This window comes from Neolamprologus brichardi, unplaced genomic scaffold (assembly GCF_056152115.1).
Source record: "Neolamprologus brichardi isolate AB-2024 unplaced genomic scaffold, ASM5615211v1 NODE_ptg000033l+_length_6344489_cov_1, whole genome shotgun sequence".
NCBI lineage: Eukaryota > Metazoa > Chordata > Actinopteri > Cichliformes > Cichlidae > Neolamprologus > Neolamprologus brichardi.
In genome coordinates, this window is record NW_028270137.1 from 3,284,897 (window position 1) to 3,356,985 (window position 72,089).

At 42.3% G+C, this 72,089-nt stretch overlaps 1 protein-coding gene across 1 annotated transcript; it reads left to right on the forward strand.

The window, feature by feature from the left end:
* The first annotated feature begins 15,062 nt into the window (after positions 1-15,062).
* LOC148094627 (sterile alpha motif domain-containing protein 3-like) lies at positions 15,063-23,696 on the forward strand. Its single transcript, XM_087837499.1, has 10 exons — positions 15,063-15,134; positions 15,421-15,430; positions 16,657-16,771; positions 17,109-17,297; positions 17,382-17,469; positions 18,388-18,552; positions 18,660-18,869; positions 19,341-19,506; positions 23,072-23,151; positions 23,299-23,696. The coding sequence occupies exons 1-10, from the start codon at positions 15,063-15,065 to the stop codon at positions 23,599-23,601; spliced, it is 1,398 nt and encodes a 465-aa protein (XP_087693625.1). The 3' UTR covers positions 23,602-23,696.
* Positions 23,697-72,089: the final 48,393 nt, after the last annotated feature.

Consider the following 72,089-nt stretch of genomic DNA (forward strand, 5'->3'; position numbering starts at 1 on the left):
CAAAAGGATTCAAAATTTGGGCCATGAAGAACAGTTCAGGAAACCTATTTTTTTTTTCATCTGTGAAACTGTATAAATGAAATGTAAATTATGTTAAAGGCAAACACAATTGTAAGCCAAAAGAAACAAACAAATTATGCCTTTAAACATCTGTATAGACTTGATACAATATTTATTAACTGAATTTGCTAACATGTCTTACATAGTGAGAGTATTTCTTTTACTGATGATATTTCAATGATATGTATTTTCTATGACTAAATAATGCTCTATCTAACACATGGCAATAACAGCAGATGTGGCAATTTTGTAATTTGTTGTATAAATTTGATATTATTTTAGGCAGTATATATTCTTAGCCTTTGACATACTCTGTTAACACAGCAATCTCAAAAACCATACAGTAACTTTTGCTGTGGATCACAGGGTGCAGAGTGGGGGTCACCCAGAGTCAGAATCCAGTGAGATATCTGCGTCACCTCTTATAGTTTTCCTGTAACCTGAGGTCAAAGATGAGAATATATAGAGTACAGTAAATTGTGTTAAGTTTACTATCAATTTTCTGGAAAACCGTACAGTAATTTCTGCTGTGGATCACAGGGTGCAGAGTGGAGATGGCCTAGATTCAGAATCCAGTGAAATATCTGCGTCACCTCTTACAGTTTTCCTGTAATCTGAGGCCAAAGATGAGGAGATTAAAAGTACAGTAGAGTAAATTGTGCAAAGTTTACTATCACTTTTCTCAAAAACCGTACAGTAATTTTGGCTGTGGATGACAGGGTGAAGAGTGGGGGTCACCCAGAGTTAGAATCCAGTGAGATATCTGCGTCACCTCTTACAGTTTTCCTGTAATCTGAGGTCAAAGATGAGGAGATTAAAAGTACAGTAGAGTAAATTGTGCAAAGTTTACTATCACTTTTCTCAAAAACCGTACAGTAATTTTTGCTGTGGATCACAGGGTGAAGAGTGGAGATGGCCTAGGTTCAGAATCCAGTGAAATATCTGCGTCACCTCTTACAGTTTTCCTGTAATCTGAGCTCAAAGATGTCAATATGTAGAGTACAGTACAGTAAAATGGGAAGATTTTACTATCAATTTTCTCAAAAACCGTACAGTAATTTTTGCTGTGAATCACAGGGTGAAGAGTGGAGATGGCCTAGATTCAGAATCCAGTGAGATATCTGCGTCACCTCTTACAGTTTTCCTGTAATTTGAGGCCAAAGATGAGGACATTAAAAGTACAGTAGAGTAAATTGTGCAAAGTTTACTATCACTTTTCTCAAAAACCGTACAGTAATTTTTGCTGTGGATCACAGGGTGCAGAGTGGAGATGGCCTAGGTTCAGAATCCAGTGAAATATCTGCGTCACCTCTTATAGTTTTCCTGTAATCTGAGCTCAAAGATGTCAATATTTAGAGTACAGTACAGTAAAATGGGAAGATTTTACTATCAATTTTCTGGAAAACCGTACAGTAACTTTTGCTGTGGATCACAGGGTGCAGAGTGGAATTGGCCTAGGTTCAGAATCCAGTGAAATATCTGCGTCACCTCTTACAGTTTTCCTGTAATCTGAGCTCAAAGATGTCAATATGTAGAGTACAGTACAGTAAAATGGGAAGATTTTACTATCAATTTTCTGGAAAACCGTACAGTAACTTTTGCTGTGGATCACAGGGTGAAGAGTGGGGGTCACCCAGAGTCAGAATCCAGTGAAATATCTGCGTCACCTCTTATAGTTTTCCTGTAATCTGAGCTCAAAAATGTCAATATGTAGAGTACAGTACAGTAAAATGGGAAGATTTTACTATCAATTTTCTCAAAAACCGTACAGTAATTTTGGCTGTGGATGACAGGGTGAAGAGTGGGGGTCACCCAGAGTCAGAATCCAGTGAAATATCTGCGTCACCTCTTATAGTTTTCCTGTAATCTGAGCTCAAAAATGTCAATATGTAGAGTACAGTACAGTAAAATGGGAAGATTTTACTATCAATTTTCTCAAAAACCGTACAGTAATTTTTGCTGTGGATCACAGGGTGAAGAGTGGGGGTCACCCAGAGTTAGAATCCAGTGAGATATCTGCGTCACCTCTTACAGTTTTCCTGTAATCTGAGGTCAAAGATGAGAATATATAGAGTACAGTACAGTAAAATGTGTTAAGTTTACTATCAATTTTCTCAAAAACCGTACAGTAATTTTTGCTGTGGATCACAGGGTGAAGAGTGGGGGTCACCCAGAGTTAGAATCCAGTGAGATATCTGCGTCACCTCTTACAGTTTTCCTGTAATCTGAGGTCAAAGATGAGAATATATAGAGTACAGTACAGTGAAATGTGTTAAGTTTACTATCAATTTTCTGGAAAACCGTACAGTAACTTTTGCTGTGGATCACAGGGTGCAGAGTGGAGATGGCCTAGGTTCAGAATCCAGTGAAATATCTGCGTCACCTCTTACAGTTTTCCTGTAATCTGAGGTCAAAGATGTCAATATGTAGAGTACAGTACAGTAAAATGGGAAGATTTTACTATCAATTTTCTCAAAAACCGTACAGTAATTTTTGCTGTGGATGACAGGGTGAAGAGTGGGGGTCACCCAGAGTCAGAATCCAGTGAGATATCTGCGTCACCTCTTATAGTTTTCCTGTAATCTGAGGTCAAAGATGAGAATATATAGAGTACAGTACAGTAAAATGGGAAGATTTTACTATCAATTTTCTCAAAAACCGTACAGTAATTTTTGCTGTGGATCACAGGGTGAAGAGTGGGGGTCACCCAGAGTCAGAATCCAGTGAAATATCTGCGTCACCTCTTACAGTTTTCCTGTAATTTGAGGCCAAAGATGAGGAGATTAAAAGTACAGTAGAGTAAATTGTGCAAAGTTTACTATCACTTTTCTCAAAAACCGTACAGTAATTTTTGCTGTGGATGACAGGGTGAAGAGTGGGGGTCACCCAGAGTTAGAATCCAATGAAATATCTGCGTCACCTCTTACAGTTTTCCTGTAATCTGAGGTCAAAGATGAGAATATATAGAGTACAGTACAGTAAAATGTGTTAAGTTTACTATCAATTTTCTCAAAAACCGTACAGTAATTTTGGCTGTGGATGACAGGGTGAAGAGTGGGGGTCACCCAGAGTTAGAATCCAGTGAGATATCTGCGTCACCTCTTACAGTTTTCCTGTAATCTGAGGTCAAAGATGAGAATATGTAGAGTACAGTAAAGAAAAATAGGAAGATTTTACTATCAATTTTCTCAAAAACCGTACAGTAATTTTTGCTGTGGATGACAGGGTGCAGAGTGGAAATGGCCTGTATTCAGAATCCAGTGAAATATCTGTGTCACCTCTTATAGTTTTCCTGTAATCTGAGGTCAAAAATGAGGAGATTAAAAGTACAGTAGAGTAAATTGTGTAAATTTTATTGTTAAATTTCTCTGAATCATACAGTAATTTGGGCTGTGGATCACAGGGGGAAAAGTGGAGATAAACCAAAACTGGGAGTGGATTGTGAAGCAAAATAGTCCCAGGACACAAAAGACTGCGTTTCTAAGCCAGTCGGCACCGATACCGTAATATGCGTAATAGTAGCGCAACAACATTTTCGGTGCGGCTGGCGGTGCGGCTAGCTTGACTGTGACTTCGTAAGTGAGGGCTCACTTGACCGCAGTTATAATCTTCAAGTTGTTTAACGATAAACAGATTTTGAATGAAAGCCACGGAACTTCGGTAGCACAAAAAAAGTCTATATTCTTTGTGTCCATATGGATCAGTCATATTACCATTATTTCCCCCTAAGGTTGCCAAAAGCACCAAGTTAATACTTGAAAAAACTGCAGCAATACACCAAAATAGAATCAATATTCTGTTTACTTGGTGACAACGCTGCTTTTAGCCTTCAATCAGAAAGCTTGAGTTGGCTAGTTTAGCATCGGGCTAACGTTTAAAGCTTTCACTTTGGGGAAGTAACTCGCATTACTGCTACTGCTGTGTAATCTTGGTTAAATTCACAGCATATTCCAGAAATTACCCTGCAATAACTAACTGTTAGAATAGCGGCACCGTATTGCATCACACTGAGTGCATTTCAATCATTTATCCCGCGAGTTTGCTAGCTAGCAAAATAATAAAAACGATTTTAAAAATTAGCATGTGTAACGTCCACACTGAAGAAAATGATTTACTAGGACTTACGCAAACTCCTCCACAGTGAAAACGTACAAATCCTTCTTGCAGACTCCTTGTATTTTTCGTTTTCCAGCAAACACTCATTAAAACGGCCTCCAGGCACGTTAGTGCGCTCACCCCCGACTGTTCGGGGAGGGGGTGGGGGGTCACACATTGAAACAGACTGACGTGCAGAGGTACAAGGCAGCCCAGGCAGAGAAATGTTGCTTTTAGACTTTGCCATTTTATTTCTCTATCTGATAAGAAAACTATTCAATCAGATAGTTATTTGTGGTGAATGAAATACAGTTTCAAGACGTTTTAAGCACCAAATCCGAAATAGAAGCACTACAATATATCCAAGATTTTTCAAGGATTTCAAGCACCCGTACGAAACCTGCATATGCAGTTGATGATTGTTAAAATAAAATAGAACATTTTCATCAATTTCTTGTTTGCTTCGGAATCTACGACATGGCTATATACAGAAAAGCTCGACATGTTATGCAAAAGAAAAAAAAATACACGAACAAAAATTCTCGTAATTGTCATTTTCGTAATTTCAAAATTCTCCAAAACTAACATTTTCTTTGATTGACTCATATTAAATTGCCTACGGTCAAATTTAGTGTGAACAATATTACACAAACAAACATGTGTGTGCGCGCCTGCGCATACATTAGAATCACTTTGATCCCTTGTGACGCGGTAGCTTTGCTTCGATCCTTCATGACGTGGTAGCTTTGCTTTGATCCCAAAACCCATAATACGAGCGCTCACCCATTATACTTTATGGCATAACGGACGTTGACCTGACACCAACCCAAACCCTTTCCAGATGTTTTCAGAGTATTTTACAAAAGAAACCAAAACAAGTTCAGTTTTGTTTCTAACCAATTCACAGAGCAAACAGACAGATCGTGGCTATTAAAGTCAACAAGAGCGACCCTGAAATTCTGCAACAGGCAAAACTGACCAAAGAACAATTTCAATACGAGACAGATTATCAATCCAAGGAAACTGGATATATAAAACCTAAGCGTTTCAATGACCTCGAACAACTACTGAAGGTTAGGCGAGCACCTGAAAATGGTCAACCATTATTTGTTAGTCTAATCAAACAGATGTTGGCCATGTTTCTGAGGTCGGTTTTCTCCTTTTTTATGTTGTTCTTTCAGTTTTTCTCCTGAGATGAGGTATGAAGTGTCTGTGGTGCAGCTGATCTGGTCTGTCTCGAGACAGTCCAGGCTGCACTCACCTGCAACAGGTGGAGACTCACCAGAACATTCAGACCTCACAAATTGTGTCTTTCTCAACTCTTCTATAAAGGGTTTCTCTCAGGAGGGGAAGGCAGTGAGGCCTGGAGGAGGTCCACCCCATCACGAGGGCTGGCTAGACTTTCTCAGCCTGTGTGAGTGTATGTGTCTGCACGACCGTGTTTATTGTTTTATATATTTCAAAAAGACGCATGTCCTCACATCTGCAGTTTCTTTGGTGGATCTGGTCTCGTCTGTCTTGAGACAGTCCAGGTTGCATCCACCTGTAACAGGTGGAGACTCACCAGTGCGTTATGAACTCTGAATGTGTGTGCAGTGTGCGCAAAAGTTTCCATGTTCGGATTTCTTTGGGGGAGTTTATCTCTGGATGTGTGTAAATGTATGTGCATTCATATGTGCCTGCATGGAGATCTGAGGTTGGCTGGTAGGATGGACCTCTGCGCATAATCACATGTGTGTGCAAGCATTTCCGTGTTTGGATTTCTTTGGGGCGGTCCATTAATGTAAAGAGCGGTGAGGCGGCCCGCTCCCGGTTTTTCCTGCTTTCTTTCCCGCACCTGGAGGGCGTCACAACCTCCTCATGAGGGCTGGCTAGTTTTTGGGAGTGTGTGTGTGTCTGTACAACTGTGCTTATTGTTTTGTGTATTCCAAACTAACAGGATTATGACATCACATATATTTAGAATCTTACCACCAATTTGATCCTTTGATCCTTGAATCCATAAATAGGGGTGAGAAGCGATGACTTTTAGTCCATTAATCACAGCATTTATGTTCGCAGAACTGAAACGTTCGCCAGAGAAGTATTTTGAAACATCTGGATCCTTTTCGGAGTAACTGTTTACAGATTCCAACATGTCTCAGAGAAAACAACCCTACAGATTTTTAAGGTAAGTTTTCTTTCTTTTTTCTTTTTTTCTGTTGTTCACTAAAAGAAAACGGACTCACACAGGCTCACCTCTACATGGCTGCCGTCTCCTCTAACCCTGCATGTTTCTAAGGCAAGTTTTCTAATTGTTTATGTTGTTCTTTTAGTTTTTGTCCTGAGATGAGGTTTGAAGTGTTTGTGGTGCACCTGGTCTGGTCTGTCTTGAGACAGTCCAGGCAGCACCCACCTGTAACAGGTGGAGACTCACCAGGACATTCAGATCTCACAAGTTTTGTGTTTCTCAACTCTTCTGTTGAGGGTTTCTCTGAGAAGAGGAGTGCAGTGAGGCCTGGTGGAGGTCCACCGATATAAAGGGTGGCCATGTGTGTGTATCTGTTAATGTCTGGATGTGTGCAGACTTATGTGCCTTAGTTTGTGTATGCGTGGAGATCTGAGGTTGGCTGGTAGGGTGGACCTCTGCACATAATGACAACTGTGTGCAAACATTTCCGTTATTGGATTTCTAGGAATTTGGTTTCTTTGGGGGACAACTGCTTAGTGCGTGTCAGAGTATGTCAACTGCTCAGCGCGTGTGAGAGTATGTCAACTGCTCAGTGCGTTTGAGAGTATGTCAACTGCTCAATGCATGTCAGAGTATGACAACTGCTTAATGCGTGTCAGAGTATGTCAACTGCTCAGCGCGTGTGAGAGTATGTCAACTGCTCAGCGCGTGTGAGAGTATGTCAACTGCTCAATGCGTGTCAGAGTATGTCAAATGCTCAGCGCGTGTGAGAGTATGACAACTTCTCAGTGCATGTGAGAGTATGACAACTGCTCAGTGCATGTGAGAGTATGACAACTGCTTAATGCGTGTCAGAGTTTGTCAACTGCTCAGTGCGTTTGAGAGTATGTCAACTGCTCAGTGCGTTTGAGAGTATGTCAACTGCTCAATGCGTGTCAGAGTATGTCAACTGCTCAGCGCGTGTGAGAGTATGACAACTGCTCAGTGCGTGTCAGAGTATGACAACTGCTCAGTGCGTTTGAGAGTATGACAACTGCTCAGTGCGTTTGAGAGTATGTCAACTGCTCAGTGCGTGTCAGAGTATGACAACTACTCAGTGCGTTTGAGAGTATGACAACTGCTCAGTGCGTTTGAGAGTATGACAACTGCTCAGTGCGTGTGAGAGTATGACAACTGCTTAGTGCGTGTCAGAGTATGTCAACTGCTCAGCGCGTGTGAGAGTATGACAACTGCTTAGTGCGTGTCAGAGTATGACAACTGCTCAGTGCATGTGAGAGTATGACAATTGCTTAATGTGTGTCAGAGTATGTCAACTGCTCAGTGCGTGTGAGAGTATGACAATTGCTTAATGCGTGTCAGAGTATGTCAACTGCTCAGTGCATGTGAGAGTATGACAACTGCTCAGTGCGTGTCAGAGTATGTCAACTGCTCAGTGCATGTGAGAGTATGACAACTGCTTAGTGCGTGTCAGAGTATGTCAACTGCTCAGCGCGTGTGAGAGTATGACAACTGCTTAGTGCGTGTCAGAGTATGACAACTGCTCAGTGCATGTGAGAGTATGACAATTGCTTAATGCGTGTCAGAGTATGTCAACTGCTCAGTGCGTGTGAGAGTATGACAATTGCTTAATGCGTGTCAGAGTATGACAACTGTTCAGTGCGTGTCAGAGTATGTCAACTGCTCAGTGCATGTGAGAGTATGACAACTGCTTAATGCGTGTCAGAGTATGACAACTGTTCAGTGCGTGTCCGAGTATGTCAACTGCTCAGTGCATGTGAGAGTATGTCAACTGCTCAGTGCATGTGAGAGTATGACAACTGTTCAGTGCATGTGAGAGTATGTCAACTGCTCAGTGCATGTGAGAGTATGTCAACTGCTCAGTGCATGTGAGAGTATGACAACTGTTCAGTGCGTGTCCGAGTATGTCAACTGCTTAGTGCTTGTGAGAGTATGTAAACTTGTCGCGGGGTCCTCTCCGAATCTTCTCCCGAACAAATGCAGGCGTAGTCAGGAAGCATTCAGTGTGGATAGTTTATTCTGCCGGCCTCCCAGGTGCACAAAAGATTTTTTACAAAAAAAATAGAAAACTGACTTAAGTCAACACAAAACAAACATCTATATAAAAAACACAGTCTGCATGTTACCCTCTCTGTAACATCTCACCGAAAAAACCCAGGTAGGCCCTGACAGCCTTCTTTTATACCCCATGGCCCCTCCCACTAGGCATAATCGTCATCTCTTTATTATTTCTTCTCCTCAGCTTATTTCCAGCTGTATTCCTACAATACATATATAAGTAAATACAGACATTTATGGCCAATTCCAGGCAGCCTACAGTGTTTCACAATAACCAAAAAAACAAACAAAAATAATGCAGTTCACGTGACCTTTCAAGCGCGCCCGAACCCACTATTTGAACCCCGGAACACCATACCATCGGCTTGCATAACCACTCGTACAATCGGCGATCACAGCGAGTCTACGCGACCGACTTTATTAAAGGTAAGTGGGAAAAATATGTTGGCCACCCTCTGCGCCGCTCAAAATATACCTCTCACCCCTTTTTGTTTATCTGCCCGGTCGACGAAAAGACACGCAGCCACCGTAATTGTAGAAACTAATGGTGGTGGTGCGTGTATGCGCCCAGATCAGCTGTCTGTGGCCCGGGACGGTGTAACTCCGTTACATCATCCCCTTCCACCTGAAGGTTGGCGTTGTGCGGCAACCTGGAGAGATAATCTGCCACTACAGTGAGCTTGCCTGGTCTTTGACGGATGGTGAATCTGAACGGCTGCAGTGAAAGGCACCAGCATGTCAGTCGGCTGTTATGGTCCTTCATGGAATTGATCCAGGTGAGCGCTCGGTGATCAGTTTCCAACTCAAACTCCCTTCCAAGTAAATAATTCCTGAGTTTCTCCAGTGCCCACTTAATGGCCAAGGCCTCCTTCTCCACAGTTGAGTAGTTGGTCTCTCGTGGCAGCAGCTTTTGGCTTAGGTATAGGACCGGAAGCTCTTCTCCAGGGTCCCCTTGGGCCAGCACTGCTCCCAGGCCGCTTTTGGAGGCATCCACCTGGACCAGAAATTTCTTCCTGAAGTCTGGGCTCCTGAGAACTGGGGTCGTACACAGGCAGGTTTTCAGCCTTTTGAAAGCTTGTTCACATTCCGCTGTCCATGTGACAGGATTCCGTTGGTCCTTGCTGGTCATAGCAGTAAGAGGGGCCGCAATAGTTGCAAACTGGGGCACAAATCTTTGGTACCAGCCAACCAGCCCCAGGAAGGGGCTGGTGCGAGGCCGAGGGCAGTTCTGGATAAAATCCACTTTATCCATCTGCGGGCGCACCACACCTCTGCCCACTTGGTAGCCAAGGTAGCGGGTCTCCTGCCGTGCCCACTCACATTTAGAGGGGTTGAGGGTCAACCCTGCCTTATGGATTCTTCCCAGGACTTCGGACAGGTGCTGCTGATGCTCTTCCCAGGTGTTGCTGAAGATCACTACATCATCCAGGTAGGCGGCACTATAGGGGTCACACCCCTGTAGTAATTTGTCCATCAGCCTTTGGAAGGTGGCCGGAGCCCCATGTAGCCCAAATGGCATCACCGTGAACTGGAACAGGCCGGCAGGTGTCCTGAAGGCGTTGTACGGTCGAGAAGACTCCTCCAGTGGCACTTGCCAGTAACCTTTGCACAGATCCAGGGTGGTGATGTACCTGGCCGCTCCAATCTTCTCCAGCAAACCCTCGATTCGAGGCATGGGGTAGGCATCAAACTCTGAAATGGAATTAAGCTTCCGGAAATCAATGCAGATGCGTAGGGAGCCATCTTTCTTGAAGATGATGACCACCGGGCTACACCACTCTGAGCAGGACGGCTCTATCACCCCAAGACCAGCATCTTCTCCTGTCGCAATTTATCCACTAAGTGTTGTGGAACCTGGTATGGACGTTGGGATGTCCATCCTTTAGGCATATCACATGTTCGACAAGGGTGGTCCTGCCGGGGTTAACTGAACACAGAGATGGAGTCTACCGAAGGATTTGGAGTAGCTCAGCAGCCTGCTGTGGGGTAAGATGAGTCAGCACCGGAGACATTGGATCGGCTCCCTGCTCGGGTTCTGTCTTCCCTTCTCTTGGCACTTCTCTTGCCATCAGAGCTTTCGCAGGGGCCTGGTGGGCACGCTCTTCCCATTCTTTCAGGAGATTCACATGGTAAGTCTGCTTCGGTTTCCTCTTTTCAGGAAGATGAATCTCATAGGTCACTGGCCCCATTCTGCGAAGAACCTTGTATGGCCCTTGCCATTTCGCCAGAAGTTTACTGTTGGCTGAGGGGAGAAGTAACAACACCTTTTGACCAGATTGAAATTCACGTTGCCGGGCCTATTGGTCATACCAGGTCTTCTGGCTTCGTTGAGCGTCTCGCAGGTTGACCTCGGCCTCTTCATGGTATCTCCCCAACCGATCTCTCATTTCCAGCACAAATTGCACCACTCCTTTATCATTTGGAGCAGAAGCAGGAGACTCCCGACCCTTCCGGAGGAGATCCAACGGCCCCTGCACATCCCAACCATAGAGTAGCTCGAATGGTGAGAAACCAGTGGAAGCCTGGGGAACTTCTCTGTACGCAAACAGCAGGAAGGGTAGCCACTGGTCCCAGTCTTTCCCAGTGTCTGACACAAACTTCTGCAGCATCCTCTTCAGAGTTTGGTTGAACCTCTCCACCAACCCATCTGTCTGTGGATGGTAGGGTGACGTCCTGATGGCAGAGATGCCTAGCTGGTTGTGGAAGAGCTGCATCAACCTAGAGGTAAAGTTAGTCCCTTGGTCGGTCAAAATCTCATCTGGTATCCCCACCCGGGAGAACAGCTGTACCAGTGCACGCAGAGCATTGGGTGCCGTGAGCGCACGCAGAGGGAAAGCTTCTGGGAAACGAGTCGCATAATCACACACCACCAAAATGTACTGATGACCCCGACTATTTTTTACCAGACGACCCACAATGTCCATAGCTATCTTACGGAAGGGGGTGGAGATGACCGGAAGTGGCTGTAGCAGGGCCCTGTCAGACTTGCGAGCTGGACAGGTTTTCTGGCAGGTAGGGCATGTACGGCAATATTTTTGTATGTCTGTGTACATTGACGGCCAAAAGAAACGTGAGCTAACTCGCATATAGGTTTTTTGGCGACCCAGATGACCTGCCCAGGGGAGGGTATGTGCTAGGTGCATAATGAGGGGTCTACAACTAGAAGGTATCACAAGCTGTTGGTGGTCACCGTCAACAGCATACAACACATTTTTGTCAACAATGAACTTCTCTTTCCCTCCCCATTTTCCAGTTTCCCCTTCAGTCACATTAGCAAACAAAACTTTCAACGTTTCATCCTCCCTTTGCAACAAAGGGATATTTTCTGGTACATCGCATTTCATGCTCTTTGTGTCCGGCCCCTTTGACCATAGCTGCTTCTCAAAGCGGCGTTGGCAGCGGGATTTTCTTGGCCCATTAGTGCCACCCTCACACAGACTACTGTCAAAGTCTGGCAAGGGTTGGCATCCAGCCTTCGCCTGGGCTCTAGTGACCACTGGGCCAGACACATTTAATTTAGCATTCCCCTTATCCCCCACATCAGTCTCTGTCCACTGTTCTTCTTTTTCTTGCAGCAAGTCTATGAGTACAGGCAAGTCCATCCCCAGAATAACCTCTACAGGCAAGTTCTTTACCACCCCAACTGACAACAGGTAGGGCTGTTCATTAATAGTCACTGTTACCTCCACTTTTGGGTATGGATGTTTATCACCATGCGCACATAAAACTTCTTCCTGTCTGCTATAGTCCACACTGTTCACTGGTACCAAACTATGCTTAATTAAAGACATAAAACTACCAGTGTCCAGCAAAGCAGTAGCCTGCTGACCATTGACCTTTACTTTTTTATAGCGTTGCACATCCACTGGCTGGACCCTTGTGGGCTCCATCTCCAGCCGGGGTGCATAGCAGGCACCAGTGACTTTAGCCTTCCGGATAGGGCATACCGAGGCTTTATGACCTGGCTGCTGGCAATAATAACAAAGACAGTCCTTACCCGCTGCTCGTAAGTTTGATGCCTTGGGGTTTTCTGGTGGCTTTGGGTTGCTCTCCCTCTTCAGAAGACCCGATGATGGGAGTGGTGGTCGCTGTGGCGTCCCAGATGAGCATGCAGGTGGTGCTCCTTTACGCGCATTGAAGTACTGTGACACCAGCTTAGCAGCAGTCAGTCCATCTGCTGGCTCATGCTCCCTCACCCTGGTCCTCACCTCCCCTGGAAGTACCCGGATTAACTGCTCCAAGATGATAGCTTCTCCCATCTCTTCTTTAATATGCTGCTCTGGTCGGATCCAGCGCCGATAGAGGCCCTTCAGGCGATAATAGGTCTCAGTGGGGCTCTCACCAGGTGGAACTGTATTGGACCTTAACTTCTGCCGATACGTCTCAGAGGAAATGTCAAATTTGGTTAGCAACGCAGCTTTTAAATCTTCATAACGATTGGCTCTTTCTTCATCCATTGCAGTGTAGGCCTCCAACGCCTTCCCCGATAGCAGTGGAACCAGATGACCGGCTCATTCACTCTCTGGCCATTTCCAGGTTTTGGCAACTCGCTCAAAACTCCACAAATAGTTCTCAATGTCTTCCCCCATCTGAAAGGGTGGAATTTTCGGCCCAGCAGATCGCATCCACTTTGAGACTGACTGGATGAGGCTGTTGGTCACTGCTTTTGACTGAAGAGAGGGAACCTCCTCTGGGGGATCCCGGTATCCTCTTTGGTGTGCAGGTGTAGGCAGTACCATTCTGGGGCTGCTTGCTGTTGCGGTGCTTGGCGTGGCCGTTGCTGCTGTGGTGCTTGCTCCGGCTGGTGCTTGGGCTGGGCTTTCCTGACCAGCAAAATCTGAATGCAGCTGAGCGTTGGGAGGGGAAACAGTCCTCAGCCCCCTGAGTTCTGCCAACAAAACCTCCTCTCTCCTTTGCTGTCCCGCCAGGAAGTCCCTCATCATCGCATTTCAGCTCTCCGTTTGGGTCACGTGCTGAGGTTGAAGCTGTAGGCAATGCTGGACCAATCCTGCCAGAAACCTCCTCCTCCTCCTCTGCTGAAGAAGACGACGCCGGTACTGTGTCCCATGCCAGGTCCTCTGCTGTCTTCTCCACTGGAAGCTCATGCTGCTGGGACCGCAGCCCTGTGCGCTTAACTGGGAGGCGCGTTTTCCTCTTCCGACTAGCCATCCCACTCCTGACACCATATGTCGCGGGGTCCTCTCTGAAACTTCTCCCGAACAAATGCAGGCGTAGTCAGGAAGCATTCAGTGTGGATAGTTTATTCTGCCGGCCTCCCAGGTGCACAAAAGATTATTTACAAAGAAAATAGAAAACTAACTTAAGTCAACACAAAACAAACATCTATATACAAAACACAGTCTGCATGTTACCCTCTCTGTAACATCTCACCGAAAAACAGCCTTCTTTTTTACCCCATGGCCCCTCCCACTAGGCATAATCGTCATCTCTTTATTATTTCTTTTACCAAACACTCTTTTCTCCTCAGCTTATTTCCAGCTGTATTCCTACAATACATATATATGTAAATACAGACATTTATGGCCAATTCCAGGCAGCCTACAGTGTTTCACAATAACAAAAAAAAACAAACAAAAATAATGCAGTTCTCGTGACCTTTCAAGCGTGCCCGAACCCACTATTTGAACCCCGGAACACCATACCATCGGCTTGCATAACCACTCGTACAATCGGTGATCACAGCGAGTCTACGCGACCGACTTTATTAAAGGTAAGTGGGAAAAATATGTTGGCCACCCTCTGCGCCGCTCAAAATATACCTCTCACCCCTTTTTGTTTATCTGCCTGGTCGACGAAAAGACACGCAGCCACCGTAATTGTAGAAACTAATGGTGGTGGTGTGTGTATGCGCCCAGATCAGCTGTCTGTGGCCCGGGACGGTGTAACTCCGTCACTTACGCTTAGTGTGTGTGAGAGTATGACAACTGCTTAGTGCGTGTCAGAGTATGACAACTGCTTACTGCGTTTGAGAGTTTGACAACTGCTTAGTGCGTGTGAGAGGCAAAGAAGCCCCCCAGCCAGGCTGAGAGGACCCCCAGAGCCCCAGCAGCCACGGTCGATTACAGCGCCGGTGCAGAGAGCGCCCGCCGAGGAAACACTGGAGATATGACACAATAGGATATATACAGGGTAAAAAGATAAAATAAATAAGAAGGGATACAATATAAATGTAAATAGAGTAAGAAGATAAAAAATGAATAAGAATAAAATCGATAAATATTAGGTAAAACCTAAATTAATAAATAGAATAACAGGATAGAATAAATAAGCATAAAATAAATAAACGTCAAGTAAAAGCTAAATTAAAAAGTTGGATCTTGAGCCTGTTCTTAAAAACATGTACGTTCTCTGCGGCCCTGAGCTCCTCCGGCAGGCTGTTCCACAGATGAGGACCACACCACTGAAACGCTGCCTCTCCGTGAGTATGTGTCCTGACTTTGGGAACAGTCAAAAGGCCATGGACTGGCAGCCTGTCCAGGGTCTACCCCGCCTAAAAAAACAGCTGGGATAGGCTCCTGCACCCCTCCGATCCTTATGATGATAAAGTGGCTTGGAAAATGATTGAACAAAAAATAAATAAATAAGTTTTTGATGTCACAGAATAACAATGTAATGGCATTTTGTTTTGTTTTAACAGATCATGGCTCAGCAGTGGACTGTTGGAGAAGTATCTCTTTGGCTTGGGGAAAATGAATTGGCAGATTATCAACAGGTAAATGGACTGGTTCTTATATAGCGCTTTTCTACTCTGTCCGAGCACTCAAAGCGCTTTATACAGCTAATTCATTCACCCAATCACACAAGCACTTCTAAGCTTTAGTGCTAAGTATCTAACATTCATACACATTCACACTCCGATGGATGCATCGGAGAGCAACATGGGGTTAGTATCTTGCCCAAGGATATTTGGCATGCAGACTTGAGCAGCCTGGGATTGAGCCACCGACCTTCTGGTTAGTGGCTGATCCGCTCTGCCACCTGAGCTACAGCCACCCCAGGTCTTTGTAGGTGAGCATTTCTATGGATGTGCCATATCAGTGTCCACGGTGCTCCACAAGAAAACCAACATATGAAAAACTGCTGAAACATCAACAGATATACCATGAAAGTAAATGAGGATTCTTCATTGTCTGCAGACTAGAAGACTGTCCCAGAAAGTTTTTGTCTGTGAAATCTTTGAAAAATCACATAAGGAAGAAACATAAATATCAGAAACAAGGATTAGAGTCTGCCCCAGACTGTGACCCTGTCATCCAGGAAACTGTTGAATTTCCCCAATCATCTGAACGAGCTCTGAGTGAACTTATAGAGAACTTTACATGGGCCAGTTACACCATACACTGGTGTGTTTATACCCAAGCTGCATTTTCTGCTACATTATCCTCGGCTCATCCTTGATTATGGGTCACTCCGCTCTCATTGGTGCATGAGGTTTGAAGCCAGACATCAATTTTTCAAGACAGTAGCAAGAATCACCAATAACTATATTAATATTTGTCAGACTTTGGCAAAGAGGAATCAGCTTCGTCAATGCTGGGAGTGGCAGCCTGAATGGATCATCAGGAGCGATCATACACAAGCAGCAGTTAATAACTTATCACTTCAAGAACTTCCAGTGAACTTGCAGATTTGTTTGCAGAACTTGGAGACAGCCGTTACTGTGGATGAGAAACTCTGGACGAGTAAATGCATCATTTTAAACTCTGTAAAATATGCAGTTGGAGATTTCTTCATTTTGGAACTTGTGCATGCAGAGCAAATTCCACTGTTTGTAAAAAAAATAGTCCTGATTGTGTATATCAGGGCAAAATGGTTTCTTGTTGGAAGACTTTTTACAACACTGGAGTTTATAAGACACCTTCAATCATACCACATCAGAGAGACTGATGATCTGTTGATATTCAAGCCTGGGGATGAGGTAGACTTTCATGCTTTGGACACATACAGATGTGATGGTCAAGACTTCATTACACTGATCCACCGACCTTTTAAGGCAGTTCATACCAAAGTTAGGTAAGATACATCCTAAACCATGACTTTTTAGTTAGGAATTGTCAACCACTGTTAAAATGATTTTAACCACTTTTTGGCTATTCCACATGTCTGTCATCATCTACAGTCACTAATGAACGCATAGCTGTCTTTTTAGTAATGTTTTATGATATTTTTATTCTTTATCTTCGAACATGCTCATTTCTGTTTTGATCGTGTCTTATTGTTTTTCTGTGACACAGACAATGAAATCGATGGATCGACTCTTCTGCAGATGACTGAAAGAATGAGTGAGCGTCTTTTTCCAAAAGTGAAAGACCAAGTGAAATTTTTGTCTGCTGTAGAGAAGCTGAAAGAGTGAGTCTTAAGTTGACTGGACATGATTCACTGAATTGTACATTCATACAATTCAGTGTTTCCCCTCCCCTAGGTTTACGGTGTTGGAGGGTGGGGGGCAAGGGGTTGACGCAAGCCCTGTACTGTTTCTCCAGCGTTGATGTGCATCACACACCCATTTACTTTCAAAATTGAAATGTCACAGCCACTCTTACTCTCTGTTATGATTCTGTTTCTGTAGTTCAGCAGCTGTTATTGTACGTTTTAAATATGCGGATATTCCTGATGCAGGATACAAGGACACGCATATTCATGTCTTGTAACAAACTCTAAACATACTTCTTACTTCTTCTTGCAGTGGAAGGCAACACAAAGAAAAGCATACTGTGTCAGCACTCCAACCTATGTTTAACTGCAAAGTGCAGTTTTGTCCAGCTGTGCTCACTGCGTTGACCAATAAAGATGCAGCACTAAAGTCACCCACCAAGAGCAGACTCAAAAACATGCTTATTCAAGCACTGTTTGACCACTTGAGTAATGAGACAATGTAAGTCTATATATAATTAAGATTTGATTCTTTTAAAATACAGTATGTACATCAGAATTTAAGTTCATCATTCAAAATTTGCAGGTATCCCTCTCATGTGCAGTATGTAGAGCTTCTGAGGACTGTCCTTCTGAGTTTTCCTTTCTTGAAGGAGAGTTATGGCTCTGGATATGTAAGTATTCCTGAAAAGCAAACATTGATAAAATTGTCCAACAAATTGTCTTTGAATTGCCTAATTATTGGCTAACGAGTGTAACATGCTAACATTTTCATTGTTACATATTCAGAGGTTATCTGTTCCCTTGTGGCCACTACAATACAAGTATTAGTATTGTGATTTTTGAGGCAGATCTCGTCCAGTATGGTCAAACAATAAATAAAATATCAATTGCTCTTTTAAATTAATTAATGTTTCATTTCTCTGTGAATTCTCAAGTGAATGGTGTGAAATTCAGCATTATATTAGCTCTGTTTGCCTTTGTATCAGGATAGTGTAGTTTTTGTATTTAAAAAATTAAATTTGAAAATAGGGCAGGGATAGCTCAGTAGGTAGTGTGGTTGCCCCATGATCGGAAGGTCAGGGGTTTGAATCAACTGAACGGCTACCCTGAGGTACCCTTGAGCAAGGTACTGTCCCTACACACTGCTCCCCGGGCGCCTGATTAGTGGCTGCCCACTGCTTCACTGAGTGAATGGGTTAAATGCAAAGAGAGAAATTTCCCTGTGGGGATCAATAAAGTATACATTATTATTTTTATTATTAAAAGGTAGAGGTATTAACATATAGACTGAAAGATTATGATGAGTATGCTTGTAGGACATAATGCCATTGATACTTTATCTAATCTTTATCTACCTTTTATAGTGTATGTAGCCAATCTAAGGTGCTCCAAACCTTTATATCATGTGTTCGATCAACTCCTAAGAGTTAAAGAAGAGATCTGTAAATAGGAACTAATTAGGTTATGACATGATTACAGCAAACCTACCAGCTTTATGTCACTCAAAGTTTTCTGGTAAATGTCTTGTATAAAGGGAGGACCTAGTTGCACCTATTTATGAATAATTAGTTACATTTTATCGTTTGTAGGATGTTCTGCATGAGTCTCTCAGGAACAAGTTTAAAAAGGAAAGAAGACCACTAGTAGACGTAGAGGAAATTGAAAAAATGAGACAGAAATACTCAGTTCCAAATTCAGGAAGAAAAAGATCATCAGATATCCAGCCCTGTATCCTTTTGAAAAAACCAAGGCAAGTTAAATATGCTCAATGTTTGTTTGCCATTTTAAATTGTACATAAAAGTTAAAAGTATTGTTTTGGGTTTTTTTCTCTCAATATTTGCTAAACTTTTTAATAACCAGGATATCAATCCTCTTGACGATGGGGAGGATGAAAGTAGCACCGACCAACATGTATCAGTGATTAAGCAAGAGTGCCAAAAAACTAGGCCAAATGTGGATGTCATTCGAACGCACCTCAGGAAAATACAGAAGTACAGAACACACTACGTTCTTCAGCATACTACTGAAGAGGTTCTACGAGAATTCCCATGTCTCACTATCCCTGTTGTGGTGAGTGTTTTATCAAAAACTGCAGCAAAAAACAACAATAACAATAGTGCACGGCAAAAACACGAATATGTACTGATGTGCTGCACATTTATATAGACTTCTAATAATCACGTACCTACAGGACAGGCAAAGTGACTGAATCAGCAGATTTATTTCATGAGTAATAAAAGTACACTAACAGAACACTAACAGAAATTGCAACATTGACTATGTCTTTCTCTTTGGTTTTATTTTCATGCTACAGGATAATTTTGGACCAATCTGATGCCAATGATAGTTTTTTGGGAAGAATAGTCTAAACATCCCTTTTGCACAGCAATGTGTACTTGAGAATTAAAGTAAACAAATGCAAAATTATAATTTGTTCTCTAATGATAATTGATGTGTGAAATAATGATTGTTCTGGTTTGCTATATAATGGTATATATTATGGTACAAAGCTAATATGTATATGTTTATCCTTTATTTTAGCTTCTTGAAGAGGCTTCCATGTTACTTAAAACTGATGTGGACAAAAAAGTAATCCGAGGATTCAGTAAGTTGGCAGCGAAGCTTGTGTCAATAGCCCCAAACAGCAACCTTAAAAGCCTCTGCTTAAAATCTGTTGATGAGAGCCAGACAGACACTGAAAGAAAAGGTGAGGGCACTTGGCAATAATGGGCAAAAACATTTTTAACTCCTATCTCAGATACCACTTTTTAAGGTTTCACATACAGCACATTAGTAAACACAGTGTCCCTTACAATATCCACGGACGGACGGAAGGACGGACGGACTGAGTGGCTGGCTGGCTGGCTGGCGGAAACGACAACATAACATCAATGACACGACAAAGAACTGGTGAAACCGAGGAACTTAAATACACAGGTTGAATGATGACAATGATTGGAAACAGGTGAGTACAGGGCTGAACATAATCTGACTAATGACACAAGCTGACACGGTGAACAAACAGGAAGTGAAACAGGCAGTGGCAAAATAAACTGAACATGAACAAAACTGAAAGCACTGGGTCGATGACCCAGGAACCCTGACAGTACCCCCCCCCCCCAAAGGCCGGCACCCGACGGCCAAAAGAAAGAAAAACCAGAACAGGGCGGGTGGAGGGGGCCCAGGACGGAGGGACGGAGTCCAAAACAGAAACAGTTCAGGTGGGCGGCCACGTGGCCGGCGGCCGAGACGAGACGGTTCAGGAAGACGGCGGCGGCCGCTGAGCTGGTCCGGTGGGCGGCCGCGAGGAAGGCGGCGGCGGCCGCGAGGAAGGCGGCGGCGGCCGCTGAGCAGGTCCGGTGGGCGGCCGCGAGGAAGGCGGCGGCGGCCGCTGAGCAGGTCCGGTGGGCGGCCGCGCCGGCGATGACGTCCAGAACGTGGCTGGGGCGACGGCGCGGCAGCCGCAGGACCAGGCAAAGCAGAGGCTGACGCCGAGGCTGAGGCTGGCCCAGGCGAAGTGGAAGCTGAGGCTGGACCAGGGGAAGCAGAAGCTGAAGCTGAGGCTGAGTCTGGACCAGGCGAAGCAGAAGCTAAAGCTGAGGCTGGCCCAGGCGAAGCAGAAGCTGAGGCTGAGTCTGAGGCTGGCCCAGGCGAAGCAGAAGCTGAGGCTGAGTCTGAGTCTGGACCAGGCGACGGCACGGGAGCCGGGGGTGACAGAGCCACAGCTTTAGGGCCAGCGGGCGCGGAAGCCCCTGGCTGGAGACAGGCAGGGCCAGCGGGCGCGGAAGCCCCTGGCTGGAGAGCGGCCGGGCCAGCGGGCGCGGAGGCCCCTGGCTGGAGAGCAGGAGGGCTCACAGCTGGCTCTGGGTGCTGTGGCTGCAGGTCCGGGAACTGAACAGGGTGGTGGATGAGTGACTGAACTGATTGGACTGACTGGACGGGAGGCGACTGGACTGACTGGACGGGAGGCGACTGGAGAACAGGACACTGAGCTACAGGGGACGACTGGACTGACTGGACTACAGACTGGACAGACTGGAGGACGGGAGGAGACTGGAGGACAGGGAACTGGAGGACAGGAGGAGACTGGACTACAGGGGACAGGAGGACAGGAGGAGACTGGACGACAGGGGACAGGAGGGAAGGCTGAACAGCAGGTGAGGGAACTGACTGGAGTGAAAGCTGAACAGCAGGTGAGGGAACTGACTGGAGTGAAAGCTGAACAGCAGGTGAGGGAACTGACTGGAGTGGGGAAGCTAAGGGATGAACAGAGGTTGGCGATGCTAATGGCTGAGCTAACGACAGAGTTACCGAGGGGGATAAAACTGCAGCCTGGGCTAATAAGGCTGGTGCCTGAGCAGGGGACACCTCAGCTAGCCTAACCAGTGATAGTGCCAGGGCGTGGAAAGCTGAGTGAGGAGGTGGAGGAAGTGGTGAAGTAGCAGGTGGACTGGTTAGCTCTTTCAAGCCTCTAGGGAGGTCAGGCTGGGTTGAGGCTGCCCTCAGCCTGGGCGCTGGGACAGGCACGGGAGGTGGCTGGACACCAGTTACCCCCCACCCGGGAAACAAGAGCGGATGTGGAGGTAGACTGCGTCGCAGCTGCCTTCTTCCTAGGAGCTGGCACAGGTGTGGGTGTAGGCTGGGCCCTAGCCATCTGAGGTGGTGAAACGGCTGAAGGGGAAGGCCGAATCTGGGCCGCCGTGCTGGTGGGAAATGGCTGAGTAATGGGTGTGAAAATAGTGACTGGGTGTGTGATACAGGCAGGTTTATCTGGGATTGTTCTGGTCCTTCTGCCACCACCATTTATAGTCTTTGGAGGAGCAGAGCAGAAAAACTCTTCCCAGTCTACAGAATCCTCCAGGAGGGAAACATCCCATGAATCAGAGATGAGTCTATTAGTTAATCTGGGTGAAGAGTCAAATGAGGAGGGTGGAAAACAGTTACCGGAACTCACCACCGGGAGTTGCTGAAAATAGTCCGTGTTATGGCGGCGTGTGCCCCGCTTTCTCCGGGAAGAGGAAGCGGGCGGGGTACACAGCCGAGCCTCTGGCGCGGGAGCCTCTGTTGAGCCGAGGTGGGAGGCATAGCCGCTGTGCCGTGGCGAAGTGGAGGATCCGGCAAATGAGGCAGGTGACGTGTGAGCGAGGAGCGGATCCGCGAGAGGGGGAGCCGCCGAAGCGCGGCGCGAAACGCCCACTCTCCGCGGCAGATGCTCCGGTGCATGGGAGGTAGCAGGTGGGTGAACGCGGCGTCTCCGAGGCCCGCCCAGAGCCAAGCGAGTGCCCTCGAAGACGTGCTCTCGCTCCGCGAAGAGCCGCTGTCTCTCCTTGAGCTTTTCCGCCCACAAGGAGAGCGCTGCCTCCTGCCGCTCAAAAAGGTCCGAGTCCGCTGGGTTCCAGTCGTGTCTTCGTGGCACGGGTCGTGTCATTCTGTCAGGCGTGGTGTGGAGGCGAGGAAGAAGGAACCCAAACGCAGGACTCACAGGTAGGTGAAGACTGGTGTTTATTGTGATGGCGTGAGCAAACAGAACAGAGGTAGGAAATGGCTGGCTGGCTGGACGACTGACTGAATGAATGAATGAATGAAGGAAGGACGGACGGACGGACGGACGGACTGAGTGGCTGGCTGGCTGGCTGGCGGAAACGACAACATAACATCAATGACACGACAAAGAACTGGTGAAACCGAGGAACTTAAATACACAGGTTGAATGATGACAATGATTGGAAACAGGTGAGTACAGGGCTGAACATAATCTGACTAATGACACAAGCTGACACGGGGAACAAACAGGAAGTGAAACAGGCAGTGGCAAAATAAACTGAACATGAACAAAACTGAAAGCACTGGGTCGATGACCCAGGAACCCTGACAGACATTTCTCCTTTCTCGTCTCTGCACTGATGTACTTTAAGATTTAACTGATACACCCTCGATGCTATATATATCTCTATGAGGATTTTCAGTCATTCACACAATGTTTATCCCAAAAAATGTTCAGTGGCAGCTAGACTTGCTCTGCAAGTTCTTTAGGACTCAAATTATTTAAAGCTAGCAACTTACAGAACTGAACAACATTTTGGGGGTTTTGTATAAATGCTTAACATTTACACTGAATTACACTGAAAAGTTAATTAGGTATACATTTACTGCACTAATGCTTATGTTCTGCAAGACATTCAACTCCTGATGAAGGTACTCATATGGCCTTTACTGCTTTGTATTAACAAAATTGGCCAGAAAATATTTACATATTTCTCTTTATTTTCCAGGTCAGATAGTAAACACAGCTGTTCTTCTCCTGCCATCTATTTTCAAAGAAAATGCCGCTCATCTCTCCGTCATAAATAAGGTAAATTTAGATTTTTTTTGGTATGGTGAGGGGGGGTCTAAAACTAATCCAGTATTTTACAGGAGTTTCATACTTTCATTGGGACACCTGTTGTTTATGCTTATTTAAACTATACTCCTCATTTCAAGAATTTAATTTCTGTTTCAGGATCCACACAGCCCAATACCTACAATCGTACTCAGCAGCAGTGACAGCAAGCCCTTGAGTGATTCAACTGAGGGCAATGTCCAGATGGATGGACAAAAAATGATTCTGGACAGTGGGGAAATTGACATTTCATTGGCGATGGGTATTGTCTTCTCCCTGTACCATAACTACAATGTTGCCTATCCAAGTGAACTAAAAAAGACATTTTGCTTTTTGGAGGCATTTGTTCTCAACTTGGGAACTCTGACTACACCTGTACCAGTAGCTGTGCAAAGAGTGGCAAATGCATTAAATATCTCCTAGATTGCCAGCATAGTGCAGGTGAGAGACTGAAATTGTCCCAATGTGGACTAACAAAGGACCATGAGTCCCACATTAAACTTAACTTACATAACTTAAGGCTGCAGTTCATTGATAATTTAAATAAAAAGATTGTTCTTGAAATAGTTTTACTGAAAATGCAAACATGCTGATGAAAATGTGTTGTTTAATTGTCTGTTATGAAAGTATTGCTATTTCTAATGTAATGATTGTTGTTTTATCTATAGTATAATATTTATATGTATTTATTTATAGTATAGTAAAGATATTCAATTATTACTGTTTAAATGACTTATATGCTATTATTAGTAGTGGTGTTGTGCTTAGCGTTAAAATGCCTTTTTGTCTTTTTCTGTAATACAAAGTGCCAATAAAGCATTAATATATGTCTATGTGCTTGTATTTATTTTACCCTACTCTAGTTAATTCAATTTAAGATGCATTTTATTTTGAAAGATTTAAAATGGTTCTTTAAAGAACCACTCAGAAAATAGTTCTTCAAAGAACCATTAAAAAAAAAGGTTTTTTGAAAAACCTTTAAAGGTTCTTTAAAGGGGATTTTTTCAAGTTTTTGTAATGCGACAGGTTAAAGAATTAACATTCAGCTTACCCTCTGAAATGTCAGTGTGCATCTCAGATGTGTTGTTGTCATCAAGGATGATGTGACGTACCAGCCAATCCATCACCGCACCCAGCTGCAAAACTGTGACTCAATCTGCTGTGGTGGCATTAAAGTCCTGCCAGTTTACAGCGGCTGATTTGGTCCCTAAAATCCAGAGAGTAATTATTCATGGTAAGGAATTCATGTGGACACTAAGCGTGTGGGCAGGCAAGGACATTTAAACAGTGAGGCTGATGACCTACCATTTCTTCGTGTGACTGCTTCTGGTCTAAAAGGGACTCCAATACCAAAATCGATGAATTTGACACATAGAAATGCTGGATGATCAGGCGATGTGTCAAACACAATGTTTTCTGGCTTATTGTCTCGATGGTAGACACCCTTGGATTGCATTTCAGTGGCTGCATGTACCAGCTGTCTCATTATGACCAGACAGACAAATGAAAAATACGTTCAAATAATCAGATTTACATTGTCCATTAAAGTTTGCCATATATGTTATCTTGCCACTCGCTGACCTTAACCTCCCTCTCGTGCACAAAGGTTCTTCTGTTTGCCAGGTAGACTTCCAAGTCTATGGTTTTTTGGCCTTTCAAAGACCATGATGAGTTCGTCTTCCAAGTCATACCAGTCGTTTTAAGCGGGCGTCACATTGCTGCTCGTAGCCTCTGGTCCTGCCCCCACTATTATTAGCAATGCCACCTCCTTGGGAATCTCGGTCATTTTACCATTAAGAAGCTTGAGAAACAGAACATCGAGGTCAGTGTTCAAACATTAGGCTGTTTGAGGAACACGTTGGGGGAAAACAACAGAAAAAGACAAACATTTCTTACCACTGGTAAGTAGCTGACTAAAAACTGAGCAACATGCTTAATCACCACCTGCATTACAGAGAAAATGTGTTTTAGAAAAAGAGAACAGGAGGAACTAGAAGAATTGTAAAGTGCACACATAAGAAGCCATACTGGGAAATTGTCTTCTCTGCGTTTTCCAAAGAAGACAGTCCCAAAGCCTCCTTCACCCAGCTTATCCTTCTCTTCGTATTTTTCTTCAAAGTCCTCTACAGAGAGACAAAACAAATTGAATTTAACAGGTAAAGGAGACTTTACTCACCTAGATATTTACGCACACCCACAGCACGTGGTGTGGTAAAGGTCGGCCAAGATTTTGACCACATGTCAGAAACTGGATCAAAATTGGACTAAACTCACTTGAACTCTGACTTTGTCTGCACTTAGAACTATCACAAGACATTAAAACAAAACATCGGGCATTGATGACATCACAGGAATCTAACATTCTAATCTATGCAAACTGTCTCCATGGCTACATAATATCAAATTAAATCATAGCAAAGGAGTAAAAAGCAGGATCAGTCTTAGGGTGTATGTTACATGTTTGCCAGTTTGGATGAGTGAGTGCAATACTTCATCGGCCTGTGTTGTAGCAACCTGTTGAACCTGCTGAGAAACTTTTCTTTGTCCACTCTGCCCCAAACTTCACATGCTCCATAAAAGTCGAGGCCCAGAGACCTCTGCATAGTTATTAGCATTAGGTTATCAGTATCATCTGATATATATGACATTTACAGTACAGTACTCACACATGACATAGGAGGAATAAATATGAACTTTTTGACATAAATTTGATCATATGAAATTGGATTTTTTTTAAATATGAAACTTTTTCCTTCCGTCATACTTCAGAAATATAATATATTAAGTTTTGAACATTTTAAAACATTTAGGTTTGCTCGTTGCATTTATAAGATCCTACATGGACGTGCTCCACAATCATTGGTCAGTCATGTTATCAGTGGAAAACAAACCTGATCCTCTACTAGAGGCGATTGTGCAATACCTTTTAGACATAACACTCAGCAAACAGTTATTATCAGTTAAAGTCAGTGAGATTTGGAGTGATACATGACACATGACGGAATAAGACACGCAGACTTAGCATGACGAACCGACGAGGAACACGTACACTGTGAATACATACAGAGGGAAAAAAGGACTAGAGATGAGACATGGACGTAACTAAACACAAACAGAACATGATGGCTGGAGGGGAAAACACACGTGACAGAAGGAATGGGTCACAAGGGCAAAACATGTAAACGAGAGGAGGAGACGGGAGAAAAAGACATTACTGAAATACATGAAGGGCCAGGGCTGGGGCAGCCAACCAGTCACAGACAAACAGCCACATTTTTTACTGTGTCACCGCAAAGAGCCACATCATACACCTGGGCACACATGAACATCACCCATCCCTTCCTCTGTCCTGCGTTCAGTTTAGGGTATCAAGCTCAGGACCCTAACCCCATCAGGCCGGGGTCTTTGTGTGGAGTCTGCATGTTCTCTCCAGCTTCCTCCCACAGTCTAAAGACATGCAGTCAGTGGGGATTGGTGTGAATGGTTGTCTGTGTGTTAGCCCTGCCACGGGCTGGCGACCTGTCCAGGGTTGACCCCGCCTCTCGCACTATGACAGCTGTGATAGGCTCCAGCCCCCCACGACCCTGATAAGTGGAAGAAGGTGGACGGACTTTGATGACCTCACTGGACGCCAGGCCACTTCTGAATGGATTGTTAACACTGGGCCACTCTACATGCCTGTTTCCAGTTATCGTGTTTACAGACACAGTGACACCAACGCTACCAAACACAGAAGCTGCTTGGCAGAAGTTATGTCACATTATTGTAACTGAGAAACGTCACAGCATTGCTCACAATGTGAGGGCGGGGCTGCAATAACCCTGCTGTGCTTTCTAATGTTTCATATTAAGACTAATCTGTGTTGACCTTTCTCTGATTATTGTTTCATAATGAAGAAAGGTCAGATATTACCAAACACATATGAAAAACTCATCTAAACAACATGTAGTGTAAAAATAAATGTCTTGGAGACAGCAGCTAATCAGATATTTCAATTGTCGGGTTTGGATTCAGCACATTAAAATAATAAGAAACAGCACTTTATATGTGAAACAGTCGACTTCTGAAAAGTCCAGCAGAGTAAGACAAGCAGGTGAACAGCAGCAGTATATCATGAAGCCTTTTATGGGCATGTTGGATGACAACAGCCATTTTTATGTTTCCTGTTCTTGTATAATTTACCAAGAAACAGTTGCACAAATGAACCAGAGAAACCCACACAGTGTTTTGAAATTGAGCTGCAAACATGTTTTCTTTTATTAGCACGTCAAGCTTCACCCTGAAGACGAGCACGAGCTGCGTCTGCTCACAGAGACTCGGAGATGTGATTGAAAGCAGCTGAAGGATGGTTTTGGTTTATTTTTTTACAAATGAGATGTTTTTCTAATTCCCCATGTAACTTTGCACTGTCCACCGCTGTAACAAAACAAATTTCCCACGTGTGGGACTAATAAAGGTTTTCTTATCTTATGTAATTTGACATATTTTGTTGTTTTGTGTGTGTGTTTGTCTGTGTGAAGTTTTGATGTGTATCTGAAAAACACAATTTTGAAAACACTGGAAAACCTCAAGACATTTTTTCCTTGACTTTCTATGCAAACAAAAATTCCCACCAAGGCTTTTCAGTGTGAAATTTAGTGTGTATAGAAAATACCTGTGCCAGGTTGTCACCATCTAGTGGTGAACATGGCCTTACCACTACATCAGGTGAGTTTTTCACTGTGCACAGTGACACAAAACTCATTTAACAACACAAACTATTTAAAAATGCATTTTAAAATGACGTAGGCAGATCAAGGCAATGTTACAGTTTCAGTAAGAACTGAAGTTTATTGTAATCCTTCAATTATGCAGGGCGTCACACTAACACAGTTGTTTATGTTCAGTATAGCTCTGTTATTATCAATTGGATTCAAAACGCGACCAGTTTGATGTCTTAAACTAAACTGGCATTAAAGTTTCAATGAACTAAAGTGGTCCCCCTCAGTCAGCACCAGTGGCGGTCCTAGCCTGTTTGGCACCCCGGGCGAACACTCCCTCTGGCGCCCTCCACACACACACACACACACACACACACGCACACACAAACACACACACACACACACACACAAAACATATTAAGGATTGTACATTAACATAAAGCTGTTGTACACACACACACACACACACACAAACTTGACCAACACTGGTGGGTCCTGTGTCACATACCCCGAGTCCTAAAGTGTAAATTTATTTTCTTACTCTTCTTATATTTATTGTCTGTTTACTTGCACTGCTGTAACTGGAGCCTCGTCATCTCGTCTCTCTATATACTGGACTGTATGTAGTGGGGATGACAATAAAGTTTACTTTGACTTCAGCAGCGAGCAGGCGCACCGAGGGCTCTCGCGCTCACTTTTCGCATACAGAATTTCGAAAAAACATCGGTGCAAATTATAAGTCTGTATCATGATGTCTGGTGTTTTCGTGTTTGTTTGTTTTGTTTTTATTTTGTTTTATTTTGCGAGTTGGTTATTAGATGCTGCTCCAGCCACATGAGAATCCCCCGCCGCCCCGCCCTCTCCTCCCTGTGCTGCAAGCAGCAGGCGCACCTCGCAAGCGGAGGGCGCCCTTACTCCCAGCAAATGGGCGATAGAAAACCGATCGGTGCCTGTGACATTCCCACTATGTCACAGGCTGGCCGTGATGCCGCCCCCCACCACGATGCCGCCCGTTGCATTAATTAACATCCATTTAACGCTGCGACCCAGGGGTAGACAGGGGTAGAGTTTCCAGGAACAGAGTTCGTACTATATGCGGTAAGCTGCGCAGCAAAACAGGGTTCCTGCTGCGATGAGGCATTGCTTTCCATGCTTTTAGGTGGGAGCTTGGGTGGTAAACACAGTGGGTTGTGGGGATTAATCCAGCTCCGACAAGTCTCAGGCGGATCTTACCACTAGCAGCCCAGGAATAAAGCCCCCGAAGACGACGGAGCAGGACAAGAAAGCCGGCTCTCTTCCCCCGCTTCCTCCGACGAGGCCTCTGAAGCAAAATTGAGCTGACCGGCAAGAGTGCAGGTGAACCGGGTGCTGCGTCACGCTCAAGCGGCGGTGGGAAAACAACGTCGTATCGTTGACTCTGAAAGTTATCCATAGCAGATTTGATCGCCAGTAACGCATGGCGATCATAAATCCGAAGGGAGATGACACCGGACAAAACTAGCAAGAACACTTGCATAACATATAAAGTAAACAAACACATGGACGGAGGCAGCGGCACAGCCAAACACAGGCGCCATCTTGCTTCTCCAATACGTGGCACTGTCAATGTCAATGTGTTGAGTTTTGCCTCCCCTTGTCTTGTCATGTCTGATGAGTCCCAGCTGTGCTCTCCTCCTGTTTCACATTCCCTAATCACCTCAGTATGTATTTAAGCCCTGTGTTTTTCCCTGCTAGTTGTTGCGTCCTCCACGTTTGCTGTGTGCATATTCTTCGTCGTCTACCTTCAGGTCAATGGCAAAGTCATATGCATCTCCAGTCTAGTTAGTTTAAGTTGTTGTTTATGTATTGCCAAGTGAGTCTCACCACCAAATTAAGCTGCCGTTTAAGTTAATGTTTTGTCTCCGAGTCCTGCACTTGGGTCCAGCCACTGACAGCCACACAGCTCATCGTGACAGAAGGACGCAACCATAACATGGACCCAGCGGACTCACCTCACCGAGAAAGAGAGGTGGACCTTGCTCGCATCCTCGGACTGATGACTCGCATTAGCCACGCCTCAGATTTGCAGACATTCTCAGTCGGGCTGAATGCAATACAAGCCATATTCGACGGAAATCCTCACCTGCGCCAGCTCTCTATAGCTTCGGAGTTCAGCCGTTCGCTGACCCAGGCTAAGGAGGCAGCCAAAACCCGGGAGCTGGCCCAATTCACCCTCATCTCCTCGTCCACTCCGCCTCAGTCACAGCGAGCAAGCCCTCTCACACCGCCGCAGCGGACGGAGATTTCTTCAGCTCCGCTGCAGCAGCTGCAGTCGCAGCATCAGACTCTTTCCTCCCTCACGTCTGGTCCCGACCACCCCTCACCTGCCTCATGCCTGGCAGGAATGTGGTCGGAGGATGAGGGCCTGGTCACCGTTGCTCCAACACCTTCCGTTTCCTCTGCTGCTCCCGTTTCCAAAAGAAAGCAGCGTTCTCGTCGTCACCGTCCCTCACCGAGTCCAGTTCATGCTTTGAACAGCTGGACGTGGTGAGTGAAAAGATCAATTTTCAAACGGCTTCTTCCACGCGGGGAACTTTAAGCTCAGAGGCAGTGAATCCAGAGTCAGTTAACTTTTTGACTGTTAACTCTGAGTCTGTAAGGATAGAAACTGATGATCCCAAGATGGCTGACTCTGAGGTTGCTTTTTGGGACTCTGAGCATTCTAATGATCCATTTTTTGTTTCCTCCAATTTTGAGAAAATTCAGGAGTCAAATGACCTTATTTCACCAGAGTTGAATGAAGTTTTGTGTTCTGTAAATAAGAGTGTAGTTTCTGGATGTAACTCTGAAAAAACTGGAGTTTCTGTTTTCACTTCTGTGCCAAGTTATGTTGATCCTGAGCCACGTGTTTTTGGATCAGTTAATAGTACAAGGAAGGCTTCGGTAGTGCTAATTAATAGTGAGCTTTCAGATGTAGATTACATGTGTGAATATGTAATGGAATTTTCTGACTTGGACAATCATAATCTCACTCAGGACATTAAAAATGCTGTTTAAAAGACTATTTGCTGCTCTGCTCAAAAGACAATGTCTCCTACTGCTAAACTAAACAGGGACAGTTCAATTTCCCAGCCAAATTCCATCTATGCTGTTCAGGCAACACCTCATGAGACTGTTGTTGTTGTTGCTTCACCCATGTGTTACGCGGCTCACCAGCCAGTTCATTCTGAGGCTGCCTGTGATAAACCTCATGTTTCCATAACCTCTCCTGACTTAAATTTCACAAGCCCAGAGTATGCTCATTCAAAGACTGTTTGTGTTGCTCATTGAGAACTCTTCAAGACTGTGCGTTCTGTGATTGTCCAGGTTAAGAGCAACAAGGTGTCACCTGCTGTTAACAAGCTGGCAAAAATACTTGGCTTGAACACTGCAGAGTTGGTTGCTCAAGTTAGAGTTTCGGTTCCACGATCATGTCTGTATAACTCTGTGCGCCATGCTTTTCAGCCAGTAGCCCTGGAAACTTTGTGTGCAACTTCCCAGGCTGCGTTTTGTAAGACTGTGTTTAATGTTGCTTCGCACCCAGTTTATTCAGACACGGCTTGTATGATTTCTCCAGCACCTGTGACTGCCCCTGAACTCACCTTTCCTAAGACTGCTAATGTCAACCTGGATGACTTAAGAGTAGCAGTTTTACCAAGGTCAGCCTGCACTAAGTCTCGGTTTTCTAGAACCATGTCTGGTACCATAAACCTGGTTTTCCCCGTGACTGTTACAGCTCCTCTGCTCTGCTCTCCGCCTCCAGTTCCAGTTCCCAGGGCAGCTCGGGCCCAGCTTTCCCTTGCATCCATACCAGCTCATTGGGTGGGGGTGGCTGAGGTCCAGCTGATCTGTCCTTCATTTCCCAGGCAAACCATGGCTCTGTTCATCCCTGCACCCGTACCTGTTCCTTGGGTGGGGATGGCGCCGGTCGCCGGTCGTTGCCTGTGCCTGTTCTGGTTCCCCGTGTGAGGGCAACTGAGACCCTGCTCACTCCTGCACCCGTTTCAGTTCCTCGGGTGGGAGCAGCGGCGGTCCAGTTAGCTCCTGCACCCACACCGGCCCCCAGGGTAAAGGCAGCCAGAACACAGCTCTTCCCTGGACCTGTATCTGTTGTTCAGGTGGGGATGGCTGGTTTTCGGCCAGACCCAGTACCCATCCCTGTTCCCCGGAGAAGAGATGCTGAGAGTCGGTTACCAGCTCTGTTGCAAGCTCCAACCATCACTACCACCAGCACAACCATCATCACAACCACCACTACAACTTCTGTTTCAGTCAACTGCCCAGCCGGTAACTCAGCAATTAGTGCAAGCACCAATTCAGCTACCTATGCAGCCAGGGGTCCCACTTGCCTCTGGCCCTGCATCTGCTCCAGCTGGAGGGCCCGAGGAGCCTGTCCAGCCTCAAGTCACATTGGCTGGGGGTTCAGGAGAACCCAGCCAGCTTCCTGCTATGTCGGCTGGAGGGCCCGAGGAGCCCGTCCAGCACCACGCCTCGTCAGCTGGGGGTTCGGGAGAACCTAGCCAGCATCAAGTCTTGTCTGCTGACGGTCCAGGGAGGTCCGTTCAGCCACCGCCTGCAGCATCACCGCCTGCAGCATCACCGCCTGCAGCATCACCGCCTGCAGCATCACCGCCTGCAGCATCACCGCCTGCAGCATCACCGCCTGCAGCATCCGCATCACTCAGTAACAGCACCTTTTTAATATTATTGACTATATTTTATAGTCACATTTACATGAAATGTCAAACAATCACAGAGTAACACTGAACTAAACAATCAATGGAATTTGAGTTGTTCTTCTTTGTTCTTTATATTTGATTTATTGCAAGCAGCGGGAGTAAAAGCTAAAGAAAAAATACGAAAGATATGAACGAATCTCTGCTCTTACAGTTTTTATTGTGCCATAATGTCTCCTTTGAAACTGTCCTCTTGCTCGTCTTTTGGATGCTCACCTCTTCTTCACCTTTCCTGTTCCTTTCACCAAACTGCTGCACTCTTGTTCTCTGCTCTCGCCTCCTGTTCTGGTTATAATTAGAATGCAGTCAGCATGTGCCAAACAAACTCCCCCCAAATCTATCATGTTTGATATGATGACATGATGATGATTTTAACATCTTATTTATGCACTTATTTAATGCACTGAGCAAGTTCATGCCATAAGAGCTAAATAGCCATCAAAGAAAATCCTGAATGCCTAATACAGGACAGGCCAACATTATCACGTGTTGACAATATGTGATTAGAAAATGAATTAAGAATAATTGAAAGTGCTGTCACATTGGGGAATCGATCCGGGCCCTCCAGCTCCCGAACTGGAAATACTAAACACTAAACTCTTAAACATCCCAGGGAGGTGAGGCAATGTCCATGGCAGGCACACACACCGTCCTCTTCTACTCAGTCTGCGACTCACTCAGTCCAATCCAGAATGGTTCTGCGTGATCTCTGTCAAACAACCCCTGCATAAAATCCATAAAGTGTCTCTCCATCTCAGGGCGTTTGTTTAATGTGCGGCGCAGCGACTCTAAGCGACTTAGTGCTTGGTGTCTGTTGTTTGGGAGGCGGGTCGTCGGTGTACGGAAAGGAAGTGGAGCTGTCCAGCTATTTGCATCGTCTTGGTAAAAGTCTCTTTCCATTATTTCCAGAAAGACTTGGTCCTCAAGGGAAGGGGCTAGCTCTTCGTCCTTTTCACTTTGCTGGAATATGTGTGTCCCTATTTGACATGAACTGCGAGTGTCCCAGGATTTGTTGTGTGACTGCTCTTTGACATGAAAGCTGTTCTGACAGGGTGTTAGGAGACTTTGACGCCCGTTCTCTAGAACACTCGTTCTGTATGTGCCTATGATGGCTGGCTTATGGGCTCCTCCTAAGAATACATCACCTACAATAACCCACCCAAGTGCAAGTCTCTGGGCAAATGGAGCTTTGACTGGTCCATTCACTCGTTCATACACTTTGTGCACTTGTATTATGTCTCGGCCTAACAGCAACATAATCTTGGCCTCAGGGTCTAGGGGCTGCATATGATCTGCTAGGTGTTTGAGGTGCGGATGGGCTAGAGCAATCTCTTGCATTGGGATTTCATTCTTGTTGTCTGGGAGTGAGTCACACTCGAGCAAAGAAGGCGGAGGAGAGCTGAACTGGCCATCAACGGACTGAGGTTCTCAGCTAAGCGGCCATTTGTGACTTCGCTAATGACCTATTGCTCTGGTCATCTATGATAGCGTAAACCTTGACTTTTTTGTCTGGATGCCCCTTTGGATAAATGTAGGCTTGACATATTTTTGAGCAGGAACACCCCCCACATAAGTCCCCACAAACTTGAGTGCATGCTGAGCTAGTCTCCAAGTCTAGGCTACTCTCACCACCATGCTCCTCCCTGTCCTGGTCTGGGGCAATGTTTTGAGCTTTTGTGTTTTGTGTCCATGGAGCTGGACCTGCATGCAGCGCTGCAACGTGTTTGTTGCTGTTGCACTCTAGGCAAGTAATCTCTTCCTTACAGTCTTTAGCTTGGTGAGCTGAGGAATCGCAGCACCTAAAACAGATGCTGTGTTCTCTGAGGTATGCCTTACGCTCATCTAGTGTCTTTTCACTGAAACCTCTACACTTACTTAACGGGTGCGATTTCTTGTGGATGGGACACAGTTTGTTTGTGAACTCACTTGTGCTGCCTAAGCTTGGTTTGTGAGTTTTGTTTACCTCTGTTTTGTGGATGGCAACAGGCGGTCTTGACTTGACAAATCTGGTATAGTGGTTGTCGTGAGTTATTGGATAGGATGTGGGACCTGATACAGTAGACTTAAAACCAGGGTCATTTCTCATTTTCGCTTCATCTTGTATAAAGCGACAGAAGAATGAGAATGGAGGGAAATATACATAATGTCTCTGCTTGTATTTAGTCCCCTCTGACATCCACCTGTGTTGAAGATTTGTTGGCAACTTATCAACTATTGGGGCAATGCCATGTGATGTGTCCAAATACACTAGCCCAGGTAAAGAGCCGTCTGGTTTGGCTGAATCAATTTCAGAAAGTAGGTTGCCAAGTTCTCTGAGATTCTGTGGGTCTTTGTTTGACACTCTAGGAAAGCGTTCAAGTCTGTCAAGGAGCGACTTCTCAATAGCCTCTAGAGTGCCATAACATTCTTGTAGCCGTGTCCAAACTCGACGTAGGCCCTCTGCTGGATTGTTGAGATGGACAGAGCGTATACGTTTGGCATGCTTAGACGACTCTTCTCCCAGCCACCGGGTGAGCAAATCTAACTGTTCGCTATATATGTGATGCAATAATACAGATTACTATTAGGAGAAGAATGAAACATTTCATAGTGCAGTTGTTGGGTGTTAATAGGTATTAACAGGTATTGCACACTGATATATGTAAAGACCCCAGTTTGTGCATATGTGGTGTACATTCACTGCTGTTGTGCAGTGTACAGGCTGACAGCAGCTGGAGGGAAAGGCCTCCAAAATCTCCCCTTTGCACACTGTGGGTGCAGCAGCCTATCACTGGAGGGAAAACAGTGTGTTAGTGTTGTCAGGGTGGCCTGTATGGGGTGGGAGCTGTTAACTCAGAAACTAGTCTTACTTGTTATCATCTATCGTCCACCTGGGCCTTACACAGAGTTTCTGTCTGATTTCTCAGACTTTATATCTAATTTAGTTGTGAGCTCAGATAAAATAATTATTGTGGGTGATTTTAACATCCATGTAGATGCTAAAAATGACAGCCTCAACATGGCATTTAACCTGTTATTAGACTCAATTGGTTTCTCTTAAACTGTAAAAAAATCCACCCACCACTTTAATCACACTCTAGATCTTGTTTTAACATATGGCATAGAAACTGAACATTTAACAGTGTTTCCTGAAAACCCTCTCCTGTCTGATCATTTCCTGATAACATTTACATTTACAATAATTGATTACACAGCAGTGGAGAGTAGACTTTATCAAAGTAGATGTCTTTCTGAAAGCGCTGTAACTAAGTTTAAGAATATAATCCACCCACTGTTATCATCGTCAATGCCCTGTACCAACACAGAGCAGAGTAGCTATCTGAACGCTACCCCAACAGAGGTCGATTATCTGGTTAATAATTTCACCTCCTCACTACGTACGACTCTGGATACTGTAGCTCCAGTGAAAACTAAGGTCTCTAATCAGAAGTACCTGACTCCGTGGTATAATTCTCAAACACGTACCCTAAAGCAGATGACTCGTAATCTGGAGAGGAAATGGCGTGTCACAAATTTAGAGGATCATCATTTAGCCTGGAGAAATAGTTTGTTGCTTTATAAGAAAGCCCTCCGCAAAGCCAGAACATCTTACTATTCGTCACTGATTGAAGAAAATAAGAACAACCCCAGGTTTCTCTTCAGCACTGTAGCCAGGCTGACAAAAAGTCAGAGCTCTTTTGAGCCAACCATCCCTTTAACGTTAACTAGTAATGACTTCATGAACTTCTTCACAAATAAAATTTTTATCATTAGAGAAAAAATGACCAATAATCATCCCACAGATGTAATATTATCTACAGCTACTCTTAGTACCATTGATGTTAAGTTAGACTCTTTTTCTCCAATTGATCTTTCTGAGTTAACTTCAATAATTACTTCCTCCGAACCATCAACGTGTCTTTTAGACCCCATTCCTACAAAACTGCTCAAAGAAGTCCTGCCATTGATTAATTCTTCGATCTTATATATGATCAACCTATCTCTAATAATCGGCTATGTACCACAGGCCTTCAAGGTGGCTGCAGTTAAACCTTTACTCAAAAAGCCATCTCTAGACCCAGCAGTCTTAGCTAATTATAGGCCAATCTCCAACCTTCCTTTCATATCAAAAATCCTTGAAAGAGTAGTTGTCAAACAGCTAACAGACCATCTGCAGAGGAATGGCTTATTTGAAGAGTTTCAGTCAGGTTTCAGAGCTCATCACAGCACAGAAACAGCTTTAGTAAAGGTTACAAATGATCTTCTTATGGCCTCTGACAGTGGACTCATCTCTGTGCTTGTCCTAGTAGACCTTAGTGCAGCATTCGATACTGTTGACCATAATATCCTTTTAGAGCGATTAGAACATGCTGTGGGTATTACAGGTACTGCACTGCAGTGGTTTGTATCATATCTATCTAATAGACTCCAATTTGTGCATGTAAATGGAGAGTCCTCTTCACACACTGAGGTTAATTATGGAGTTCCACAGGGTTCAGTGCTAGGACCAATTCTGTTTACATTATACATGCTTCCCTTAGGCAGCATCATTGGAAGACATAGCATACATTTTCACTGCTATGCAGATGACACCCAGCTCTATCTGTCCATAAAGCCAGATAACAAACACAAATTAGTTAAACTGCAGGAATGTCTTAAAGACATAAAGACCTGGATGGCCGCTAACTTTCTGCTTATCAATTCAGATAAAACTGAGGTTATTGTACTCGGCGCTGAAAAGCTTAGAAATATGGTATCTAACCAGATTCTTACTCTGGATGGCATTACCTTGGCCTCCAGTAACACTGTGAGGAACCTTGGAGTCATTTTTGACCAGGATATGTCCTTCAACGCAGATATATAACAAATATGTAAGACTGCGTTCTTCCATTTGCGCAACATCTCTAAAATTAGAAATATCCTGTCTCAGAGTGACGCTGAAAAACTAGTTCATGCATTTATTACTTCCAGGCTGGACTACTGCAATTCATTATTATCAGGATGTCCAAAAAACTCACTGAAAAGCCTTCAGCTAATCCAAAATGCTGCAGCAAGAGTACTGACAGGGACTAGAAAGAGAGAGCATATTTCTCCTGTTTTGGCTTCCCTTCATTGGCTTCCTGTTAAATCCAGAATTGAATTCAAAATCCTGCTCCTCACATACAAGGTCTTAAATAATCAGGCCCCATCTTATCTTAATGACCTTGTAGTACCATATCACCCTATTAGAGCACTTCGCTCTCGCTCTGCAGGCCTACTTGTTGTTCCTAGAGTATTTAAAAGTAGAATGGGAGGGAGAGCCTTCAGTTTTCAGGCCCCTCTTCTGTGGAACCAGCTTCCAGTTTGGATTCGGGAGACAGACACTATCTCTACTTTTAAGATTAGGCTTAAAACTTTCCTTTTTGCTAAAGCATATAGTTAGGGCTGGACCAGGTGACCCTGAATCCTCCCTTAGTTATGCTGCAATAGATGTAGGCTGCCGGGGGATTCCCATGATGCATTGAGTTTTTCCTTTTTCCTTTCCAGTCACCTTTCTCGCTCACTATGTATTAATAGACTTCTCTGCATTGAATCATATATGTTATTAACCTCTGTCTCTCTTCCACAGCATGTCTTTTATCCTGTCTTCCTTCTCTCACCCCAACCGGTGGCAGCAGATGGCCCCGCCCCTCCCTGAGCCTGGTTCTGCCGGAGGTTTCTTCCTGTTAAAAGGGAGTTTTTCCTTCCCACTGTCGCCAAAGTGCTTGCTCATAGGGGGTCATATGATTGTTGGGTTTTTCTCTGTATCTATGAAGCGCCTTGAGGCAACTTTTGTTGTGATTTGGCGCTATATAAATAAAATTGAAATTGATAAATAAATTGAAACACAAGCACTTATTTGAATTCTGAATATAGTAAGTGCTCATTATTGCTGTATTGTTGATGTCTTCTACAGCCAACAATCACTGTAAAATTTCAGTGATACATTAAATTATGCATTATGCACTGAGCAGTTGACATACTCTGACACGCATTAAGCAGTTATAATACTCTGAATCGCAGAAAAACAGAAAAAAGAAAGAAAACTTATCTTAAAAATCTGTAGGGTTGTTTTCTCTGAGACATGTTGGAATCTGTAAGCAGTTACTCCGAAAAGGATCCAGATGTTTCAAAATACTTCTCTGGCGAACGTTTCAATTCTGTGAACATAAATGCTGTGATTAATGGACTAAAAGTCATCGCTTCTCACCCCTATTTATGGATTCAAGGATCAAAGGATCAAATTGGTGGTAAAATTCTAAATATATGTGATGTCATAATCCTGTTAAATAGCCCAAATTTCAGACCTCATGTGAGTGCAAAAACCACAAGAACAACATAAAAAAGGAGAAAACGTACCTTAGAAACATGCCGGGATGCAGGAGACGGCAGCACTGCAGAGATGAGGACACGAATCAGTTTGGAATACACAAAACAATAAGCACAGTTGTACAGACACATACACACACTCCCAAAAACTAGCCAGCCCTCATGAGGAGGTGGCGACGCCCTCCAGGTGCGGGAAAGAAAGCAGGATAAATCAGGAGCGGGCTGCCTCACCGCTCTTTACAGTAGTGGACCGCCCCAAAGAAATCCAAACACATTAAAGTACATTTAGTTGTTTTGAGAGGTGTACTCAACACAGGACAGTGGCTGCAGGTGCTAATTGTTTTGAGTTCAAAGTAATTAAGGTTGCTGTTGCAAAGTTTGATAATAGAATCTGAAGCTGGTAATGTTCAGGGCTGCAGTACACGTGTAAAGATGAGTCTGCTTGTATGACATCATATGTGCCTTTGTGTAACTCAGTGGCAAATAAATTGGGTACCATAGCTCCATATGCCATTAGTTACTTTACAAGTGTAAGGAAAAGCAGAAGGACTTGTTTTTGGTTAAGACCAGTTAAAATGATGAATGTCTTTCATTCAGTTTCCTTGCTTGGTTTAGACACTAACTGGGCGAGCGAGGAGGACGACCACGTGGTGGCCAGAGGAGAATATGACTTTACAGCTGCTTCTCAGGAGGAGCTTTCTATGCAAGCTGGAGAGATGCTCAACCTCGCTCCTAAAGGTGATGAGCTTTTTACTGGCTGCGGGACATTTGATTCTGAGTGCTTTGACCCAAAACCTTCTATTTTTGTTTTCCTTATCTTAGAAATAACAGATGAGGGCTCTTCTTTTATGTGAGCGTGCCCCATGTTTACAACTATCTCCCTCGTGTTTAGAGCTACAGCCCCGTGTGCGTGGCTGGCTCCTGGCCAGCGTGGACGGTGAGACCACCGGCTCGTCCCAGCAAACTACGTTAAGATCCTCAGCAAGAGAAGAGACCGCCGGGCCACAGATGTGGAGAGGCTCGCTCAGGCCCAGCAGGCGAACACGCAGGCACCCCAAACAACCTCAGCTGCACAAATCTGTGTCTCTCCTGCAGCCCATAAACGTACAGCATCTACCCGCATCATGTACAGTACATGAATGACCCATCTCGTCAGATTCATTAGGCTCAGCTGTGTCCCCCTCCTGTGTTTCCTCGTTTCCCTCTGTGTGTATTTATAGTAGTGATGGCCAAACAAAGCTTTCTGAAGCTTGTGTTGAAAAACGATTCATTACTGGAAGCTTTTTAACACAGTCCTCTGTGGTGACATCTGCTGGTCAAAAATATGAAGAGCAGCTTGAATCTACAGAAAAACTGAACTGCTTCATTATGATTGCCCACTCTGCAGAGTGGAATTCACAATTCACAATTCACAATTGGACGTCACTGATCACGTGACTGTGGCCAAACGAATCGAGCATCGACAGAGTGCTTCTGAAGCGGTGTGTTGGTGTTTTTGACACGCGCCGGAGCGTCAGCTTCAAGCGGGCCATCACTAATTTATAGCATTCGTCCTCTTGTGTGCGTTACTGGTCCGTCTGTGTTCCTCCATGCTGTTTTTCCTGCTTGTCATCCTTCGTGTTTTAACTCCATTCCCTCGTGTCCAGGTTTCTTATCTGGTTCTCAGCTTTCCCAGTTTAGGTTTTCCTAGTTTTGTTTCTCGCCTCCCTCGCCTTTGTTTGTATGTCACTCTCCATAAATAAAGCTCACTCACATCAGCAGTGCCTGCATCTTGGGTCCTCCATTCATAACTCAACACGCAAACCCTGACATTTATTGTGTAGTTACTAGAGATGGACCGATCCGATATTACGTATCGGTATCGGTCCGATACTGACCCAAATTACTGGATCGGATATCGGCGAGAAATAAAAAATGTAATCCGATCCATTAAATATCAAAGAGAAGCGAGTCTGGCATTGATATTTGACATCACAACAGAGAGACTGGATGTGATGTCAGACCCCTCTAAATCGTGTAATTTACAGATATTTAATTCCAATGATTTGACTGCATCATTGTGTCTTTGAGTTATGACCCAAACTCTCTTTCAACTTTGTGAATAAATTCACGTCCCCCTGTGACCTCATAATTACACCACAGTTCAGATGGGATGAATGAGTCATGAGGTCACACCAACAGTGACAACATCAGCAGTGACATCACTAAAGTTGCCAGGTGAGTCAATAAATAGAACTCGTGACGTGGAGCAGGTATCGCCGTTTTGGACAATGCCACGACACAGGTATAGACGCAAACGCTCTTCTCGCCCCGTTCGCAGACGCAGGAGAGCCCACAAGGCCTCGGGTGTCCGCAGACGTGGGAGAAGATACCGTCGCAGACATTAGACAATCTCAATAAACATGTAGGATGAACATCAAAATGTGGTCCAATCAAGTTTTTTTTAGATAATATATGTTGTTGTTGTTTTCTGTTTGTTATCAATGTTGTGAAAAAAGTTAAGCTTAGTAAGCCATCAAGCACTGATTACTCGTAGAAGAGCACCAATAGGAGACAGAACTAATTGATCCTTCAAAACCGTTCAACTTAGAAAAACCATTCAAACACCGTTAGATTCCTCTTCTTTTGGACATGACTGCTTCTATTTTTCTCATTTTTAGCATTTATATTTTTAATTTTATTCAACTTTATTCAACAAAAATTTCCCATGTATTTGAATGGGAGAATCTTCAAATTTTCATTAAACTTACTCATTTTTCAAATCTAACTACTTCCACATACATTGACGTAGAGTCACCATTCAAACTTTAAAACGAAGACAAGCCATTCAACTATTAAACTTGTATTTATCTTTTCAATATCTATTATACTTTTTCTTCAGTTCCAGTTTAAGTTTCATCCTTTTTTTCAGCAATTTCAGAGTTTATAATGGGTGTGTATGGGACGGAATGTTGGCGCTAGAGTGAGACAGCTCAACTGCTAGAGTGAGAGGAGGGTTGGGATTAATCTTAAAATCTTTTCTTAAAACTGCTGTTGTGTCCACAATGTTCTCTCTACTGCCATCATTTTACCCTCAAAACGTAGCCATCGCTGTCCTCTTTCATCCAATGTGTTTATTATTGTAATAGGTGTTATGGTTCTTTCATAAATGTCACCAATGCACAGCCTCCTCCCTCCAGCTCTTCCATAGACTCTAATGTTAAAAAGGCTCAGAAAGTTCGTTTGAAAATCTGAAGTACAGGCTGTCTTTACACTGTCACCACGTCCATATAATAAACTCCACAGGCATGAAAACTGAGAATTTGGTAGACTAGACATTGCTGCCGCTCACGGTGAAAGGATTTTGTCAATACGACTTGTACTTTTCATTTGTTTCGGGCTGACGTTTCTCTTCATTTTAAGCAGCAAAAGTGAGGCGCATGTCTGTGTCGCGTGTATGGAGCCATTGGGTGCAGTCACTATAGCAACCAGGCTCATACCTGCCTGCTTAACGAGCTCTGTCTCACTCTGCCAAGATTCATCTTAAACACTTCTCTTTCAACTGCTGCTGTGTCTACAGTGTTTGCTCTACAGCCATCATTTTACCCTCAAAATGTCGCCATCGTTGTTCTCTTTCCAACACTGTGTCTTTCAAAGCTCAGACATTTAAAATTTTTAAACTATGTGGATCCAAGTGGAGGGATCACATTTTAGTCATTCAGTGATTCAAAGAATAGGAACTTTTAATATTCATTCAGATGTTTTCTTACTCTAAATTGTGTTTTCTCATTTCTTAGGTTTTTCTGATTTACATTTAAAACATTTTCAGCTATTTTCCAACTTCTTCTGTGTAAATGTCAGCTTTTAGCAGTTCAGCACTTTGGTTTTCAGGTTAAAAACTCTATATTTTCCAGGTCATTCAACATTTTTAGCTTAATATTCAGTAATTAATTCATTTCAGTGCATACATTCAGATTCAAGCATTCACACTGCAGTTTCTTCAGGAAATGCACTTTCTAGTATATGTTGTTGTTGTTTTGTGTGTGTTTGTTGTCAATGTTGTGAAAAACGTTAAGCTTAGTAAGCCATCAAGCACTGATTACTCGTAGAAGAGCACCAATAGGAGACAGAACTAATTAGAAGGTGTTATTATTCAGTCTGTACATCGAATAGAAGGCACTAACCACAAGGTGATCTTCAATGCATCTCTGTGTGAATGTGAACGGGGCGAGAAGTGATGACTTCATGATCTTCTTCACAAATAAAATTTTTATCATTAGAGAAAAAATTACCAATAATCATCCCACAGATGTAATATTATCTACAGCTACTTGTAGTTCCATTGATGTTAAGTTAGACTCTTTTTTTCCAATCGATCTTTCTGAGTTAACGTCAATAATTACTTCCTCCAAACCATCAACGTGTCTTTTAGACCCCATTCCTACAAAACTGCTCAAAGAAGTTCTGCCATTGATTAATTCTTCGATCTTATATATGATCAACCTATCTCTAATAATCGGCTATGTACCACAGGCCTTCAAGGTGGCTGCAGTTAAACCTTTACTCAAAAAGCCATCTCTAGACCCAGCAGTCTTAGCTAATTATAGGCCAATCTCCAACCTTCCTTTCATATCAAAAATCCTTGAAAGAGTAGTTGTCAAACAGCTAACAGATCATCTGCAGAGGAATGGTTTATTTGAAGAGTTTCAGTCAGGTTTCAGAGCTCATCACAGCACAGAAACAGCTTTAGTGAAGGTTACAAATGATCTTCTTATGGCCTCTGACAGTGGACTCATCTCTGTGCTTGTCCTTCTTGACCTTAGTGCAGCATTCGATACTGTTGACCATAATATTCTATTAGAGCGATTAGAACATGCTGTAGGTATTACAGGTATTGCACTGCAGTGGTTTGTATCATATCTATCTAATAGACTCCAATTTGTGCATGTAAATGGAGAGTCCTCTTCACACACTGAGGTTAATTATGGAGTTCCACAGGGTTCAGTGCTAGGACCAATTCTGTTTACATTATACATGCTTCCCCTAGGCAGCATCATTAGAAGACATAGCATACATTTTCACTGCTATGCAGATGACACCCAGCTCTATCTGTCCATGAAGCCAGATAACACACACCAATTAGTTAAACTGCAGGAATGTCTTAAAGACATAAAAACTTGGATGGCCACTAACTTTCTGCTTCTCAACTCAGATAAAACTGAGGTCATTGTACTCGGCGCTGAAAAGCTTAGAAATTTGGTATCTAACCAGATTCTTACTCTGGATGGCATTACCTTGGCCTCCAGTAACACTGTGAGGAACCTTGGAGTCATTTTTGACCAGGATATGTCCTTCAACGCACATATTAAACAAATATGTAAGACTGCGTTCTTCCATTTGCGCAACATCTCTAAAATTAGAAATATCCTGTCTCAGAGTGACGCTGAAAAACTAGTTCATGCATTTATTACTTCCAGGCTGGACTACTGCAATTCATTATTATCAGGATGTCCAAAAAACTCACTGAAAAGCCTTCAGTTAATCCAAAATGCTGCAGCAAGAGTACTGACAGGGACTAGAAAGAGAGAGCATATTTCTCCTGTTTTGGCTTCCCTTCATTGGCTTCCTGTTAAATCCAGAATTGAATTCAAAATCCTGCTCCTCACATACAAGGTCTTAAATAATCAGGCCCCATCTTATCTTAATGACCTTGTAGTACCATATCACCCTATTAGAGCACTTCGCTCTCGCTCTGCAGGCCTACTTGTTGTTCCTAGAGTATTTAAAAGTAGAATGGGAGGGAGAGCCTTCAGTTTTCAGGCCCCTCTTCTGTGGAACCAGCTTCCAGTTTGGATTCGGGAGACAGACACTATCTCTACTTTTAAGATTAGGCTTAAAACGTTCCTTTTTGCTAAAGCATATAGTTAGGGCTGGACCAGGTGACCCTGAATCCTCCCTTAGTTATGCTGCAATAGATGTAGGCTGCCGGGGGATTCCCATGATGCATTGAGTTTTTCCTTTCCAGTCACCTTTCTCACTCACTATGTATTAACAGACCTCTCTGTATTGAATCGTATCTGTTATTAATCTCTGACTCTCTTCCACAGCATGTCTTTTATCCTGTCTTCCTTCTCTCACCCCAACCGGTCGCAGCAGATGGCCGCCCCTCCCTGAGCCTGGTTCTGCCGGAGGTTTCTTCCTGTTAAAAGGGAGTTTTTCCTTCCCACTGTCGCCAAAGTGCTTGCTCATAGGGGGTCATATGATTGTTGGGCTTTTCTCTGTATCTATGAAGCGCCTTGAGGCGACATTTGTTGTGATTTGGCGCTATATAAATAAAATTGAATTGAATTGAATAGAAGACCCCCACTGACTGCATGTCTTTAGACTGTGTGAGGAAGCTGGAGAGAACATGCAGACTCCACACAAAGACCCCGGCCTGATGGGGTTAGGGTCCTGAGTTTGATACCCTAAACTGGACGCAGGACAGAGGAAGGGATGGGTGATGTTCATGTGTGCCCAGGTGTATGATGTGGCTCTTTGCGGTGATACAGTAAAAAAATGTGGCTGTTTGTCTGTGACTGGTTGGCTGCCCCAGCCCTGGCCCTTCATGTATTTCAGTAATGTCTTTTTCTCCCGTCTCCTCCTCTCGTTTACATGTTTTGCCCTTGTGACCCATTCCTTCTGTCACGTGTGTTTTCCCCCCAGCCATCATGTTCTGTTTGTGCTTAGTTATGTCCATGTCTCATCTCTAGTCCTCTTTTCCCTCTGTATGTATTTACAGTGTACGTGTTCCTCGTCGGTTCGTCATGCTAAGTCTGCGTGTCTTATTCCGTCATGTGTCATGTATCACTCCAAATCTCACTGACTTTAACTGATAATAACTGTTTGCTGAGTGTTATGTCTAAAAGGTATTGCACAATCGCCTCTAGTAGAGGATCAGGTTTGTTTTCCACTGATAATGGATTTTAACATGACTGACCAATGATTGTGGAGCACGTCCATGTAGGATCTTATAAATACAACGAGCAAACTTAAATGTTTTAAAATGTTCAAAACTTAATATATTATATTTCTGAAGTATGACGGAAGGAAAAAGTTTCATATTTTTAAAAAAATCCAATTTCATATGATCAAATTTATGTCAAAAAGTTCATATTTATTCCTCCTATGTCATGTGTGAGTACTGTACTGTAAATGTCATATATATCAGATGATACTGATAACCTAATGCTAATAACTATGCAGAGGTCTCTAGGCCTCGACTTTTATGGAGCATGTGAAGTTTGGGGCAGAGTGGACAAAGAAAAGTTTCTCAGCAGGTTCAACAGGTTGCTACAACACAGGCCGATGAAGTATTGCACTCACTCATCCAAACTGGCAAACATGTAACATACACCCTAAGACTGATCCTGCTTTTTACTCCTTTGCTATGATTTAATTTGATATTATGTAGCCATGGAGACAGTTTGCATAGATTAGAATGTTAGATTCCTGTGATGTCATCAATGCCCGATGTTTTGTTTTAATGTCTTGTGATAGTTCTAAGTGCAGACAAAGTCAGAGTTCAAGTGAGTTTAGTCCAATTTTGATCCAGTTTCTGACATGTGGTCAAAATCTTGGCCGACCTTTACCACACCACGTGCTGTGGGTGTGCGTAAATATCTAGGTGAGTAAAGTCCTTTACCTGTTAAATTCAATTTGTTTTGTCTCTTAGTAGAGGACTTTGAAGAAAAATACGAAGAGCAGGATAAGCTGGGTGAAGGAGGCTTTGAAAGAGCCACATCATACACCTGGGCACACATGAACATCACCCATCCCTTCCTCTGTCCTGCGTTCAGTTTGGGGTATCAAGCTCAGGACCCTAACCCCATCAGGCCGGGGTCTTTGTGTGGAGTCTGCATGTTCTCTCCAGCTTCCTCCCACAGTGTAAAAACATGCAGTTAGTGGGGGTCTTCTCGCCCCGTTCACATTCACACAGAGATGCATTGAAGATCACCTTGTGGTTAGTGCCTTCTATTCGATGTACAGACTGAATAATAACACCTTCTAATTAGTTCTGTCTCCTATTGGTGCTCTTCTACGAGTAATCAGTGCTTGATGGCTTACTAAGCTTAACTTTAACATTGATAACAAACACACACAAAACAACAACAACATATATTATCTAAAAAAACTTGATTGGACCACATTTTGATGTTCATCCTACATGTTTATTGAGATTGTCTAATGTCAACTAACACAGCCAATCCCTCAACATATTATTCACATTGTCTTCATATTAAATCATTTTTTGCTTTTTAAAGAACTTATTTTACCATTGCACTCAACAACAAACAAATCCTCTCTAACAAAAAAAGTTCAAGGGCCAAATTGCATTATATTTCTTCACATCAATATACAAGTAGGGGTGATGTGGGACGCAGCGAGTTTGAGACCCCTGGTCTAAAACAAGTAACTGCTGATTTCTTTTACAAATCTTCTTGTTAACATAACCTTCTCCTTCATTACGTTACACTTATTATGAACAGTGCTGTTCTGTAATATAGTCACAATTATTTATGGGATCTATAAAAATGATGTAAACACATTTTCTTATTGTCAGAGACTCGATGACCATGATTGAAAGTAAAACGAGGAAATGACATACTCTGAGGCTACCTTCCTAGCACTGCACAGGTTTCATACGTTTGTTGAAAGGGGCTTATGAGTGAGAGCAGAGAGGGGACAAGCAGACCGGTGGCCTTTGGTTGAGATGTCAAGAAAGTTCCATCCTTGGCTTTAAACTGTCATCTAATTAAAAACATTGTGGCTAATATCACATTATGGTAAATTTGCCAGCAGTTTGTTGTCTCCGGCTAACATTGCGCCTTGTGAAACCAGTTTTATGACCTCTGTCAGTTTTCTCTTTGAGACATTTTCATGAGAACAGTATGGAGCTTTCCATCGTTCACCATTCTTGATCCTTCTTTCCTCTGTGGTCTCCATTCCTGCAAAGTGGTATTGGATGTGATCTGATTTGTTAAACACCATTTATCTCTTTCTCTCTGTCACACACACACACACACACACACACACACACACACACACACACACACACACACACACACACACACACAACAAAAGAGAGGGAGAGATTCATAACCTCACAGTTTTTAAGCGTGCTGCTGAGGGATTCAAACAAGAGAATTACAAAGCAGCTAAGCTGACGGTCTCTTTACAATCATAAGACTAACCTACATTCAAAAGACTATTCAAGAAAATATAGCTTTAATTTATGCATTTGCTTAAGTTGGTTTTTTTTGTTTTTTGTTTTGTCCATGGTGTTGAGAAAATTGTGTATAGCACAGTTTTGGGGGTTTTTTGAAAGAAGAGTTTTCACAAAGAATATAAGGCCAAAATACCACGTTTTTTGCCACGTAACATTCCCACAGATAAGAATCTGTGTGTGTGTGTGTGTGTGTGTGTGTGTGTGTGTGCGTGAGTATGCAAATTAGTTTAAGAGACAAAGAGAAAGAAAGTGGAAGACACACAGACTTGAAGGTGAAACTGTAGGTGTGAAACTCAGCAGGCACTAGTATATTGAAATTGAGGTGAATTGTTCGGAGACTCTAAAATAAATCTGAGTCTCAGCTGCATCAAAAAACGCTGAAACATGTCAAAAGAGAAAGAAGGGCATTATAGTTTGAAACCACTCAGCAAGTAAAAAAAGACAATCAAAGATTGCATTAAAACACAGTTTGGTTCATAATAAATCCTATCAGGTATACAACAGTATCAGTAAACAATATATCAGCTTTCACGTTAAGATAACTACAAAAATCATAAAATCCTATTACAGTTTATGTTATATAATTTATTACGTAAGTCTGAAATTTACCACTAACACTCATGACTTAATCATAACATAATTAATCTAACTTTCACTGACTTACACTAAAGTAAGTGCTAATTTTTCAGGTTAAGGTCCTTTTCTCAGTAGTCATGAAAATATCATTATAGAGTTAAGTCATTATTTTTTAACCCAAGTTAAATGCTATAAGTGAGGAATTTAACTGATGAATGACATATGGGAAACCATAGTTTGCTATCACAGACAAATATGACTTATATATGTTCTGTATTAAGGATATTTTAAAAACTTAGGGGGTCATATGATTGTTGGGTTTTTCTCTGAATTTTTTTTTTATTGTAAGGTCTGTTGTTTTGATTTGGTGGTGTATAAATTCTTGTGGTTTTCATTTTGCCTTAGTGCTCCTATTTGGGAAAGTCTTTATTTTGAATAGTTCAGGGAATCATTAATTTATGTGTTAATAAGATGCCTCTGATTAAAACCGCACGAAACCTTCAACAGCTACTGGAGACAAAACATGACAACAAAATACAATGGGGTGCTACAACAGTCGTTAGCGATCCATTAGTTTCATGATTGAATCTTGTTGATTTAAATGTGGGTGGGACTGCAAAAGGAGTATTCAGTTCATATAAAAGGAGACTCATGTCTAGGTAACCCTCATGGATTTGGAAACACAGACAACACAAGATATTCCAAAAGATCTTCCGGACTCACTGGTAAGGAAGAGCATTCATTACAAGTCTGTATTGTTGGTCCAACTCATGCAAGAACTTGTCTCTTGAATTCAGTAAGTGCATCTGCTTGGACCAGTTGTACACAACAACTGCTACAAATTCTACCTGACCCTTCAAGTTATGTCTATCAAATTGAGTTCTATGTTTCATATCAAGATCACTTTGAATGGAGACACTGATGGTGGTTGAATTCCAAAGTGCACCCACTCAAAGTGACCTTGCATGTGAGTTTACAACAATTAGACACTTTGAAGCAAACTTTAGTTAACATGGTTCACTTACAGAACATCTCAAGTAGAGACCCCTCAAATGGAAACACTTGTGGTTTTCCTTTTGCCTTAGTGCTCCTATTTGGGGAAGTCTTTATTTTGAATAGTTCAGGGAATCATTAATTTATGTGTTAATAAGATGCCTCTGATTAAAACCGCACGAAACCTTCAACAGCTACTGGAGACAAAAGATGACTTCAAAATACAATGGGGTGCTACAACAGTCGTTAGCGATCCATTAGTTTCATGATTGAATCCCGTTAATTTAAATGTGGGTGGGACCACAAGAGGAGTCTTGAGTTCATATAAAAGGAGACTCATGTCCAGGTATCCCTCATGGATTTGGAAACACAGACAATACAGGATATTCCAAAAGAACTTCGGGACTCACTGGTAAGGAAGAGCATTAATTACAAGTCTGTATTATTGGTCCAACTCATGCAAGAACTTGTCTCTTGAATTCTGTAAGTGCATCTGCTTGGACCAGTTGTACACAACAACTGCTAGTAATTCTACCTGACCCTTCAAGTTATGTCTATCAAATTGAGTTCTATGTTTCATATCAAGATCACTTTTAATGGAGACACTGATGGTGGTTGTATTCCTAAGTGCACCCACTCAAAGTGACCTTACATGTGAGTTTACAGCAATTAGACACTTTGAAGCAAACTTTAGTTAACATGGTTCACTTACAGAACATCTCAAGTAGAGACCCCTCAAATGGAAACACTTGTGGTTTTCCTTTTGCCTTAGTGCTCCTATTTGGGGAAGTCTTTATTTTGAATAGCTCAGGGAATCATTAATTTATGTGTTAATAAGATGCCTCTGATTAAAACCGCACGAAACCTTCAACAGCTACTGGAGACAAAAGATGACATCAAAATACAATGGGGTGCTACAACAGTCGTTAGCGATCCATTAGTTTCATGATTGAATCCCGTTAATTTAAATGTGGGTGGGACCACAAGAGGAGTCTTGAGTTCATATAAAAGGAGACTCATGTCCAGGTATCCCTCATGGATTTGGAAACACAGACAATACAGGATATTCCAAAAGAGCTTTGGGACTCACTGGTAAGGAAGAGCATTCATTACAAGTCTGTATTATTGGTTCAACTCATGCAAGAACTTGTCTCTTGAATTCTGTAAGTGCATCTGCTTGGACCAGTTGTACACAACAACTGCTAGTAATTCTACCTGACCGTTCAAGTTATGTCTATCAAATTGAGTTCTATGTTTCATATCAAGATCACTTTGAATGGAGACACTGATGGTGGTTGTATTCCAAAGTGCACCCACTCAAAGTGACCTTGCATATGAGTTTACAGCAATTAGACACTTTGAAGCAAATTTTACATTATATGTTTCACTTAAAGAACATCTCAAATAGACACACTCATCGACTGCTACAAATTCTACCTGACCCTCCATGTTAGGTCTTTCAAATTGAGTTCTATGTTTCATATCAAGATCACTTTGAATGGAGACACTGATGGTGGTTGTATTCCTAAGTGCACCCACTCAAAGTGACCTTGAATGTGAGTTTACAGCAATTAGACACTTTGAAGCAAACTTTAGTTAACATGGTTCACTTACAGAACATCTCAAGTAGAGACCCCTCAAATGGAAACACTTGTGGTTTTCCTTTTGCCTTAGTGCTCCTATTTGGGGAAGTGTTTATTTTGAGTAGTTCAGGGAATCATTAATTTATGTGTTAATAAGATGCCTCTGATTAAAACCGCACGAAACCTTCAACAGCTACTGGAGACAAAAGATGACAACAAAATACAATGGGCCGCTACAACAGTTGTTAGCCATCGATTAGTTTCATGATTGAATCTCGTTAATTTAAATGTGGGTGGGACTGCAAGAGGAGTATTGAGTTCATATAAAAGGAGACTCATGTCTAGGTAACCCTCATGGATTTGGAAACACAGACAACACAGGATATTCCAAAAGATCTTCTGGACTCACTGGTAAGGAAGAGCGTTCATTACAAGTCTGTATTATTGGTTCAACTCATGCAAGAACTTGTCTCTTGAATTCAGTAAGTGCATCTGCTTGGACCAGTCGTACACAACAACTGCTAAAAATTCTACCTGATTACATCTAAAAAATTGAGTTCTATGTTTCATATCAAGATCACTTTGAATGGAGACACAGATGGTGGTTGTATTCCTAAGTGCACCCACTCAAAGTGACCTTGCATATGAGTTTACAACAATTAGACACTTTGAAGCAAACGTTAGTTAACATGGTTCACTTACAGAACATTTCAAGTAGAGACCCTTCAAATGGAAAAACTTGTGGTTTTCCTCTTTACTTAGTGCTCCAATTTTGGGAATTCTCTATTTTGAATAGTTCGGGAAATCGTTGATTTATGTGTTAATAAGATGCCTCTGTTTGAAATCGCACAAATCCTTCAACAGCTACTGGAGACAAAAGAGGAAACCAAAATACAATGGGCCGCTACTACAGTCGTTAGCCAACCATTGGTTTCATGACTGAATGTCATTGACTTAAATGTGGGTGGGACTGCAAGAGGAGTCTTGAGTTCATATAAAAGGAGACTCATGTTCAAGCATCTCTCATGGATTTGGAAACACAGACAACACAGGATATTCCAAAAGAGCTTCGGGACTCACTGGTAAGGAAGAGCATTCATTACAAGTCTGTATTATTGGTCCAACTCATGCAAGAACTTCTCTCTTGAATTCAGTAAGTGCATCTGCTTGGACCAGTTGTACACAACAACTGCTACAAATTCTACCTGATCCTTCAAGTTATGTCTATCAAATTGAGTTCTATGTTTCATATCAAGATCAGTTTGAATGGAGACACTGATGGTGGTTGTATTCCTAAGTGCACCCATTCAAAGTTACCTTGAATGTGAGTTTACAGCAATTAGACACTTTGAAGCAAATTTTACATTATATGTTTCACTTAAAGAACATCTCAAATAGACACACTCATCGACTGCTACAAATTCTACCTGACCCTCCATGTTAGGTCTTTCAAATTGAGTTCTATGTTTCATATCAAGATCAGTTTGAATGGAGACACTGATGGTGGTTGTATTCCTAAGTGCACCCACTCAAAGTGACCTTGAATGTGAGTTTACAGCAATTAGACACTTTGAAGCAAACTTTAGTTAACATGGTTCACTTACAGAACATCTCAAGTAGAGACCCCTCAAATGGAAACACTTGTGGTTTTCCTTTTGCCTTAGTGCTCCTATTTGGGGAAGTGTTTATTTTGAGTAGTTCAGGGAATCATTAATTTATGTGTTAATAAGATGCCTCTGATTAAAACCGCACGAAACCTTCAACAGCTACTGGAGACAAAAGATGACAACAAAATACAATGGGCCGCTACAACAGTTGTTAGCCATCGATTAGTTTCATGATTGAATCTCGTTAATTTAAATGTGGGTGGGACTGCAAGAGGAGTATTGAGTTCATATAAAAGGAGACTCATGTCTAGGTAACCCTCATGGATTTGGAAACACAGACAACACAGGATATTCCAAAAGATCTTCTGGACTCACTGGTAAGGAAGAGCGTTCATTACAAGTCTGTATTATTGGTTCAACTCATGCAAGAACTTGTCTCTTGAATTCAGTAAGTGCATCTGCTTGGACCAGTCGTACACAACAACTGCTAAAAATTCTACCTGATTACATCTAAAAAATTGAGTTCTATGTTTCATATCAAGATCACTTTGAATGGAGACACAGATGGTGGTTGTATTCCTAAGTGCACCCACTCAAAGTGACCTTGCATATGAGTTTACAACAATTAGACACTTTGAAGCAAACGTTAGTTAACATGGTTCACTTACAGAACATTTCAAGTAGAGACCCTTCAAATGGAAAAACTTGTGGTTTTCCTCTTTACTTAGTGCTCCAATTTTGGGAATTCTCTATTTTGAATAGTTCGGGAAATCGTTGATTTATGTGTTAATAAGATGCCTCTGTTTGAAATCGCACAAATCCTTCAACAGCTACTGGAGACAAAAGAGGAAACCAAAATACAATGGGCCGCTACTACTGTCGTTAGCCAACCATTGGTTTCATGACTGAATGTCATTGACTTAAATGTGGGTGGGACTGCAAGAGGAGTCTTGAGTTCATATAAAAGGAGACTCATGTTCAAGCATCTCTCATGGATTTGGAAACACAGACAACACAGGATATTCCAAAAGAGCTTCGGGACTCACTGGTAAGGAAGAGCATTCATTACAAGTCTGTATTATTGGTCCAACTCATGCAAGAACTTCTCTCTTGAATTCAGTAAGTGCATCTGCTTGGACCAGTTGTACACAACAACTGCTACAAATTCTACCTGATCCTTCAAGTTATGTCTATCAAATTGAGTTCTATGTTTCATATCAAGATCAGTTTGAATGGAGACACTGATGGTGGTTGTATTCCTAAGTGCACCCATTCAAAGTTACCTTGAATGTGAGTTTACAGCAATTAGACACTTTGAAGCAAACTTTAGTTAACATGGTTCACTTACAGAACATCTCAAGTAGAGACCCCTCAAATGGAAACACTTGTGGTTTTCCTTTTGCCTTAGTGCTCCTATTTGGGGAAGTCTTTATTTTGAATAGTTCAGGGAATCATTAATTTATGTGTTAATAAGATGCCTCTGATTAAAACCGCACGAAACCTTCAACAGCGACTGGAGACAAAAGACGACAACAAAATACAATGGGGTGCTACTACAGTCGTTAGCCATCCATTAGTTTCATGACTGAATGTCAATAATTTAAATGTGGGTTGGACTGCAAGAGGAGTATTGAGTTCATATAAAAGGAGACTCATGTCTAGGTAACCCTCATGGATTTGGAAACACAGACAACATAGGATATTCCAAAAGATCTTCTGGACTCACTGGTAAGGAAGAGATTTCATTACAAGTCTGTATTATTGGTCCAACTCATGCAAGAACTTGTCTCTTGAATTCAGTAAGTGCATCTGCTTGGACCAGTTGTACACAACAACTGCTACAAATTCTACCTGATTACATTTAAAAAATTGAGTTCTATGTTTCATATCAAGATCACTTTGAATGGAGACACTGATGGTGGTTGTATTCCTAAGTGCACCCATTCAAAGTTACCTTGAATGTGAGTTTACAGCAATTAGACACTTTGAAGCAAACTTTAGTTAACATGGTTCACTTACAGAACATCTCAAGTAGAGACCCCTCAAATGGAAACACTTGTGGTTTTCCTTTTGCCTTAGTGCTCCTATTTGGGGAAGTCTTTATTTTGAATAGTTCAGGGAATCATTAATTTATGTGTTAATAAGATGCCTCTGATTAAAACCGCACGAAACCTTCAACAGCGACTGGAGACAAAAGACGACAACAAAATACAATGGGGTGCTACTACAGTCGTTAGCCATCCATTAGTTTCATGACTGAATGTCAATAATTTAAATGTGGGTGGGACTGCAAGAGGAGTATTGAGTTCATATAAAAGGAGACTCATGTCTAGGTAACCCTCATGGATTTGGAAACACAGACAACATAGGATATTCCAAAAGATCTTCTGGACTCACTGGTAAGGAAGAGATTTCATTACAAGTCTGTATTATTGGTCCAACTCATGCAAGAACTTGTCTCTTGAATTCAGTAAGTGCATCTGCTTGGACCAGTTGTACACAACAACTGCTACAAATTCTACCTGATTACATTTAAAAAATTGAGTTCTATGTTTCATATCAAGATCACTTTGAATGGAGACACTGATGGTGGTTGTATTCCTAAGTGCACCCACTCAAAGTGACCTTGCATATGAGTTTACAACAATTAGACACTTTGAAGCAAACATTAGTTAACATGGTTCACTTACAGAACATTTCAAGTAGAGACCCTTCAAATGGAAAAACTTGTGGTTTTCCTCTTTACTTAGTGCTCCAATTTTGGGAATTCTCTATTTTGAATAGTTCGGGGAATCGTTGATTTATGTGTTAATAAGATGCCTCTGATTGAAATCGCACAAATCCTTCAACAGCTACTGGAGACAAAAGAGGAAACCAAAATACAATGGGCCGCTACTACAGTCGTTAGCCAACCATTGGTTTCATGACTGAATGTCATTGACTTAAATGTGGGTGGGACTGCAAGAGGAGTCTTGAGTTCATATAAAAGGAGACTCATGTTCAAGCATCTCTCATGGATTTGGAAACACAGACAACACAGGATATTCCAAAAGAGCTTCGGGACTCACTGGTAAGGAAGAGCATTCATTATAAGTCTGTATTTTTGGTCCAACTCATGCAAGAACTTGTCTCTTGAATTCAGTAAGTGCATCTGCTTGGACCAGTTGTACACAACAACTGCTACAAATTCTACCTGATCCTTCAAGTTATGTCTATCAAATTGAGTTCTATGTTTCATATCAAGATTACTTTGAATGGAGACACTGATGGTGGTTGTATTCCTAAGTGCACCCACTCAAAGTGACCTTGCATACAAGTTTACAACAATTAGACACTTTGAAGCAAATTTTACATTATATGTTTCACTTAAAGAACATCTCAAATAGACACACTCATTGACTGCTACAAATTCTACCTGACCCTCCATGTTAGGTCTTTCGAATTGAGTTCTATGTTTCATATCAAGATCACTTTGAATGGAGACACTGATGGTGGTTGTATTCCTAAGTGCACCCATACAAAGTTACCTTGAATGTGAGTTTACAGCAATTAGACACTTTGAAGCAAACTTTAGTTAACATGGTTCACTTACAGAACATCTCAAGTAGAGACCCCTCAAATGGAAACACTTGTGGTTTTCCTTTTGCCTTAGTGCTCCTATTTGGGGAAGTCTTTATTTTAAATAGTTCAGGGAATCGTTAATTTATGTGTTAATAAGATGGCTCTGATTGAAGCCGCACAAAACCTTCAACAGCTACTGGAGACAAAAGAGGAAACCAAAATACAATGGGCCGCTACTACAGTCGTTAGCCAACCATTGGTTTCATGACTGAATGTCATTGACTTAAATGTGGGTGGGACTGCAAGAGGAGTCTTGAGTTCATATAAAAGGAGACTCATGTTCAAGCATCTCTCATGGATTTGGAAACACAGACAACACAGGATATTCCAAAAGAGCTTCGGGACTCACTGGTAAGGAAGAGCATTCATTATAAGTCTGTATTTTTGGTCCAACTCATGCAAGAACTTGTCTCTTGAATTCAGTAAGTGCATCTGCTTGGACCAGTTGTACACAACAACTGCTACAAATTCTACCTGATCCTTCAAGTTATGTCTATCAAATTGAGTTCTATGTTTCATATCAAGATTACTTTGAATGGAGACACTGATGGTGGTTGTATTCCTAAGTGCACCCACTCAAAGTGACCTTGCATACAAGTTTACAACAATTAGACACTTTGAAGCAAATTTTACATTATATGTTTCACTTAAAGAACATCTCAAATAGACACACTCATTGACTGCTACAAATTCTACCTGACCCTCCATGTTAGGTCTTTCGAATTGAGTTCTATGTTTCATATCAAGATCACTTTGAATGGAGACACTGATGGTGGTTGTATTCCTAAGTGCACCCATACAAAGTTACCTTGAATGTGAGTTTACAGCAATTAGACACTTTGAAGCAAACTTTAGTTAACATGGTTCACTTACAGAACATCTCAAGTAGAGACCCCTCAAATGGAAACACTTGTGGTTTTCCTTTTGCCTTAGTGCTCCTATTTGGGGAAGTCTTTATTTTAAATAGTTCAGGGAATCGTTAATTTATGTGTTAATAAGATGGCTCTGATTGAAGCCGCACAAAACCTTCAACAGCTACTGGAGACAAAAGAGGAAACCAAAATACAATGGGCCGCTACTACAGTCGTTAGCCAACCATTTGTTTCATGACTGAATGTCATTGACTTAAATGTGGGTGGGACTGAAAGAGGAGTCTTGAGTTCATATAAAAGGAGACTCATGTTCAAGCATCTCTCATGGATTTGGAAACACAGACAACACAGGATATTCCAAAAGAGCTTCGGGACTCACTGGTAAGGAAGAGCATTCATTACAAGTCTGTATTATTGGTCCAACTCATGCAAGAACTTGTCTCTTGAATTCAGTAAGTGCATCTGCTTGGACCAGTTGTACACAACAACTGCTACAAATTCTACCTGACCCTTCAAGTTATGTCTATCAAATTGAGTTCTATGTTTCATATCAAGATCACTTTGAATGGAGACACTGATGGTGGTTTTATTCCTAAGTGCACCCACTCAAAGTGACCTTGCATATGAGTTTACAACAATTAGACACTTTGAAGCAAACGTTAGTTAACATGGTTCACTTACAGAACATTTCAATTAGAGACCCTTCAAATGGAAACACTTGTGGTTTTCCTCTTTACTTAGTGCTCCAATTTTGGGAATTCTTTATTTTGAATAGTTCGGGGAATCGTTGATTTATGTGTTAATAAGATGCCTCTGATTGAAATCGCACAAATCCTTCAACAGCTACTGGAGACAAAAGAGGAAACCAAAATACAATGGGCCGCTACTACAGTCGTTAGCCAACCATTGGTTTCATGACTGAATGTCATTGACTTAAATGTGGGTGGGACTGTAAGAGGAGTCTTGAGTTCATATAAAAGGAGACTCATGTTCAAGCATCTCTCATGGATTTGGAAACACAGACAACAGAGGATATTCCAAAAGAGCTTCGGGACTCACTGGTAAGGAAGAGCATTCATTATAAGTCTGTATTATTGGTCCAACTCATGCAAGAACTTGTCTCTTGAATTCAGTAAGTGCATCTGCTTGGACCAGTTGTACACAACAATTGCTACAAATTCTACCTGATCCATCAAGTTATGTCTATCAAATTGAGTTCTATGTTTCATATCAAGATCACTTTGAATGGAGACACTGATGGTGGTTTTATTCCTAAGTGCACCCACTCAAAGTGACCTTGCATACAAGTTTACAACAATTAGACACTTTGAAGCAAATTTTACATTATATGTTTCACTTAAAGAACATCTCAAATAGACACACTCATCGACTGCTACAAATTCTACCTGACCCTCCATGTTAAGTCTTTCGAATTGAGTTCTATGTTTCATATCAAGATCAGTTTGAATGGAGACACTGATGGTGGTTGTATTCCTAAGTGCACCCATTCAAAGTTACCTTGAATGTGAGTTTACAGCAATTAGACACTTTGAAGCAAACTTTAGTTAACATGGTTCACTTACAGAACATCTCAAGTAGAGACCCCTCAAATGGAAACACTTGTGGTTTTCCTTTTGCCTTAGTGCTCCTATTTGGGGAAGTCTTTATTTTGAATAGTTCAGGGAATCATTAATTTATGTGTTAATAAGATACCTCTGATTAAAACCGCACGAAACCTTCAACAGCGACTGGAGACAAAAGACGACAACAAAATACAATGGGGTGCTACAACAGTCGTTAGCCATCCATTAGTTTCATGACTGAATGTCAATAATTTAAATGTGGGTGGGACTGCAAGAGGAGTATTGAGTTCATATAAAAGGAGACTCATGTCTAGGTAACCCTCATGGATTTGGAAACACAGACAACATAGGATATTCCAAAAGATCTTCTGGACTCACTGGTAAGGAAGAGATTTCATTACAAGTCTGTATTATTGGTCCAACTCATGCAAGAACTTCTCTCTTGAATTCAGTAAGTGCATCTGCTTGGACCAGTTGTACACAACAACTGCTACAAATTCTACCTGATTACATTTAAAAAATTGAGTTCTATGTTTCATATCAAGATCACTTTGAATGGAGACACTGATGGTGGTTGTATTCCTAAGTGCACCCACTCAAAGTGACCTTCCATATGAGTTTTCAACAATTAGACACTTTGGAGCAAACTTTAGATTATATGTTTCACTTAAAGAACATCTCAAATAGACACGCTCATCGACTGCTACAAATTCTACCTGACCCTCCATGTTAGGTCTATCAAATTGAGTTCTATGTTTCATATCAAGATCACTTTGAATGGAGACACTGATGTGTTTTTATTTCTAAGTGCACCCACTCAAAGTGACCTTGCATATGAGTTTACAACAATTAGACACTTTGAAGCAAACGTTAGATAACACGGTTCACTTACAGAACATCTAAAATAGAGACCCCTAAAATTGAAACACTTGTGGTTTTCCTTTTGCCTTAGTGCTCCTATTTTGGGAATTCTCTATTTTGAATAGTTCGGGGAATCGTTGATTTATGTGTTAATAAGATGCCTCTGATTGAAATCGCACAAATCCTTCAACAGCTACTGGAGACAAAAGAGGAAACCAAAATACAATGGGCTGCTACTACAGTCGTTAGCCAACCATTGGTTTCATGACTGAATGTCATTGACTTAAATGTGGGTGGGACTGCAAGAGGAGTCTTGAGTTCATATAAAAGGAGACTCATGTTCAAGCATCTCTCATGGATTTGGAAACACAGACAACACAGGATATTCCAAAAGAGCTTCGGGACTCACTGGTAAGAAAGAGCATTCATTATAAGTCTGTATTATTGGTCCAACTCATGCAAGAACTTGTCTCTTGAATTCAGTAAGTGCATCTGCTTGGACCAGTTGTACACAACAACTGCTACAAATTCTACCTGATCCTTCAAGTTATGTCTATCACATTGAGTTCTATGTTTCATATCAAGATCACTTTGAATGGAGACACTGATGGTGGTTTTATTCCTAAGTGCACCCACTCAAAGTGACCTTGCATACAAGTTTACAACAATTAGACACTTTGAAGCAAATTTTACATTATATGTTTCACTTAAAGAACATCTCAAATAGACACACTCATCGACTGCTACAAATTCTACCTGACCCTCCATGTTAAGTCTTTCGAATTGAGTTCTATGTTTCATATCAAGATCAGTTTGAATGTAGACACTGATGGTGGTTGTATTCCTAAGTGCACCCATTCAAAGTTACCTTGAATGTGAGTTTACAGCAATTAGACACTTTGAAGCAAACTTTAGTTAACATGGTTCACTTACAGAACATCTCAAGTAGAGACCCCTCAAATGGAAACACTTGTGGTTTTCCTTTTGCCTTAGTGCTCCTATTTGGGGAAGTGTTTATTTTGAATAGTTCAGGGAATCATTAATTTATGTGTTAATAAGATGCCTCTGATTAAAACCGCACGAAACCTTCAACAGCGACTGGAGACAAAAGATGACAACAAAACACAATGGGGTGCTACAACAGTCGTTAGCCATCCATTAGTTTCATGACTGAATGTCAATAATTTAAATGTGGGTGCGACTGCAAGAGGAGTATTGAGTTCATATAAAAGGAGACTCATGTCTAGGTAACCCTCATGGATTTGGAAACACAGACAACACAGGATATTCCAAAAGATCTTCCGGACTCACTGGTAAGGAAGAGTGTTCATTACAAGTCTGTATTATTGGTCCAACTCATGCAAGAACTTGTCTCTTGAATTCAGTAAGTGCATCTGCTTGTACCAGTTGTACACAACAACTGCTACAAATTCTACCTGACCCTTCAAGTTATGTCTATCAAATTGAGTTCTATGTTTCATATCAAGATCACTTTGAATGGAGACACTGATGGTGGTTGTATTCCTAAGTGCACCCACTCAAAGTGACCTTGCATATGAGTTTACAACAATTAGACACTTTGAAGCAAACGTTAGTTAACATGGTTCACTTACAGAACATTTCAATTAGAGACCCTTCAAATGGAAACACTTGTGGTTTTCCTCTTTACTTAGTGCTCCAATTTTGGGAATTCTTTATTTTGAATAGTTCGGGGAATCGTTGATTTATGTGTTAATAAGATGCCTCTGATTGAAATCGCACAAATCCTTCAACAGCTACTGGAGACAAAAGAGGAAACCAAAATACAATGGGCCGCTACTACAGTCGTTAGCCAAGCATTGGTTTCATGACTGAATGTCATTGACTTAAATGTGGGTGGGACTGTAAGAGGAGTCTTGAGTTCATATAAAAGGAGACTCATGTTCAAGCATCTCTCATGGATTTGGAAACACAGACAACAGAGGATATTCCAAAAGAGCTTCGGGACTCACTGGTAAGGAAGAGCATTCATTATAAGTCTGTATTATTGGTCCAACTCATGCAAGAACTTGTCTCTTGAATTCAGTAAGTGCATCTGCTTGGACCAGTTGTACACAACAATTGCTACAAATTCTACCTGATCCATCAAGTTATGTCTATCAAATTGAGTTCTATGTTTCATATCAAGATCACTTTGAATGGAGACACTGATGGTGGTTTTATTCCTAAGTGCACCCACTCAAAGTGACCTTGCATACAAGTTTACAACAATTAGACACTTTGAAGCAAATTTTACATTATATGTTTCACTTAAAGAACATCTCAAATAGACACACTCATCGACTGCTACAAATTCTACCTGACCCTCCATGTTAAGTCTTTCGAATTGAGTTCTATGTTTCATATCAAGATCAGTTTGAATGGAGACACTGATGGTGGTTTTATTCCTAAGTGCACCCACTCAAAGTGACCTTGCATATGAGTTTACAACAATTAGACACTTTGAAGCAAACGTTAGTTAACATGGTTCACTTACAGAACATTTCAATTAGAGACCCTTCAAATGGAAACACTTGTGGTTTTCCTCTTTACTTAGTGCTCCAATTTTGGGAATTCTTTATTTTGAATAGTTCAGGGAATCATTAATTTATGTGTTAATAAAATGCCTCTGATTAAAACCGCACGAAACCTTCAACAGCGACTGGAGACAAAAGATGACAACAAAATACAATGGGGTGCTACAACAGTCGTTAGCCATCCATTAGTTTCTTGATTGAATCTCGCTAATTTAAATGTGGGTGGGACTGCAAGAGGAATATTGAGTTCATATAAAAGGAGACTCATGTCTAGGTAACCCTCATGGATTTGGAAACACAGACAACACAGGATATTCCAAAAGATCTTCCGGACTCACTGGTAAGGAAGAGCGTTCATTACAAGTCTGTATTATTGGTCCAACTCATGCAAGAACTTGTCTCTTGAATTAAGTAAGTGCATCTGCTTGGACCAGTTGTACACAACAACTGCTACAAATTCTACCTGATTACATTTAAAAAATTGAGTTCTATGTTTCATATCAAGATCACTTTGAATGGAGACACTGATGGTGGTTGTATTCCTAAGTGCACCCACTCAAAGTGACCTTCCATATGAGTTTTCAACAATTAGACACTTTGAAGCAAACTTTAGATTATATGTTTCACTTAAAGAACATCTCAAATACATACGCTCATCGACTGCTACAAATTCTACCTGACCCTCCATGTTAGGTCTATCAAATTGAGTTCTATGTTTCATATCAAGATCACTTTGAATGGAGACACTGATGGTGGTTGTTTTCCTAAGTGCACCCATACAAAGTTACCTTGAATGTGAGTTTTCAACAATTAGACACTTTGAAGCAAACTTTAGATTATATGTTTCACTTAAAGAACATCTCAAATAGACACGCTCATCGACTGCTACAAATTCTACCTGACCCTCCATGTTAGGTCTATCAAATTGAATCCACAAGGAAGCTGTCCCACTCAGACCCATAGTCAGTAGCATAAACTCAGCCACTTATAACATTGCAAAACACCTTGCTACCATCCTTGCTCCTCTCGTGGGGAACACCCCACACCACATCAAGAACTCCACCGACTTCACTGACAAGGTCCAGAAACTTACCCTGGATCCAGATGAAACCATGGTGTCCTTTGATGTAGTCTCTCTCTTCACTTGCATACCCACCACGGAGGTAGTGGAGACTGTCAGAAAACGACTACAAGAAGACAGCTCCTTGGAAGACAGGACCAACTTCACACCCGATCAGATTTGCACACTGTTAGACCTCTGCCTCACCACTACATATTTCAAAAACAACGAAGGCTTTTACAGAAAAAACATGGCTGTGCCATGGGCTCCCCCATGTCACCTATTGTAGCCAACCTTTACATGGAGGAAGTGGAAAGGAAGGCTCTTGGCTCTTTCAAAGGAAGAGTACCCAGCCACTGGTACAGATATGTAGACGACACCTGGGTCAAAATCAAGACACAAGAAGTGGAATCCTTCACTACGCACATTAATGCTGTGGATAAAAGCATCAAGTTCACCAGGGAAGACACAAAGGAGAACTGTTTGCCTTTCCTGGACTGCACTGTGCACCTTGAAGAGAATGGCAACTTCAACATCGAAGTTTACCGGAAGCCCACACACGGACCAGTACCTCCTCTTTGACTCCATCACCCTCTGGAACACAAACATGGAGTAATTAGGACCCTACACCACCGGGCAGAACATGTTCCCTCTAAGCCTGAAGGGAAAAAGAAGGAACACACACGTGTAAAGGAAGCACTCAAAACGTGCGGCTATCCTAAATGGGCGTTCTTAAAGTCAGCAAAGAGGCACAGAAAAGAAGATCAGACACCAGCGAGGGAGGATAAGAAGGACAGACGCAACAACATTGTCATCCCCTATGTAGCCGGTGTATCAGAAAAACTCAGGAGAGTTTTCTCCAAGCATGACATCCCGGTGTACTTCAGACCCAGCAACACGCTCAGACACAAACTGGTTCACCCGAAAGACAAAACTCAAAACACAGACTTAACAATGTGGTGTACGCTGTACAGTGCAGCGAGGAATGCCAAGACCTCTACATTGGAGAGACAAACAGCCACTTCACAAGCGCATGGCACAACACAGAAGAGCCACTCCACAGGACAAGACTCAGCTGTCCATCTGCATCTTAAGGATTAAGGACACTCTTTCGAGGATGCCAATGTTCACATTTTGGACAGAGAGGACAGATGGTTTGAAAGAGAAGTGAAAGAAGCCATCTATGTCCACTGTGAGCGACCATGTTTGAACAGAGGCAGTGGTTTACGACACTAACTCTCTGTCATCTATAATCCAGTTTTGACATCCCTTCCCAGACGCCTTAACGCCCACTCACATCCTGGGCCATCTGACCTCAGGAATTTGCATGATAAGGTGGGGCCAGGTTTCACAATGAGCTCACCTGAAACTCTGGCTGATTGGGACCCACACCCAGTTTCACACCTTGGCTCAGGCGATTAGAGGATCATCAGGGGGTCCTTTTGTCCCTCCGTGGGGGGATACTCCCACTAGGTTTATATCTGGGACTCTCCACCATTTGACCTTAGAACTGAAGAAGCTTCTCGGATGAGAGGTGAAACGTCTTCAGGCAACTTATAGAAGTCCAGACGCTTTTTCTTTGCAAGCTCCTTTGGCCTATCAAATTGAGTTCTATGTTTCATATCAAAATCACTTTGAATGGAGACACTGATGGTGGTTTTATTCCTAAGTGCACCCACTCAAAGTGACCTTGCATATGAGTTTACAACAATTAGACACTTTGAAGCAAACTTTAGATAACATGGTTCACTTACAGAACATTTCAAGTAGAGACCCCTTAAATGGAAACACTTGTGGTTTTCCTCTTTACTTAGTGCTCCAATTTTGGGAATTCTTTATTTTGAATAGTTCAGGGAATTATTAATTTATGTGTTAATAAGATGCCTCTGATTGAAATCGCACGAAACCTTCAACAGCTACTGGAGACAAAAGAGGAAACCAAAATACAATGGGCCATTACTACAGTCGTTAGCCAACCATTAGTCTCATGACTGAATGTCATTGACTTAAATGTGGGTGGGACCACAAGAGGAGTCTTGAGTTCATATAAAAGGAGACTCGTGTTCAAGCATCTCTCATGGATTTGGAAACACAGACAACACAGGATATTCCAAAAGAGCTTCGGGACTCACTGGTAAGGAAGAGCATTCATTACAAGTCTGTATTATTGGTCCAACTCATGCAAGAACTTGTCTCTTGAATTCAGTAAGTGCATCTGCTTGGACCAGTTGTACACAACAACTGGTACAAATTCTACCTGACACTTCAAGTTATGTCTATCAAATTGAGTTCTATGTTTCATATCAAGATCACTTTGAATGGAGACACTGATGTGGTTTTATTCTTAAGTGCACCCACTCAAAGTGACCTTGCATATGAGTTTACAACAATTATACACTTTGAAGCAAACTTTAGATAACACGGTTCACTTACAGAACATCTCAAATAGAAACCCCTCAAATGGAAAAACTTGTGGTTTTCCTTTTGCCTTAGTGCTTCTATTTGGGGAAGTCTTTATTTTAAATAGTTCAGGGAATCGTTGATTTATGTGTTAATAAGATGCCTCTGATTGAAGCAAGAACTGAAGAACTTCAGGACTCACTGGTAAGGAAGAGCATTCATTACAAGTCTGTATTATTGGTCCGATTCATGCAAGAACTTGAATCTTAAAAGAAGAGTATGATGTCATGTAGGCATTCAGTATGATGTCATATAGGCATACAGTATGATGTCATATAAGGCATACAGTATGATGTCATATAGGCATCCAGTATGATGTCATATAGGCATACAGTATTTTAGCCGAGTGGTAAATTAATAATAATATTTTCCATTTCAGTTAACCAAATGTCCATTTAAGTTTTGGGGGGGGGCAGTTCTTAAGGGTTAACTGCAGTTTTCCAAAAAAAGACTTAACAAGAACTGCACCTCGGGACTTTTCTTCTTGTTGTGGATGTGGAACGGGAATGTTGTAAAGGAGTTAAATTGTTGGTAAGGAATTGTTAAATACGCACATAACTCATTGAAACATATTGGTATAATTGTAGTGCAGTGGCAAAACGTCAGTATTTTAACAAGATGATGTATTTCTGAAATGTATGATGCAAAGGACCTGTATGTGCAGCGTGGAGCGGCCATTTTCTCCATGCAAGGGATGAGTTGCGAGATCGTCTGTGTGCTCCAGTATCCGAGTGAGCTGAGATTTCTGTGGAATGTAAGTGTTTATAAAAATGTGTGTAACACTTCCACAGTTTTTAAAGGAGCCTTGTGTGATTTAGCTCTTTGTATTTTGTTCTGCACAGACAGAGGTCACTGCCGTATTTTTGTGTTTTGTATTTCATTTCCTTTATTCCTCGTATTGTATTGGCGCATCTTTGTTTAGTCGGTTATTCTGTTACTTTGCCACGTTACCTCTCGTGCTGTCGATGTTCAGTACAAGTCCATATGGCCGCTGTTTGACAAAAGTAAAGGTCAAAGGACATTTTTTTTGTTTATTCAGTCGGCATTGACAATAAAACTGCACATTAAGAACCCAGTAATTGTGTCCTGTGTGGCTAACCATTTCCCAGGCTACAGTATGATGTCATATAGGCATACAGTATGATGTCATATAAAGGCATAAAGTATGATGTCATGTATGACATGCAACCTTGATACGTTTGTATCTCAAACCTATTCACTAGAACTTTCAAGACAATTTAACTACACAGCAAAGCAAGACACGAGTAGGCAAAGTTCTTCATGTTTCTCGTGCACGGGAGAGAACTGGACAAACGCCGTTCCTTCGCTTGACCCCAGTCACTCTCATCCGCTCCCTCGTAACACTGCTCTTTTACTGAGGTTACATGAATATTCATTAACATATGACGTATACATGCAAACAAAGAGTACCTTGCCTGTGCGTTGTGTAAGCATGTGTGTGTGTGTGTGTGAAGACTTCCCTAAACCTGCTGGTCTGGAAGTCCAGCAGTTCATCTAAACAAAAGGCACTTAGACTAAAACAGATATAGATACGTTCATCCTACCACAAAACAATAAGAGCAGGTACGACCTCTCCCATGCTCCCAGGATGTGGGTGTGAATGCCAGAACACTCTGGAATGCACACAAAGTCTTTGCAGACTCCTAAGGATCAACCCTCTACCAACATGACATTGACTATAAAACTCTAAGCATATATGACAATCAACAATATAACCCTGACAAGCTTCATGTCTTATAAGTCTTACAGATTAATGTCATTTGTGTCATACAGCCTGATCTCATGTATGCCCTCAGCTTGAAGTCCTGGATCGAGACAGCTTGATGTCATATAAGTCTTAAAGTATGATGTCATGTCTGCATACAGCTTCATGTCATGTATGGTATCCAGCTTGATGTTGTCATGGTCTGGGTGCGTACCTGTAGGTTTCCAACAGCGGTCCTCCTCCTTTGGGCCCCACCTGTCCCCTTCACCTGAAACCAATGCCCTGGTCTCTTCACAGTATTTTTCCCAGCCCAGCTTCCACCTCCCCACTGCCACAGCTGTCCCGCTGTATTCTAGAGCTGTCTAGTTTTCATTTAGCTGCCTTAGTTTTGACAGCGCACCCACTAGTGTAGTGGCTTCGTTTAAATTTGGCTTGTGTGTTTAATTTGTGGGGGAAGAAATTAACCTTTTTGATCACTCACTGTCTTGCTTCCGGTTTGGATCTTGCACTTGTGTCCATCCCATTTACCTCGTGCCGCTGGGCTGTGACAGATGTCATATAAGCATACAGTATGATGTCATATGGGCATACAGTATGATGTCATATAGGCATACAGTATGATGTCATATAGGCATACAGTATGATGTCATCCTGTGTCCTCTGACCTGTTTGCCACTGAAAGGCAGTGTTAGAGGGACACTTTGTGAAGTAGCGTGACATAAGCAGCATGGAAGGTGATAGGAAGACAGCATCTGCAGACTGTTCAAGTTTCTTTTAAGTATTCTTTATTTTCTGGCGTCGCCTTTCAACAATTATTTCACAAAACATAAGAACCTCTCAGTCAAAATCTCACCTGCTTTATATAAAATTCTACTCACACCTGGATCTCATTAACCTCCACCATTGGGAAAACGGGGTAGACTAAATAACACAGTCTAGTCCAAAGAAACAGGAATAAAATCATTTTTCCACTTAACAAACTCATTCACCCAACTAAACAGTTTGAAAAGTCAATCTCTTCACTTACAGACTCATGAGGTTATTTTAAATGAAATAAACAATTTTACACAAAAGAAACACCCCTTCATTTGGTTACACCCAATTGACATGATCAGTGACATCATATCCTATAAAACCAGGAAGTACTGGGGCAGCCATTCCCACATACCCGTTTTACACATAGGACCTGTCCAGAGGAACACACAATGGTAACTATAACCAAACTACATAAACAAATGAAAGATTCAAATCAATTAATGACGAAGTGACATTTAGCTTTAAGTACATTTGCACAGATGAAATGAATATAACCAATGCTACCACAAACAGACCCGGGATAGTATGTAGAGCCAAGGCTACATGTGCTGTGTTTACATTAAAGCATTATGATAAACTATAAGATAACAGAACACAGAATAACAACATACACAAGTGACAAATGGCAAATGACTTCTCTCCTAGCCACTTTGTCACACACTTGGGCATTTATCGCAGCATATAATGTGTTTTCTGGATACACTGCTGCTTTTTCAGCGCCCAGAGATTGATGGCTGTGTGTCAGAGCTGGCTATGAATTTCAGAAGGATCAGGCCTTAACTTTAAAAGTTATCAGTAGTTCTTTCCACCTTTTTACCCACAGCTACATCCACTTCTGTCGGGCCTAGGCTGCTCACTACGGCTGGGTATCATCACTGATTTCTGTAATCCACTCGATTCACGAGGTCCTGATTCCATTCAATTTGATTTTGCCTCAGACAGTCAGAAATATTATAATTCTGATGATTTATCAGCGCTGACACATGTGAGACTTCATCAGAGGTGTGAGCATCACAGCAGAGGCCTTTGTGTCAAAGTAACTGAGGATAAAACAGAAAAACATGAAGGAGATTTTCCTGCCCTGTTTTCTGTAGCAGATACACTTTATTGCATCGTTTTAAAAAGTTTACATTTCTTCAGTATTAAACAGCAGAAATTAGGCTTTCTTGTCCGAGCGGCCGACAGCGCTGTAAACAACGGTAGACTGGTGGGTGATAAGCAGTGTTGGGTAAGTTATTTTAAAATAGTAACTTAGTTACATTACTAGTTACTTCTATCAAAAGTAACTCAGTTACTTCAAGTTACTCGTTACTTTCAAAGTAACTAGTTACTAGGGAAAGTAACTTTGGTTTTACTCAGAATTCTCTTGTTAATGTGTTGCTTCCACAACTTTGCCAGTCTTCTAGCTTGCTTACTTGCCACAAGTGCACTGTGCCACCTACCAATAGAAAGGAAAAGATAATGTGCACATTTCCACGAGAGAAATCCCACGCCTGGACCATCATTGACTGCTGCCATGATTCTAGCCTACGTCACAGCGTCATGTGCACCTTTTACATCCAACACAAAAACTGCAGTCGTGGTGCTTTGATTGTACTCAGAACTCGGAAATTCTGCCTTCTGAATAGGAAGATGTACGTAACACCACACTGCAGATGAGCGGCATACAGGGAAAAATCATAAAGCCTTTGAATGAAAACAAACGCTGTTGTGACAGTGATGTACACTGTTTTGATGGTATATATGCATCAATCTATCAATCGTTTGTTGTAAGATTCAGATAATTATTTTTTAAAAGCTAGACATTTTAAATGAGAATAAGAAAGAAAAGTATTTGTTTGTGCCCACCTCTCCCTGTTAATGCCCTACCTGGCCCCCCTGGCAAAACTTTGCTAGATCCGCACCTGCACAGTTACCAGCTGTCAGCTACCTAAAAAAGGATCCTGGTGTTATTTGTCTCTCAGAAACAGTTCATAACTTCCCTTCAACTCATTCATGTCACCTAAAAGGTAAACCTGTTTCTCCATCACCTGTTCAGCTCTGATGATTCAGTAAGGACATCTCCTGGTTTCATCTTCATGTTTCCCTCTCACCAGATAACCAAACCCACATCATGACCAGCAGCTTTTTTGCAGCTGTGGCTCCAGCAAACATCAGCTGATACTAGAAATTAATATTAAATAAATTCTAACAACAGCTGATCAAGCTTAAACGTGCTGCTGTTGTTTAACGTGACATTGGCTGGTTTCCTCTTTCTGGCGCAAAGTGGGCGATAAACAAACAAGAGAGCCGATCAGCTGATCATTGATCAGTTTTCATGATTGAAGTAGAAACAGGAGAGAGAGGGGAGAGAATGAAAGAAGAAGAGGCAGCTGTGCAGCAAAGACACAGAATAACTGCAGCTTTGTGCCTTTTTCATTGTAGCTGAATTACGGGACAAACTGTTCCTTTTCACCTCAATAAGAAACGCATAATATTTTATCTGAATACCAGACGGGACGATTGGCAACTCTAATAACTTATGAACAAAATAAAGTTCAACATCATTAACTTCATAGCACCCACCCAGCTCTATAGAAACTCCGTCATGCTAGCTAGTACGCAGTACGGAAAAAGTCAGAATAACGAAAATAAACTCCACCTAAACTTGGTTTATATCTGACTCGGATAGCCTGCAGGTCATAACTTCTTACCTGAAGTTCAGTTCACACTTGGACCGGCGGCCGCCTCGGGTCTCTTTTCCTTCTGCGTCCCCTTTCCCTCATCCACCTGCTGGCCTCCACCACTTGCTAATGTTGCAGAATCTGTGGAAGCTCCGCGATAGCCACCACACGAAGTAACGAGTAACGACCCTATCTAAATCCCAGTAACGACTAACGCGTTCCTGATTTTAGCATAATAACTAGTTACCGTGCTCGTTACCACAATAATAACGTAGTTACTGTAACGCGTTACTTAATAACGCGTTAGTCCCAACACTAGTGATAAGCAAATGAATGATGCAATGATGCGAATCAATGATGATGATATCAAATTAAATCATAGCAAAGGAGTAAAAAGCAGGATCAGTCTTAGGGTGTATGTTACATGTTTGCCAGTTTGGATGGGTGAGTGCAATACTTCATCGGCCTGTGTTGTAGCAACCTGTTGAACCTGCTGAGAAACTTTTCTTCTTCTGTGCAAGTTTTGGATTGGACTCTTGGATTTTGATTTATATTGTATTTTGACATTCCGAAATCTTTATGTCCTGTTAAAATAAAATTCCTTATTACAACTTAAGCGTAAAACTTTCCTTTTTTCTAAAGCATATAGTTAGGGCTGGATCAGGTGACCCTGAGTCCTCCCTTAGTTATGCTGCAATAGGTGTAGACTGTTGGGGGATTCCCATGATGCACTGAGTATTTCCTTCTAGTCACCTATCTCACTCAACATGTGTTAATAGATCTCTCTGCATTTAATCACACTCGTTATTAATCTCTGGCTCTCTTCCACAGCAGGGAGTTAATCCTTCCCAGTATCACCAAAGTTCTTTCTCATAGGGGGTCATATGATTGTTGGGTTTTTCTCTGA

What these genes read in the sequence shown, in the direction of transcription:
- LOC148094627 (XM_087837499.1), top strand. Translation starts at nt 15,063, where the DNA reads ATGGCTCAGCAGTGGACTGTTGGAGAAGTATCTCTTTGGCTTGGGGAA. An exon ending in CACTTGAGTAATGAGACAAT is followed by an intron (nt 17,298 to 17,381) that starts GTAAGTCTATAT and finishes CAAAATTTGCAG; the next exon opens with GTATCCCTCTCATGTGCAGT. An exon ending in AGAGTTATGGCTCTGGATAT is followed by an intron (nt 17,470 to 18,387) that starts GTAAGTATTCCT and finishes TATCGTTTGTAG; the next exon opens with GATGTTCTGCATGAGTCTCT.